This window comes from Aptenodytes patagonicus, chromosome 4, assembly GCF_965638725.1.
Source record: "Aptenodytes patagonicus chromosome 4, bAptPat1.pri.cur, whole genome shotgun sequence".
NCBI classification, from domain to species: domain Eukaryota; kingdom Metazoa; phylum Chordata; class Aves; order Sphenisciformes; family Spheniscidae; genus Aptenodytes; species Aptenodytes patagonicus.
In genome coordinates this window covers 6,555,694-6,626,048 of record NC_134952.1, presented here as the reverse complement: position 1 = coordinate 6,626,048, position 70,355 = coordinate 6,555,694, and the positions used below count along the sequence as shown (strand labels likewise).

The following is a 70,355-nucleotide window of genomic DNA, read 5'->3' as shown; positions in this document are numbered from 1 at the left end:
AGATGGGGACAGACTTTTTAGCGGAGCCTGTTGCAACAGGACAAGGGGGAATGGTCTTAAACTAGAAGAGGGTAGATTCAGACTAGGTTTAAGGAAGAAATTTTTTACACTGAGGGTGGTGAAACACTGGCACAGGTTGCCCAGAGAGGTGGTGGATGCCCCATCCCTGGAAACATTCCAGGTCAGGTTGGACGGGGCTCTGAGCAATCCGATCTAGTTGAAGATGTCCCTGCTCATTGCAGGGGTCGTTGGACTAAATGACCTTTAGAGGTCCCTTCCAACCCAAACTATTCTATGATTCTATGATTCTGTGATTCTATGATTCTATGATATAGAATATTATATATTCATATATCATATATATCATATATCAGCTGCACCCAAGCCACAGACAGCTTCAAAAACTCAGTGATGGCACCATTTTAAATGCACGCACAAGCCAAAGCCCTGCAGAAACACATGCAACATATTCCTTGCATGCCAGTTTATCACACAAGGAGGCAGCTCATTCCTGGATGTGTCCTCCATGGAGAGTGCATCGTAGAGTACCCAACCTGAGGTCAGAGCTGTAGTGCATTCCCCATTACCATCACCATCACCAATTCACTGCCTGAAACCCCCCAAATTATAAATCTACTTAACACGAGCACCCAACCCCTATACACTAGCCTTTCCACCCAACTACTGCTCTTGCCCTCAGTCCTTGCAATGTCTCAGCCAGCTTGTTCAACATGGACGAACCACTTTCCCCGGGACAGCAGGAGGGAGAGGAGGAGCAGTCACCCAGGACCCTCAGACAAAACCTGGTACCTGCAGAGGTCCCAGCCAGGGAGCCCACCAGGGTTTGCTGTCCCCCAAGCCGGGGAGGAATAGGCTGCGAGCATATCCATCGCTCAGCTGCAGGAGCCTGCAGCCCTGTGAATTAAGTATTTAGCAACCACTAAACTCACAAATAGACAGTAGGCGCCAGAATCCTCAGCTGTGGCTCCTTGGACTACACTGGATTTACGCTGATTTAAGCCAGCTGAGGATCCGCGCCACCCGGCCAAGTCCCGCTGGCCTACCTCAAGCTGATGGCTAGTTGACGTGACTGATGACTAAGATTTCCATTTAGCCTAACTCAAAGCGTGAGCAGTGCCTATGTAGTGCTACCATTGTTGACTCCAGCCTTTTGTCTCGGGCTGTAACCGATAGGCCTAATAACCGAAATCATACTGCATGCATTCATTCACCCTCTTCACAAACAGCATGTTATTGAGCTCAGTGGTGAAAAGGCATGCACAAACACAATGGGGCTGGGATTAAGCCCAGCTGCATTACCAAAGTAAATACTTTTGCTGCTGACAGTTTGTCTGTAGGGATTTGGAGAAAAGTTTTGTGCATCTACTTAGGCAACATATGGTTTTATTTTCCCTGTTAACAAAAACAGTAGTGGTCAAAAGTCAACACCCTCTGATGACTGTTCAGTGGCCAATGTGGAATGGGCTTAGTGGTCTAAGTCCAGTTCCTTACATGTCCACATAAAAATGATCCTCTTCCTGCATTCCTCTCTCACTTGGCACTGTGGTTTACAGTCTCCGCAAGGAAGCCGAGGGGTTTTTGAGGTTAATCTCATCTGTCCTCCCTCCTGATTGAAAGCCATCGGTGACATGGTTCGGGTTAAGATACCTTGCTAGCTTCTTTAATTCCTCTTGTGATGAAAACCCCTCCACAATCTGTTTCCCTGAAGCCTGAAGAGAGTCAGAATTAATCCGCGTTAGCCGGCGGCTGGGGCATGCCAGCTAGTCTGACTTCTAAAGCAAACATAGAGCTGATGAGGACGAGCATCATGCCAAGAACACAAATGGTCTGAATTTAGCCCTTCATCTCCAAGCCGAACGCGTACTGTTCTCCAAAGATCTCTGCAACACTCAATCAACAGCTGGTCACCTTCACATCTGAAACCGAGAAGAAAATCCACAAGGGCCTGGCTTTATATTTGGCGATGACTTCAGTGGGGTGGTAAAGGGCAAAAAGTTGGCTGAGCTTCCACGGGTGCCCATCTCACATAGCTCCAGTGAAGTAATTGGCAGTTACTGGCACTCAGCATCATTGGGAAGAAAAAAACCGACCACCACCACCATCAAACTCTCCATAGCTGATCCCCCTAAAAGATTTTAAAGCTTTCAAGGTGCAAACAGGTCTTGTCTACACTGAGGTAATGAGAATTACAGCAACTAGAGCACAAGTGCTAACATTTAGCATCTGCAGGGTCAGAGGCAGCTCGAGAGCTGCGAAGAGGTGTTAACTAGACCTGCTACATGAAGTAATTGTTTTTAAGGGAGTGTATCCAAGCTGGAACACAGCAATGCAGAACATGCACACTAAGACAGGTGTAATCCCAGGCACGGTGGGTGGGAAGCAAGGCTGGAAAATCACAATTAAGAAGCCAAGAGGTGCTGCATAATCCAGACTTCCCCACCAAGACGAAGGTAATTTTACTGAGGGCCAGATCCTGCGTGATGCCCAGCTACTCCCGCAATGTGTTTGTCATCCTCAGATGCTACTGACATCTCTGGAAGCTGAAGGTCCAAAGTGTTTTGCAGGGGATGCTCAAACCTGTCCACGGCCAGCCAGCGATGGGCAGGCAGCCAGGGCCGGAGGAGCTAAGCCAGGAAGAGAAAATGCTGCAGCTCAGGTTGACACGCAAAGGGAGCTCACAAATGAGCCATCACAGTCCCACAGTCACACGTGCATCCATCCATGGAGGAAAAAGGTAAAGCCAGAAATTGTTTCTGTTCCTATGAAAGACAACCGGTGAAAGCAAAAGCTTATCTTAAGGTTTTTATGCAGAAGTTCAGGGGTTTTCATTGAAAAAGCAAAAACTGAAAAAATGTTTGGTTTCTGGCAATCAAAAACTGGAAACATTTTGGCCACAAACCAAAACAATTTGGGGTTTCTGGGTTTTGGTTTTGTTTTGGGTTTTCACCAAACTCTTTAGCTTTCCTTTGCCAAAAAACTGCACATTTTTCAAGCTTTTTCTTTCTCAATGAAAACCCCAAAATTGTTGTTGAAATTGGACATTTCCCACAGATTTTTTTTTTTTTTTTAAAGGCATTTTCAGCAAAAATAATGTTTTGAATGAACAGTTTCGTCCAGCTCTGTAAGCAGATCCCTTGGAAGGACTATCACACCCTCACTTTTATCTCCTCTCCCCAGCTCACTTTTCTCACCCATGGGACTCAGGGCTGTGGCCATGGTCTGGTTTTGACCACCACGAGGCCAAGCTTTACAGCTGTGGAGCAGCCGTGCTGACCCCCCTGGGGACAAACAGCTCTGAGGTGGGAATGGCCTGAGCTTTTTCTATGAAATACTAACTGTCTCTGTGGAAATTAAGAAATGTAGCAAAGGAAAATAAGTATCTGGAGTCTAAATTCAGTAGATCTTGTACTAGGACCACATGGACCACATTTGTGCCCGTGGTTCTGGGAGATGAAGGTGCTGGTACCTGTCCTCCAAAGTATCCAAGCAGCATTTACCCACAGGTTCTTTAGAGCTGCTGGTCCTGGGTCCACCATAAACTCCACAAAGTACATGGCTGATACAGTCTGCATTAATATTCAAGGTTTGGCACAGGAAAAGTGGACATGAAAAATGTACAAGAAAAATTAAGTATTATGGACTTCTAACACAAACACAATACTAGCAACTAAAAACAAAATTAAGAACTATAATACTTTTCTACCCCAAGCACTGAACTCAGAGATGGAGCTGAAGAGCGAACCCAACTCAGAATTGAGAAGGTGTTTGCACCCTGTCTCCAGGGATAACTTTGATCTGACTCAACACTGAAACCAGAAACTGCATGGAAGTGAGGGAAATTTGGACTGGAGTCTGAGTGCCGGAGTTTAGATTGCACTTTTACAACACGGACCCAAACTACAATAACAAATCTCAACTTCCTGAAGTTCTGTGAATGTGAATTCGGACCGGGTTTTGAATTTCAGTCTTCCAACCAATCTCCCATTAAATGGCCATTGAAAGAGCCATTCTTTGCCCAGTTAAAACTAAGAGACTTGGAGTCTTTAGACTAAAGTAGAGCCATCTTATGGCTGCTTTTTTTTTCCTGGAAATATCCTCTTTTCTTGCATTCAAGGTCTGTTTGGATGTTTTCTTTGGTTGAGGCACTGAACTAGGTATTTGATGACCCTGCCAGAGCTAGGACTTCTGTGAGGAAGGCCAGGAGAAGGAAGGCAAATGCAGGGAGGGCAATGTCAGTGGCAAGTGGGAGAGCATGCCAGGAGAGAGAGGGGAGGTGAAGAGTCTCAAATTTAGGCAAAAATGGGATTGCCACACAGCAAAAATGCCAGCCTGGAGGACTTTGAGCAGGGTGTTTGGAGGGATCAGCCACGACAAGAACTGATGACAGGAAGAGATGGATTCAGAGTGGGTTGGAGAAGGGAAGGAATAAGGAACGGGTGGGTGAGGGGGAGGCAGGTCAGGGGCTGGTTATGAGGATGAAGGTATCTGTCAGGAGTTGGGGACAGATCGGGGATAAGGAGGAGGGGCTGAGGGGCTGGTAGGTTCTCACGGGGCAGGTGAGGAGAAGGGGGCAATGAAGGATTAAGAGGGCTGGGTGGATGGTGAGGAAGAGTAGCAGATGAGGTTTTGCTTTTTTTTTTTTTCCGCATTTGGATAATAATGGCCCACACACTATTTTTAATCTGATTTTCAGCAAAGTTTATTTAAGCCTTGACATAGTGCACCGCTGCCTGTCAGCTGCGCCGTGGTTAACAGTTCTGTCCCCTAAGCCCAAGACAAGCAAGGCAAGGGGAATAAATTAGTTTAAATCTCTGCAAAAGGTTTCCCAGTTGCAACAGGGTGAAAGTACAGGCACAGTAAATTACTGCGATTCAGCTCACTGTTAAGTCAAGTCATGCATCTGAACCCTCCAAATACAGAAGGGATACTCTGTCATTAATACAAACCTAAAAACAAGCCAAAATACCAGCACAGGCTGGTTTTAGAGGCCCTTAAGAGGAGTGGTTAGCCTGGAAGGCGAGCTGGGGCTGCTCGTGAAGAAAGCCCCACAAATGGAGAGGTGGTTGACATGCCAGACAGCCCTGGCAAGGAAGGAAATATATGCATTTATTCTGACGTTTGAACTGTAATGTCCTTATAATAAACCATGCCCCAGGAGTGGGTGTTATTTGGATTGTCTCGACACCAGATAGTAAGAAACCCAAGAAGGGGAACTGAGGCAGGGCCAAGGTTTGACATCCAGCTGCATAAGCTCCCTCCATGGTTCTTTGTCCGGACTGTTTTCACCCATCGTGTACTCACATAGTTAAGAGGATCTAGGAAGCTACAATTCCTTTGCTTTCCAAAGCAGTTACTCAGGAAAAGACTAATTAAGTGGCGGTGTTATTACAGCAGGTCCTCGAGTCTCCGAACACAACCAGCAGCGATTAGGCAGGCGTCAGCTACTGGGCGGGATTTCCCACTGCCCAGCTGTGTAATTATCACAGCAGCTAAGCCAAAATCATTTGACAAAGAAAACCAGCTGCAGGCTGTGTGTCTGGGAGATAGCACATGTCCAGCAGAGAGAGAAACAATAACCTCTTCTCCTCTGTATTTTTCCAAAAGAAAGATCAATGAAGACAAGCACGCCACGTTCCTGCAGAGGAGCAGATAGCAATATCGATTTCTGGGGAGCACCTGGAATAAGCATCAGGGGTACAATACAGCTCACTGCAGTTTTCTTGGAGAATTGAATATTCACTGCTGCCTCACTTGCCCAGGGACATGGAGCAGGTGGGAGCTGCTAAGGAGGGAGGATCTTGTTGCATTGCTTTGAAATATGGACCCCCTGCTGCAGCATCATCCCTGCAGAAAGGCGCCGAGGGCTGTCTTTAATACCCCCAATAAAGCACTGAAGTAGACTTTAAGTGATGGAAAAGCTTTGGGTTTGTTTCCTGAAAAAAGAAGATTTCTGTTGTTTGTGACCTTGTGTAGCCTTCTGCCTCGGTTTCCCCATCTCTAAAATGATGGCATCTGTGTTAGCTACCTCACCGGTTGTCTCAGCCACATCACATGATGCCTTCAGACAAACTGGACAGAGCCTGGCCCACAGCTCAGGGGCTTTCTTCTGTCTGTCTGTGCCACCAGATGTGCCTTCAAGAGATGTCTGCCCTGTCTATGGCCACAATGCTTTTGATTGCATGTGAAATGGCCATTAGCATCTCCAAAGCTGTTCTTCCCTCCCAGCAACGAGCTGCCTGCCAGCAGGGATGGCTGTTGCACGGGAGGGAGCAGATACCCAAACACGGGAGAGACAAACTGGGCTGTCGGCGTGTGTGGGAGGGGAACTGGAGTTATTTGGAAGAGCATATGCAGCTCCTTGCCATGGATCAGCAATGTGTTTAGTGGTGTAGCAGGACAAAAGCGGGTTAGGAGAATGAGGAGAGGTTGCAAGTGGGGAATATATCACCACCACCACCAGCACAGTGTCATCTCCACCCTGCAAGCTACTCTCCAGGCCCAGCTGACCTGCGTAGGTAGAGAGTCTTCCCCTGGTTGTTTCTGGTATGTAGGTGTCCCAGCACATCGCAGCACAGTGTAGATCCGGCTGTGACGAGCTCAGCATAAGTCGCACATCCAGCACGTGGCAACGGCCAGGACTGGTCATGGGACCCACCTGGACCTCCTGGCATGAAGGATGGTGTGAGAGACAAGGCCCTTGGAAAAGAAGGACAAGGACAAAAGCCAACATTTTCCAGCATAGCAGCACAAAGACATCTATTTCCATTTACATGTAGTAGTTCCCTACCCAATTCCAATTTCATATCATCATCCAAAGCTATCTCTTTGCTCCCACCTGAATTTATTTGGAGCAATTCTCTCCCTTTCTTCAAACAGCCAGACAGGACCTTTTCAATAGGCTCCTTTCAATAGGCATTTGGGTCCACCCCACATGCAGAGCATAATGAATACTGTTTGCTTGGTGGACCCTGTAAGCAGGGACAGACCTCACTTGATCTGCTGCATGAGGAACTCATTGCTTTCATGAAGGTCCCAGCCTCAGCCTCTAACTACATTTCTCAGTGTCTGTGCAAATCTGCCAACCATTAGTAAATGCCTTCTCAGAGGGCTCTTCAACCTGCAAATCCATTTGCACTTAAATTGACCGACACACAGCACTTGGCCTAGATGAGTAACAAAGTGTGTGACCTTCCAGCGATCAAGCATTGCTAATATCTCAACTATTTAAAATGTTTAATAACTTAATTTAATGCAGTGAGAACGATTTGATTGAATGCACAATATCTGTAGCAGCTAATTAACCACAGTAGCCCAGAGAGGTCTTGGACTTCATACAACCTTTCAATATAATTACAAATTTTTAACAGCAAAATGAATTTAAATCCAGCCTGACACAGCAATCCATCTTCATCTCCAGATGAAAGGTAGCACACGCGGTATTAACATTTAAACAAAAGTCATGAGCAGCAGAGAGAGACAAGTAGCATTAGCAGATGTGCAGAATGAATTACTAACAGCGCTGCGGGAGGGGTGGATGAGTGCATTGCATTGTACAGGTCAGACTTACAACACTCACTTTGGTGGCTTTGGCTGTAATCTATGAGTTTAGACTTCATGGAAAAGGCAGGGCCCTTTAGGTTTACCTGCATCACCTCTTGAGGACCAGGTGTGTTGTTACTGACTCATCCTCCTCCTGCGTGTGCAGCATGCCACACACCAGCAGGCACGGGTGATCACATCCCTGCTTTTATTAGAGCTGTTTCCTAACAAAGCGGATCTGAACACAGCAACCCCCCAACTCCTCTGTGCCTGGGTAGGCAAGAAAATGTCCCAATGGTCTTCTTGCTCCCATCTTGCAGTGCCTCATGGGAACCCTCTACCCTTCTGTGAGCCACATCTGGAGCTTCTCCTGGAGATTTCCTCCTCTCCCATCTTTCTGGATGTGGGTTATGTGCTGTGGCTTGCAGGGACATGAGTATTTGGGTACAGAGCTTGCAGGGTCAAAGTTTGACCACACTTGCTATAGCCATGATGGGGATTAAACTGGACTTTAGGACACTAGGTGGGACTCATGGCCCCCTAATGTGGCATTTCAAGTAGTTCAGGGGAGTTGGAGGCGTCTGTTCCTCTCCACTGGCTGTAAAACACATCAGATGTGTGATTCAGGAAGGGAATAAGTTTGGGTCCACCCCACATGCAGAGCACCTCTGCACACAAAACTGTTGTTGGCATTAATGGATGCAACAAACACGTCACGGGGTCACTTCCTTGCAAAGCCCTGACATTCAGTAGTATCCGACCTGAAAGCTCAACAGCTATGAGACACCTTCCCAGGCACCTCCCAGGTAATAAAAACAAGAGGGGAAGAATATATTTTAATTTGCTTTCTTGGTTTGAGCCTTTTGCATTCAGAGAGCCTCTCCTAAGAGCCATGAAGGCGAAAAGCAGATTTTAAGCGAAAGGTGAGAATTCTCCTTCAACAAGCAACCACCTGCCCTCAGCTGCTTGGACGAGGCATTTTAAGCCTCTCTGGAGCCTGTACTACTGTAAAGCTAGCGCAGTTAATTTCCATGGAAGTGCTCCCAATTTACACTTGTGTAAATAAGAACAGGTTTAGACTGACAATAAAACAGACAAAAAAAAAATGAGAATAGAACACAGACGTCCTACGATCATGATAGTGAGTAGCATTAGTGGATATTAGTAGCTCAGAATAAATAGATAGGACTTAAAGGAACTATTTGTTCTTGCTGTTAAGAACCTTTCAGATTCCCACTTAGCTAGTATCTGTCAAAGACATTTTTTCAAAGTTTGTGAAACATTACCATAAATCTGTCCCATGTAGAGTTTTAATTGCCGAGTTCAAAACTAGGCTGACTCTGCCAAATGTGATAGCATCAGCTGGTGGCGTCATTTGTCATTGTTAAAGCCAAATAAACCAGTGAGTTAATCAAAGGGGATGAAAAATGAGGTGCTTTCGGTTTTCAGAGTCCTGAATCCAATTCCTTCTCCTTTCTTCTCACCAGTCTGCACCAAAATGCCAACAGCACCAGCTGGCCAAAAGGCACTCATTCAAAAATCCATTGTAGACAACACATAGGCACATTCTCAACTGATAAAATCAAGGACAAATGGGAAGAGGTAATAGTAAGTAGGAGACAAAGAGAAAAAAACATTCTCTGGACAGTGCAGCTGAAGGATATGAGCAGATAGGCAATCACTGCTGCTCAGATGGCACTTTGGTCCGAGGCCCCTCTGTATCAAACTGACGTGAAGTCTCTCTGGAAGGACAGAGTGGTGAAACACATTATTTCGAGGGCCCCTTGGACTACTGCATAAAATAAGCAGAGATCAAAATCTGAACGGGTCCGAGTGTTTGGGAATCCCATTTGTCGGCAATATGTTGCCTGGAAGCTCAGATCTGGGCTTCTGTTAATCCTACGTAGATCCCAACTGTGAGGTGCTGTTTGACTGCACAATCATTGCCCTTCTCTTGCAGACAGAAACAGGGAATCTTTGCTTGCAAATCTTTGCTCTTAATATGCTGGTGTTGGCCTTTAGCAGACCCAAAGTAGATGAGAAGATAACGTTTTTTGGTCAAAAGGTGCCCTGCTTATCTCCTTCTTAGATCCCTTTGGTGGAAAGACCATATTTACCAGATGGAGACCTAATGTATTTCATGCGGTACCTCAAACTGACAGAGCAGGCTCTCTAATGCTAATTATCTCATACAGACTTCTAGCTTCCCTGAACCACTGTGAAGAAATGATGTGGCCAGCACCACGTTGGAAGTCTACGGTTATGTACAGGCACTCACAAATGAATGCAGTGATGTGCTTAGTGTTTGAGCTGACAGCTGAGTGTACATGCTCCTAGCCTGTTACAGCTGCAAAGTAAACGTATGAGCTGAAACCTGTGCACCTTACAATTGTCAATATGTGCCTTATGGTTAACCCCAGGACAGACCCAAGGTCTTCCAAGTCCATGGCTAACGCCAGCAAGAGCATCTCTCCTCATTCTGAATATTTTGAAAGTGTCTTCTCATACTTTCTTTTCTCCCTTAGTCCATCCCCCACTACCTCTCCTAGCAAACTTTATTATGAATCTAACCCAAATAGTCCTGAGCCTACAGGTATTTGTAGAGAAGTGGAAGACTAAGAGCAAAACAGGGTCTTCTGCACAGCTCTGTCCTCATCCTCCACCCAACTGCCCTTACCCCAGCCACAAAAGCCCCAAAATCTTGCACGTGTAATAGTTCTCATTCCTCCTGCCTTTTTCTCTTTCTTAATTTTCCCTCTCTTTAACAAGAAAATCACACTTTACTTTCATCATCCCTTGACCTGAAGTTTGTTCAGGCAGGATCAGAACAGATAAGGCGTGAGGACCAGATACTTCTCCACAACCAGCTGTGACTCCTTTAAACTCCTCCTTCTATCTTCACATCCAGAGATGAGCAGGTCTGGCCCTGCCCAGGTGCTACTTTCCTGACTGGAGGGTCAGATGGGGCAAGGTGAGCTACTCAGCTTTGCACTTTGAGATGCCAGAAGAAAAAAGCTGTTTTCTTCCTCAATATATGTGGAATAGCTTCCTCAATAGATGTGGAAAAGGTGGAGAGAGCAGTGACATTCCCTTTGCTCAGAGCTCCCACAGTTTTTAGGACTTTTAAAATTTCCCCAGAAAAGTAAGTGGGGACTTACCCCAGAACCCAACAGCATCTGTGAAAAAAAAACAGAATGGTAATTTAAAGAAAAAAAAAGTTGCCTCTCCCAGGGCTTGATCTTATGTTCTCTGAATTTGACCTCCTGTCCAATAATGTGTATGAAAATACCCTCCACAATGAAACATTTCTTCATAGGCAATTATCTTAATTTTTATTACACAGGAATTCCTTTTCCTGTCAGACGGGGTTTGGGTGAGCTGAGCGTGGCTCATGGCATCCCTAGTTCCTCCCAACAGATATCACAGTGGATGATCTCACAGAATGTGCATTTCCCCTCCACACAAGTTTCAAAATGGGACCACATCCCTACAGATTTCCTACAGCCTAGAAGGAGGGTGCCTCTGGTTTTTCCCTCCAGCTCAACGAGAGTAGTGGCCAGACACGCTACAAGTTTTTAGGAAGCAAAGGTTGAGACAGAAGACAGAAATGCCATTGTAATAAACAAATGGAAAGCAAATATATGCTACAAAGAAGGAATAAACTGCAAGAAAGAAGCAGCATGAAGGAAATTTGGAATAATAACTGGTACAGTAGCAAGTTTCTGCAGGTAGGACGTATGACCAAGATGTCTTCTGTTTGCCTAAAATGCAGCAATTAGCACACTGGCTTAGTGCATACTATAGCAGTTGGCCTCAGAGGTCATATCATCGTACAAGGCTCAAGATGATCTCCTTTACCACAAGTGAGAGATCCTACTGCTGAATATCTTGAGCTGATGTCTACTGAGGACAGCCTTTGTATCCCCACATCTGGCATTGCAGAGCATTGGTCATGGTCTCAGACCCCAGTGCCCTGTGCCAATGGCTCACTACATCGGCATGTTCCCATTCTGAAAGCAGAAACCAAACCAAAAACATGTGTCATCTTGCCAAAACTCACAACTCCACCCCAAATCTCATGAGCTTCAAAATCTCAGATCCTAGAAGCCTTTTACCTCTACCTGGAAAGAATTCCTTGGTGGAGAGCATCCTGTCCCATACACCCATACAAAAGAGAAAAATAGCGCATGTTTTCATTCAGCCCTACCAATGAGCTCTCATCCCTGCTGAAGAGAGCCATTGTGGAGTGACTGCATTATAAAAGATGTTAAGACCTCTTCCAGACCATAAAATATGCAACAAAACAGAATGCCAAATACCAGTCCTTTCCATGGCCCAAGACAAAGAGCCGCCCTGCAAAGCATTAATCCCCACAGCTGCCTTGAACTATTCATGTCTCTCGGCTTTACGTAAGGAGCCATTCCATTCTGGCTACCGCTCTCCCTGAAACAGAGATTTGCAGAGCCTTTTACACAATTAAAGGTCATTTTGTGAACAGAGAACCCAAAGATTTGAATGGGAGACTGTGACTTCTTAGCAGAGAAGGCCAGACTATTTCTTTTCAGTGGAGAGTAAATTTACCCAAAAATGCAGTTATGATTGTTTCTCCCTTACACACATCAACACCCCTTTCTTTTATCTAATAGCTTCATGGTTAGTATATTCACTTAGACTACGAGGGACCCCACTTCAGTTTCCTCCTTTTCCTGGGGTGATCTGAACCTCTCCCATCTTCCTGCCCCAAACCACCAGACCACAGGACAGAGCTACACAATTAAGCATTACCAAAGCCCAGTGGGTTGTCTTATTGAGGTGAGCTCTGCAGGAGAAGCGCGCTGACCTGTGGGCCAGCTGGGGACCACACACCACCTCCTACTGCTGGGGATGGCAGCACCCAGCTTCAGATGCCCCCCAAAAGAAGGTGACCTGTAGGAGACACAAAACCACCTGCAGAAATGTGGGAAGCATCATGGTTTGCTGAGCTCTGGGCAAAATATACTCCTAGTCTAGATACGGGCTGCAATGTGCCATCTGAGTCACCCTGTTACAGACCTCTAGTGGGATTTTTCATTTTCTTTTACTGACACTATTAAACTTTTCATACATAAACGTGAATATTGGGAAACCTAATCTACAGGCTAGAGAGAGAAAGCTATAGTATCTCCTTCTGTGGCAAAAAGGATTTGTAGGGTTTCATCATACAAAGCTCTAAGAAAGATTTGAAGAACATCCTCTGCTGGATATCATATAGCTTTGTGGTGGGACTGATTCCCTTAGAGTTTGGGTTTTGAAGCTGGACCCTCCACCGGTGGGGGAGCAAATTGCATCTAAGTTTCCTTCACTGTGGATAAACGCCCAAAGATATGGGCCTTTGGATATAAGGCAGCTACCACTTCCACATGACTATTTGTTTCTTTGCTTTTTGTACAAAGGCCTGAAAAGAAAATGTTTTGCTTTAAACCAAAAGAACATTTGGCTTGACACAAGAATGTTTTTTAATTTCTTGGGTTATTGAAAGAAAGCTAAAAATTTTAAACTTGGCCGGAGCAAAACCTAAATTTTTTACAAATGTTTGGTTCTGTAACTAAGGCACACAAACAAACAAACAAAAATCTTTTTCTCACAGCTCAGCTTCCCATCCCAATAAAAGGTCTTTCTCCAAACCACTAGTTTTCAGTGGGTATGAGATGCCACCTTCAGTGGTTTGCTTATTTGGAGGCTAGGAGACTTCTGCTTAAAAGCAACAAGAAGAAATCCCTCCTAGTGACAAGAAGCCCATGTTTCTGACACAAAAAGTCATTTTGCACCTTCAGGTGGCAGTTTATGACAATATCTGTAATAGTGCAACTCATTGCACCAGCAGCCTGGCCTGTATCTCAATTTAACTCAAAAGGAGGCAAAATGAGAGTCTGTGATGCTGCACTTCAGCTAGGGTGGGTCCCTTAGAGGGGTCTAATAGGCAGGAGACCCTCTCTAGAAGGTAAGTCCCCAGCTGCCACCCAGCACGGTCCCTCTGAGGAGTAAGTGACTTGCCCAAACCACTCCCCAGGGTGCCCAGCTCGCACCTTTGGATGAGCACTGAAACCTCCTGGGACAAAAAAACCCAAACAAAACCACTAAGAGCTGGCAAGATTAAGCTAATTTGTCCTTCCCTGTGAGCCATCAAAGTATTTCTAAATGGACCTTGAATAACAGAGCCTTCCTCACTTGTATTGTCCATGAGGTAGTTGAGAGCTTCTGGCCCCAGGCAATGTCTTCTGGACATCATTCTGAATAGGAAACAAAAATACAGTTGCCTCATTAGGGAAGGGACTTATTTTCCCCACCATTCAGGTTTCCAGCTGTCCTGAAGCCCCTAATGGCTCTGGTGCCCTTCCTTACTTGCAAGTCCTCTGATGAAGTACTGCCAAATCCTGGCTCCCAAGCCCGTCCTACACCAGTTTTATGAGACAGAAAACCCTCAGTTTAGAGGCTCCCAGAAGTTTAATGTGCAGTGACTGAAATAACTTGTCTGTTTGATGACCCCAAATAGCTCGGACAATTGCATATCCATTGGGACTCTCAGAGCTGCTGGGTGCATGGAAACCAGTCTATATTGAGCCGTCAGCTGTGAAAGCATTTTCACTAATGAATATGTGAATGAACTGGGGGAAAAAAAATCAGGTCAATGTTTTTCCAATGATGATGGCATTTGCAATCTAAATTTTTGGGTAAGCTCCTGACAGCAAGTTGGATGCAACAGTAAAAGTTCAGGTGTGTTGGTGTAGGCTCATCCCTCTCGTGCACCTGCTCCAGTGGGGTTAGAGAAAATGTTGCTCCAAACACCCAAAATAAGGGTTATTAAATACAGGCTGCTTTATACTGTCATGTGTCAGTGCGGCCAACTGTAGCAGTATATTAGGTAACCTGGTCTTAGAGTGGAGCCACATCTGGGGTTATACATCAGCAATTTGAGAAAAGCACCTTTTGGAGTCTTTCTCCAGCACTGTCAAAGGGCTATTCAAAAGAGGACATAAAAAAGCAAAACAACCCCCAAACAGATATATTTTAAGATGTACTAAAGCGATGGATTTTGAACTTTTCAGATTAATAAATTGGGGTGGCAGACCCAGTGAAGCCTGTTTTCCTGAAGATTCTTCCCCTACAACACGCCCACACTGTCCCAGGCTGGGACAGGTGAGGCATGTGCCACAGCCGATGCTACCCTACGCGCTGCCAAGCCGCAAAGGGGTTGTGGCACTCCCAAGCAGCAAATGGGTTGTGGCACTGCCAGCACAGCATCTCCTCAGGGGTATAATCCAGGTCCCTCCTCTCCCTCCCATCAGTTTGCACAAATCCATTAAAAACCAAACAATCTATGAGATCACTTCGCCTTTCTCAAATTTGGCTGACCAAGTGATTCAGGTGAAGGTAATAACTGGATGGCAGAGAGGCTGCTGAGGAAAGGGAAAGGACCAAAGATGGTACAAAACATATCCAGGATACTTGGAAAGATCCCTGGGCTTTGAGCTGTTTACCAGTTAAAAATCACAGGCAATGTGACTTGAGAGAGGCTTGTGCAACAGACTGCTTCGGAGTGTGCATGCTACTGAAATCCCCAGTCAGGGACATATTTCACTAATATTTCACTGACTTGCACCAACCCTCTAGCCTGCTCTATCTGAATTTGCGGGGACGTAGGCTGGAACTGTGCTCAGCTACAAGGCCAAACTCAAACTCGGGCAGTAAAGGCACTGGACCAGGCTTTGAAAATGTGAATAGCATAGACCTTACTTAGGCAACTTCAAGCAGAGGTGCAAACCTCCCATGCAAGGTGGAGATGCTATCTATGCCTCACCCGCTCCCTTCCTCTGGCTAATTCTCCACGTGCTCCAGAAATGCATCAACCAAAGGCACTTTTAATACTCTGTGGCAGAGGGTGAATCTCCAAACTCCACAGCCCAGGTCCTCCCCAGGTCTTTTGGGGTTTGCTGGGCAGTTGAACACCTGTAAGCAAGAAACCACTCCACGCTACCGTGGAGAAAGCAGGACTTGAGCTACCCCTTGAAATACCCTTGAAATACAAAAGTTGATGCCCCAGGGGGGGAGTGAGTGAGGGTGTAATCCCCGTGGATTTTCCACCCAATCATGAAACCAATTCTAAGGCAAAGTTCCTTTGGCCACCACCAAAGCTCAGAGTGGGAAACATTTCAGCCACTCGGGTCTCTTGGGCTCCTGGGCTGTGTTTGCCTTTCCTTGGCTTACCTTCTTGCTGCCTTCCTTGTTCTTGCTACCACTCCTTGTTCTCCCCTTCCCCAGTCCAATCTCTCTTCCCCTGCTCTTATGTGTCTCTCTCAGCTGGGTCCTTTTCACAGCCTTTCTTCACCTGGGAGAGAAACAAAAGGCTTTACACCCAGTCTCTGGGCTCATTTCTGCACGGCAAACAGCAGTGGTTCCCACAAACGGGCTGCTCTCCTCTCCGAAATCACAGCTCAACCTCCTTCACAGAGGAGGACAGATCCGTCCCGGCTCACGGCGTTCAGCCCAGACGCAGGCTGCAGGGTCAATATGAGCATCGTTGGGAAAACCCCGACCCAACACCACTCCGTTATTAAAATGTGCCTCGCACTCAGCCAGCAAAGCCCTGTGGACTGATTTGGGCGCGACAATCATTGCTGCCGCTGCTGAGTGTTTTGCAAATATCTGATGATACAGCCCCTCTCCTACAGGCACCATGATACAATCAGGCAAAAGCGCGATGGAAGGAAAGATAAAAAGAAAATATGGGTAGATTTGGCACACAGCCTGCTGCTCTCTTCCTTTGTTTGTAATACGTAGGAGAGAGAAAAAGCAGAGGAGAATGAAGGATTTTGTGTATTTGCAGTGCACGCAGGTCTTGCAGTATTATTAAAGGCTAATTGATGATCTGCAGTTTTACATTCTGTTCTTCCCAAGATTTGTGAAAAAGTACGTGGGATAGGCAAAAAACTCAGTGCAAGGGGACTGTAAATCTCTCTCTAAAGACAATTAACTGTTATGATTATTCACTAATAATGAGTTTGTGTTTGCAAACTAGCCTGACCGCAGAATATGCTAAACATGTTATCATCAGCTCCGAGCTTGGTGAAACCTGATAGTGCTTCAAAACACGCTGGGTTCCTCGCTGCGAGGAGCGTTGCTTGCTTTTTTATCTTCTGCCTCCAAATTTCAGTATTATTTTAAAACTATAATTGAATTTCAATCCTCTGTGTGTGTGTGTGTGTGTGTGAAGAAAGGAAACACTTCTCCTAAGATTTACTGCATGTCTGTTACTGTGTGGGCTGTTTTGACTCTGCAGTGTAGCAGAGACCATGCAAACCGCGCGCTATTGGAATCGGTTCAAGCTTTTACAGTCCTTCAAATTGGGGCTGGAGCCGGAGAGGAAATACTAAAATCCTGTATATACAACTTCTGTCTGTGAGGGGGAGAGAAATTCCATGAAAATTAAGAACTCAATGATGTATAAATTTATATTCTGTTTAAAGGGTGCGTTGGGTTTTTTCTTTTTTCTTTTCTTTTTTGGGTCTTTTTTTTTTTCTCATGAAGAAACAATTGAACTCTTATGTAAGGAAACCTAGGATCTTTAAATAACAGTACGTCCTGCAAGCTGGTAGTAGAATAGGGGCTCAATCTTTTTAAGCCAAGCCATCTAATTAGCATGTGAGCCAAGTTTTATGAAGGTGAGTCAGTTCAGATGTGTTGCTCCCGAGAAAGCCAAGCCAATTTCTTTTAATGGCATGTGCTGTGAGTAATTAAACCGGATTCTGCAATCAGCATATTGTCCTTCCTGGCCGCAAACAGCCGCCAGTAGGCTACAGTCAACAAGCACATCCACAGCAGCTCCTGCCTGGCAAGGCAGGATGGAAGGAGGAAAGGATTCAGGATGCTTTTAGCACCCTCTGATGGTTGCACAGCCTTGCCCCAAAGAGCCTTTCAGTACAAAAAAAACCCCAACAAATATAATAACCTCATCTTGGGGTTTCCTATCCAACCAGTGTGATGCCCAGTGCCTGGTACCCAACTGGCCCCACTCCGCCGGTACGGTCCTAGCACAGCACCGGTTTTGGAAACACAGATGCCATGACCCACCCTTGGTGGCTTTCCAAAGGGATCTCGCAGCCTCCCCGGCTTCTGCGCATGGCTCTCATCCAGAAGGAAGCTGCTCTAACCAGGACTATTCCCATATTGTTTCCATTATATTTTTATGACTGTCATGTGGACAGGGGAAAAGGGGAGGCGGGGGGAGACAAATAAGAGAAAAAGAGAAGCAGGATGTCAAGTTCTGCCTTTGAGGAGGGAGCTGACAAAAATGCGATGGTCAACTCCCTCTAACACATACTTGCAGACACTGAAAATCTGAGTGAGCACAGGCAGCCCTGCAATGGGAAGGACCAAGTGCTTCTTCAAATGTAGTTTTACAGCCCCTCTTGCAAGCAAGAAGACTACAACCTCAGTCACCCTTCCTTTTTTGTGGGGTTTTTTTTTTTGGCCTGGGCAATTTGCTCTCGATCACACAGGTCAGGAGAAAGTAAGCACAGCAGTTTGACAAATTGCTTTCTGCCTGGAAACCCTCGCGTGGCTCCAGCAGGACGCAGCGCTCAGCCCTTCCCCAGCCGATGCCACATGCTTTTGCTCCATGGTGACACTGCACGACCCCGTGGGTCACAGCACTGCAATGGGCACGTCGCAGCAGGGCCCAGCACGGGGGCTGTTTGCAGCTCACAGCCACAGGGTCACGCACACCGATGTGTGTCCCCAGACCCTTGCTGGCTGCTGGAGTGGACCAAACCATCTTGTCCCCCATCCCTGTGACAAACTTCTGACCCTGCTGAGCCCCATCTGGAAAATGGGATCCTTTTATTTCAGGCTGGGTCCCTCAACTGGCTGGTGCTAATGGGTTAAAATGCTGTGGCTCAGCCTCAGGTTGATGCCACCATGCTGGAGCAGGAAAGCCCAGCTCTCTTACGCCAGACCAGTGTCCATGCCACTGGGGTTTGGCTCTGCTGTCCTGGTTTCCATTGGTCCCTGCCCTTCCTCCACACGCTGAAACATTTCTGGAGTTTGTCCTGCTGCCAAAGGGGAGAAAAATGGGAAACTCGCAGAATTTGTCAAGGAGAAAGAAGTTTGCTAACCTGGTCAGGGCATGAAAGGCAGAACTGAAGACTTCTCATTCGGTCAAGAAATGGGTGGTGATGTCAGGACTGGCTATCAAAGTAAGAGACAAGAGAGACAGATGAAAAGGGGAAATCACCTTCTCCAAGTACTTTTACTTAGTAAAAACACTGCACTGGATGCAAGCTCTTTCTATAGCTGGTCCTCACTATGATATTTCTTAGAGTTGTGTCTGAGCACCTCACCTTAAGTCTCCAATATATCCTGAAAAGCACGTACAGTTACTGCCTTTGTGTCAGGGTACAGACAAGGCTCAAAGCAGCACATCACATGCAAAGTGGTTGCATCCAATACTCTTACAACATGACAGTAAGGCCCAGGTGCACATAACTAGGGTGGATTATCTTGTCCATGTATGGCCACATGTCCATCAGTATTGTTTTAACCTTTCCCCAGAAAATGTCACTTTTGTCACGAAAATTTTTTGACCACAAGCAGACCATAATGCAGACATAAATGTGCATAGCATTGCAGTGCTACAGTGGGAGCTGTAGTTTTCTCTTGGGGTTTCCAGGGTCAGGAGGCACAGCCAAACCATCTCCACAAATGCACCACGAGAACAGCTTTCAGCCAAAAAGGAGACATCAGGATGGGCAACCAGGTGGCAGAAAGAAACCAGGATGGGAAAAGCAAATTACTACTTTCACTTTCAGCTGCAACATTTTCAGTTCCATTTTGACAGACCCAAAAAGACTTTTGTTTTCATCAAGATTTTCTGCAAAAGAAAAATCGCTTTCAGGCAAGGATTCATGGTTTCCTTCCTTTCTGCTGAGTGATGGTAGATCTCGCAGAAGCCGTAAGCATAGATGGAGTAGGAGAACCACATAAATATAAGCTAAAATGCAGTTATACTTCCTTCCTGTGGAATACTGCAAACCCTTGTAAATTCTGCAATGTGAGCAGCTGGGTCAGAGGCGGAGGGGAACAATAAACAATGCAGGAAGCGATTGCCAGCACTGCTGGAGAAGCTCCTGGAAACCCTAAGAGCAGGGTCTCCTGCGGTGCTCCGGGCTGTGTACTGGGTCCATGTGGTCCCCAGGGGTGTTACAAGCCAAAGAGATGACAAGAAAGCGAAGAGAGGTGGAATAGCTGCTGCAGGGTCACCTAATGCATCCGTGGCAAAGCCATGCTCTCCATACCTTTACACCCTGTCTGGAGACTTGTGTGTAGATACCAGAATAAGTCAAAGATGGGCAGCAACCTCTCGCTCCCACAGTTTGTGCCTCTTTTTCCATCCACATGCTCCATGATGGCTGGAGAGAGTGGGACAGGCTTCGGTATATTTTTTTAAAAGCCATCCAGAGGTAGAGAGTGCACCACCTCTCCAGCTGAGTGACTTATGGCAGGAAGAGGCATTTCTGAATGGAAATGTCACAGTTTGGTCTCATGCTTGCACTGCTTAAACTTCTTAGGGGAAAAGTAAAATGATTGACTTTCGGGTCTCTCACCAATGGGTTGTGCGTGGTTCCTGATGCATCGGCACAGCTCCTTCCTCAGTTGTTAGCAATTTCTCGGCATCCTTTTGGATGTAGCACAAAGGCAGCATGACTGCACCACACAATGTCACATGAACTCGATCTCTTGGGCATCATCATGCTCATGTGCTGCCACCTAGGACATGCCAGCAGGGACATCGACTGCCCAGGTTGCCCTGTGGCTCTTCATTGGGACTGCACAGCCCACTCTGCCCCGACACCCCGGGGCTGCCACGGGCACCAGCCACTGTTGGGCCAGCTGAGATGTGTCTACACATCTTTGCTCCTTAGGTAGTCATCTCCTAAAAAAAGCTCATTTAGGCCACAGAATGAAAGCTGAGAGGAGACACGGTTGCTGTCTATAAATACATCAGGGGCAAGCACCAGGGAGGCAGTTGAGCTATTGAAGCTAAGAGACAATGTTGGCACAGGAACAAATGGGCATAAAGAGGTCAGGAATAAATTAGGTGAGAAATTAGAGAGAGAAGACAACCTTCTGAGAAGCTCTTGCCTAGAACAGCCTTCCCATAAGGACTACAAGGCACAAAGCGCTTTTCTGTCAGATGGATCTGACTAAATTAATGAAGATGTTGGGTGGACATGGGGTTGCTGTATGTCACTGCTGCCTGAAACACAAAGGGTCACAGCATGCATCCAGGTGATCCTTCCTAGTCCCACATCCCATGTTCTTATGAATGTGTAGGTACCATTATGATAGACACATGGGCAAATACAGAGATAAAGCTATAAATGTTAGGTTTGACCTAAGCTGCCCCAATCTCCCATCAAAGTCTCTGTGTTTGGAAATGTAGCTAAGAGGAAAAAGCCCATTATAACTTTTTCCATGAGTTTGGCCATTTTTGTTACCTGTTTTGTGCTGGTGCCCACCAGGACTCTACTGCAAAACATGCTGATGAGGAACCACGGTCCCTGCTCCACAGAGCTAGTGCGGATCTTCTCTGAAGTGCAGGTGAAATTGGAATCCACCCCCTTGACAAGGAAGGGGTAGGACTAGACTGTTCATCCTATGGAAAGAGGTAAGGAAATGGCCTGATCCATCCAGAAGGCCAGATGGAGAAAAACAGTAAGACTTACTTTTCCGGCTGTCAAGAGCCATTAAGATAACACATCCTGCCATCAATGGTTGCCACCACCACATCATGCCCCAAGCCGTCCACAGTCAAAGGTGGAAGCGAAACAAAGTCCTAGCATGGAACTGAGAGCTCCTTCCCTTTGCACTGAGAGAGGAAGGAAAGTCACAGCGCAGCCCCAACACAAAGCAGCGCTGGGCACAGCCGTGGTGCTGGCAGCCTGTGCAGCCTTGCGGGCTGCTGCCCCATCTCACCCCCAGCATGGACAGTGCTAGCCGAAGGGATGCAACCTCCTGAAACATCACTGCCCCACCCTGGGGTCTGATTTTCCCCCTTGGCAGGAGGAGCACACTGGCATCCACAGGGCTTTAAACAGGTTTACGAGGTCCAGCCTGCACAGATGGAGTCTCCCTTGATGCCATGCCTGCTTGCAGGGCTCCCCAAGGAGCCTTTTCACCCCACGTGCTGCAAAGCTGAGGGTGGGCGAAGAGGTGGGCAGAGATAGCTGCAGTTCACTGCCTTGTTCATGCATACAAATTGGGGATTTATGGCAGCTGAAAGGGGAGAGCCCAGCTTTCCCGAGGAGCTCTGAACACTTCCCACCAGCCTCAATACCAACATAAGACTAAGTAATAATAACATCTACTGGAGGGAAATTGTAGGTGCTCCAAAAAACATATTCATTATATAATTTTTTCTCCTCCTCATGCCATAAGAAAGCTCTGGTTTAGCAGCTGGAGGTTTGCCAAAAGCCAGCCCCCATTGTAAGATCACACTTTTGAAGAGATTGCAGAAGTAGGTTTGTGCTTAAATATGCATGATGCATAAACGTATATGATAGACGGGTTCCCTGAGATAACCTGAGTATAGTTTAGATAACTCAGGTACTGTAACTCAGATTTGTTCTGTAAACACTTCTAGGCTACATTATCTCTCACATCTATTTTACTCAGGCTATATTATCCCAGTCATCCCAAATGAGAGCCAATAAACCCTTCCTACCACACCCCATATCATATGTTCCCTATATACTTCATATTTAACAGACAAAGTTCACTGTTTTAATCTGATTGTTTTAAAAAAAATACATGTAGAAAGCCAATTCAGGGCAGATGGGTAGGTGAAAGGCCTAATTACTAAACTTATAATTCATATACAGCTCTCAATTCCTCTCTACATTTAGGTTGAATCCTGGGAACGCTGTTACCAAGCATAGCACTCGTTGCATATATTTTTTCAATAAAAATCAATGGCTGTTCTCACAGGCACAGAATCAGCTTACATAAAACCCCACAAGCTCTTTTTCTGGCCTACTGTCTTCAAGTATTTTTAGGATCTTTCTGACCATCGGAGACTCTGAAAATGTGAGCAATTACATCAGGTTTAAGAGATGTTGGATGGGGATCTGTCAGGAGAGGAGCCGTTTCATGTAACTCTCCTGATTCCCAGAGACCCACAAAAGGCTCCACCACATCTACAAATGCATCTAGAGGAAAACAACTGAATTGAATTCACTTTAGCAACGGAGAGAAATGCGCTCCTGCAGCTGTACAATAATCAACCATGCCATAGCCCATGTATTACAAGCTTAATATTTACTCCAAAAACATTTTCACCTCAGATGCACTTGGTTTGCAGCCTTCAGGAACATGCTTCCACTCCTCCCAAGGGAGATGAAGGCAGGGGACGCTTGAAAGTCCTCTCCACTCTGCACTGCCCAAAGACGTTCGCCCCCTCACCGCATGCCCTGAAGGAGCATAGCATGAGTCCAGGAGCTAACCCCACACTTGTGAATTGAGACCGTCTTCCCATTCCAGCACACGGCTCTCGCACATTTTTGTTTCGAAATGAAACGGTGTTAAGAAGGCCTTTGGGAAATGAAACAAAAATGGCGTTTTATTTCTTTTTTTTTTTTTCTATCCATCACTTCTCCTCAAGACCTCAAGTCCCAGGACATCCTGCCTGACATAATCCAGAGCTGGCCCCTTCAGGCTCTAAATGAAGTCACAGCTTCAGGGTTTCCAGGCAGAAAGTTCACTGGAAGGGCCATGGGAGGGGTTTTGTCCTTCCTAAGGAGGATGAGAAGTTGCAAGAGAAACCTGGATGCTGGTTGCAAAGGTAGGAACTCAACTCTTTGAGGAGCAGGACAAACCCATGAATAATTTTTCTTCTTGTGCCCATATTGATGGTGTTTTAACAAGGTATAGCTTAATTCAAAAGTGTTCACAGCAGCTCTCAATAGTGACAAGGATAAATGAGCCATGATTTTTTACTCTTAAGAGCAGTAGATGGGGAATTCACAGATGGGAATTTGTGAAACCTATGAATTCCCTGCAGCCCCCTCCTCTCTCTGTATTCATCTGAATGACTCATTTTTCAGTTCCCTGTTATAACACAGGAACAGCCTCCCCCTACTCACCAGGGAGCCACGAGAACATGAGATGCTTAAATATTCTTGCATGGGAACATCTCCTATGTACCTGAAGAACATCCCTCCCTCCATACCCTCCCATAGAGGATAAGGAGCCCCAGCTCTGCCTAAGTAACAGCCCCGAGGAGGAGGAAAGGAGGTGATCCCTTCATGCTTTTTGTACCCCATAAGTAAAGAAGCATAGGAGGGGCACACACTGCAGCTAAATGCGCTTCTATTTCTGGAGATATTTCTCCTCTTTATGGTCATGCATCACTTCGCTGTCACTGTGCAGGGACCTCAGTAGATATATCTGCCATGTCTTCAAGCATAACTCTTGGGAGCTATGTGAAGACTCACAAGTCCCTAAATTTCAACCTCAATTTCCTTGCTTTGCTTATCTTTCAGATGCAGTAAATAAAAGGGATCCACCTTGAAACTCAATGACAGTTAGCCCACTCAAAGCAGGCGGGAACATGCAATGTGGAAATTGTCATCGCCTTGTAAAAGTGGCCATTTATTTTGAGGACCCAGTAAGTCGGTCTTAGCTTCATAAGTGAAGCTTGGCACAGCTTTCCCCCCAACTTTCCTTTATGAAATTTTAGGCTTAACACCTTTTTTTCTGCAAAATTTGGTTTTGAGCATTTAACTATTTTCCTGCTAAAGGTTGCCTCATGCTGAGATATGAAAAGCACAGATTTTGGCTAAAAATGAATCACTGAGGCCAGAAAGTTTCTACAGACCTCATAAACTCCATACCCCTAAGTGATTTAAGGCTACAACCCTAGGGTTTCTTTTGGGCCAGCCTTTGACTGAACCAGGAATTTGGTTGACCACCATTCAGTTCCCAGTGGGGACTGTCACGTCGGGAGATATTTTACAATTTGAGATTGATTTTAAGATGGTGGCTCTGACAGAAGCATCTATTCTGTTCCATGGACCATTGAGACAAAGGTTGTTGCAGCAAGAGAGCTCTGACCGCCATCCATACGATGAAGCAGTACAGGAAGCGAGGAGTGATCCCTCCACGGGCCCTTCTCCTCGGTCTCTGGTCCTCAGCATCATAGGCTACTGGCTTCCCATGCCACACTCATATTGCTCCATTCTAGAGCATTACAAGCTCATTTTTACAAATCTTTCACCATTTCCCTCTAAAACCCCCTCCTCTGCCCGCTGAAAGGTGGCTGCTTCGCCTCCCATTTTGAGATGCGGAGGGGCACCCACCCCAGCTCAGCCACCTGGGAGCCAGCAGCCACGCAGGATGCCAGGGCTGTGGTTTCCAGCGCAACAAAAATAACATCAAGACTATCAACCTATTTCAGGACCATTCCCTCATGCAGGGCTACCCAGCCAAACTATTCCAGGCTGCTACTGTACTTGCTGATGGACGCTGCCTGCGTGTGCCTGGCATACTGTACATTCCCTTGTAAGGGCTTGCCCCATTCCCTGCTATGCTCCGAGTTGTCATCTGGCCGTTTGCCCCACACCTGCTGACAGGAAGGTCCCTGCAACACCCACTCTTGAAAACCCTCTCCCGAGGCTCTCCTAGGAGCTCCCTGGCAGGCTACGATGGCTTTGAATTGAAGGAGGTGGTCCCAGGGCAGAGCTGAGATGGTGCCTCATGGTCCTGCGGTGCAGGGTCACCGTTCTCTGGTCGTGCAGCATCCCATGCAGCAGACACGTGCTTCTCATTAGGAAACTGCTTTAAAAAACACTCCTACATTTGTTAGATCTCCTGCAGTCAAGTAGAGCCTGGGACTAGGGCATCGGAGGAGGGAGGTGGATGCAAGAGCTGGTTCCAACACAGGATCCCCTTCTCAGGTCTACATCGGAGATCCTAGAGTTGGAGCTTTGCTCAGGGTTTATCGCTGCTGACATCAGCAATTTATAACAGCAAAACCAAACTTTTACAAGGTTCACAGGGGCACTTCGATCATCGCTCAGGAGCAGGATGGCAGCAGGCTGTGCTGGTGTAACACCTTGTGAAATGGGATTCTGGGCCACACCAAGGTCTGCAGGGATGAGTAATATTAATGAGGCAATCTTGGAAAAGAAATAGGTTCAAGCCAGTGGATATAGGGCTTTCCGAGAGTCAAAATATTTCAGATCTCAACCCAGAGTGCTAAGGACTAGGGCCTGAATTCATCCTATCCAGCTGTATTTTTAATAAGATGTCTCACTGCCCTGTGTTTTCTTCACAGCCTGTGAAGACGATTCAAACTCTAGGTCTAGGGCAACTCATCTCTCTCCCTCTCTCTCGACTTCAAAGGGAACTTAGGTCCTTAACTTTGAAGTGGCATCTGGTCTGAGTGAGTGAGTGAACCTAAGCTGAAACCTCCAGTTTACCACCAAAGCAAACAGAGCTCCTATACAAACATCCCCATAACGCATTGAACCTGATGTCTGCCAACACTGCCCCATGGGAAACCCCTTGAGAGCAGGGAGGAGGATGTGGCCTCCATGGCCAACCAGCTGCTGAGCCTTTCTGCTGAAATGGGTGGTCATACCCAAAATTACTGCCATGGAGGGGATGACTTCTTGATTTTCAGAGCTCTCCACCAGCAGTTTGATTAAAAACTTCCAGAGATGAGTGAGTCCTTGATGGATGTCAGCTTGCAAGCCAACAGGCTGGCTCTGAACTTTCTTTGGGGAACGGAGCAGCCCCCTCTGAAGTTACACGCTTAACCTCAGTAATATAAATGTGTTTTTATTTTCCCATTGTCACGGTTTAACGCCAGCCGGCAACTAAGCACCACACAGCCGCTTGCTCGCTCCCCCACTGGTGGGATGGGGGAGAGAATCAGAAGAGTAAAAGTGAGAAAACTCATGGGCTGAGACAAAGACAGTTTAATGGGTAAAGCAAGAGCTGTGTGCACAAGCAAAGCAAAACAAGGAATGCATTCACTCCTTCCCATGGGCAGGCAGGTGTTCAGCCATCGCCAGGAAAGCAGGGCTCCATCACATGTAACGGTGACTTGGGAAGACAAACGCCATCACTCTGAATGTCCCCCCCTTCCTTCTTCTTCCCCCAGCTTTATAAACTGAGCATGACATCATATGGTATGGAATATCCCTTTGGTGAGCTGAGGTCAGCTGTCCTGGCTGTATCCCCTCCCAACTTCTTGTGCCCCCCCAGTCTACTCGCTGGTGGGGTGGGGTGAGAAGCAGAAAAGGCCTTGACTCTGTGTCAGCACTGCTCAGCAGTAACGAAAACATCCCTGTGTTATCAACACTGTCTCCAGCACAAATCCAAAACACAGCCCCATGCTAGCTACTGGGAAGAAAATTAACTCTATCCCAGCCAAAGCCAGCACACCCATCTGCCTTTTTGCCCCACTGAAAGCACAGAAGACACAGTGCTCAAATAGTATTTCGTCTGTCCTCCTCTTCCTCACCACGTTCCCTTCAAAATCTGCCCTGTATACAAGCTACCCTCTCCCTCTTGAGCTTTTCAAGGGCACATCTCCTCCAGGGGCCTGCATCCACCAAAGATACTGGGCACCTAAAAGAGGCATAGCAGGGACTTTAAACTCAAAATTCACATCCCTAAAATTCACACAGCTGCTGCTTACTCCTGGAGATGCCTGACGTTGGTAGGGACCATGGTTCCCACCAGCAAGGTGCCTACCTGCCTGTTTGTGGGCACCGCCTCTCTCTGTAGCACTGTTTTTTCTTTCTGTTTTAAGGTTTTTCCTTACAAGAAAATGTTTAAATACCCAATTTAAAAATAAGTATGATTCTTACGCACATCAAGCTAAAGAGCAGCATGAGTATAGAGAGCCACAGCCCTCTCAAAAGACCCAAGACACATTTTGGCATTGCTCATTTCTCACACCACACACAAAGACAGTCACGGTGCCGTCAAACACTTGGGTTTTTCTCTGGAAATGGATGCCTCATCATTGCAAAGCACAGTGGCCGTGACAACTCATGTCACAGGAGGCACTGAACACCTGCCAAGAGCAACAGGAGCGGACTTGCATGGAGGCAAGCTTGCAGCAGGAGATGCTGCCTGCTGCTCCAGCGACCCGCAGCCATCTCACATTCACATCTGAGGAGCTGACAATGTGACTAACTGACACCTAAGTATGAGATTTTGCATCCAAGGAGCATCATTTGCTACAAAACCTCCTTCCCATTTGCCATCCGTGGGGGTAAGTCAATCAGGATAGTTAAGCTTTCAAAACCAACAGAAGCTCTGTGGGTTTTTGGCAGCGATGCGTCCCTGCTGTCTCTGCAATACTGCTTCCAGACGTGCACAGCCTTCAGTTGAAAGCACTGCTTGACACTGGGCACCTTCAAAAGTTCACCCAGTGATCCTGAGCCAGCTCACTGCCCCATGGCCCCACGTTTAGATGAACCATTTTGCAATGTCTGGAAGCCGTTCCCTTGACCCATCAGATCAGGCTGCTGCAGGAGCCAATTTCTCAGCAACACTCCCAGCCTGCAGCTGAAGCAATTCCTGCAGTAGCCCAGCCTGATAAAACTGCTGCTAGATTCCTCCCTTTTTGGCTGAAGATTTAATTTGAGATCTAGTATCCCACTGTGCACTCCCCCAGACTTCCAAAATGTTCTTCTCTAAACAGCCTTCCCGTCTCGTGCTGCCAGGCTTTGCACATCTGGAGTCCAGACTTCATTGTCACTGACCCAGGACTCACCATAGTTCTCCTCCTCCAGCTCAAAATTAAACACATACAGTCATCCTTATCTGAGCGCAACCCTTCTGCCAGGTGGTGTCAGCATCCTACAGCGCCAGGTCCAACAGCTCATGTTTGCTTTTAAAACAAAAGAGCCACAGCTCAAGGCACCCACGCTGAATTTCTAGGAACCCCAAAAAACCTCCGTGTCCTTAGTAAACACTACGGCCTCTCCACCCACGTCAGTCTAAGGATGAAATCAGGGAAAATCTATTATCAGGCTTCTTATTTCTCCCCAAGGGGGAAAAAACCCAAAGTAGCCTGTGGAAACAGACTGTAATGGTACCCCCGCAGAAGCACTGGCAGTCACTGGTTAGGTCCCCACCAGTGGGAAGCCTCTGCAGGCAAACACGCTGGTAGGTGTAATTTCTGTCCCCCGCCACGTAAGCCCATGCACCATTTGGAGTCACAAACTGGTTAGGATCAGGCCATGGAGGCCAGGCTGTCCCCAGCCCTGTAGGAAGTGCAAGAATCACCCTCTGCTCTTCTTATCTCTGAGAAAGTTACCCAGCTCCACGCCTGCCTTGTGCAGCGTGTCTTCTGCCTGTATGTCACCCTGCCCAGAGCCATCATGCAAACCTCTTGCAGCTGTAGACCCTTATAATGGCACAGGACCACAGGAAGAAAAAAAATGATCCACATTATATAGCCGCTTTGCTCTAACATAAAAACCTTCCCCTGCTCCATATTCTACTGTGCAACCAGTTCTGAATTTGTTTGCAGCTTCTGGTGACTTTCAGGGTGCCACTGGAAACATTCAGGAGAGTAAAATTCTGGCAAATAAAAACTCTTTCTTTTGCCTCACCAAGATGAATCCCTTTGCTTATGGAGCTTGTCCCCATCCAGACATCCAGCTTACTCAAGCAAAGAAACTCTCCAGGTGCAGTTTCTCCTGCTCCTGATTGAGGAGAACATCCTCATCTTCCCCATCTTCTGCTCTGAATCATCAAGTGTAAATTAGCAGTAATGTTGCTCACAAGGAAGAGTCTGGAGGAAACATAGACTGGACAGATGTTCTGCTTTCAGAAGACAGCAAGTGATATATATGCAAGAGCAACGGGCGCAGTGAGAGGAGTGAGACTGCTATCTAGCAACACTTGGATGAAAGGGTCAGGACCAGCTACTGTCAGCTTGATGCTATCAAGCAAAAGAGAGAAGCACGGGGAGCCCCAAATCCCTCCTTCAAAAACTCCTTCCTCTAGCATCAGCTAATCTGACCCTTGCTGTATTAAAAATATAATCATTTTTGCTCAAAACTTGAATACTAAGATCCAATCCATCACTGGACACTGTGATGGGTGGCAGAACCATGTCCTGTGCATGTGTCTCTCCTCTTTATCATAGAATCATAGAATAGTTTGGGTTGGAAGGGACCTTTAAAGGTCATCTAGTCCAACCCCCCTGCCATGGGCAGGGACATCTTCAACTAGATCACGTTGCTCACAGCCCCGTCCAACCTGACCTGGAATGGTTCCAGGGATGGGGCATCCACCACCTCTCTGGGCAACCTGTGCCAGTGTTTCACCACCCTCAGCATAAATAATTTCTTCCTTATATCTAGTCTAAATCTACCCCCCCTTTAGTTTAAAGCCATTCCCCCTTGTCCTGTCACAACAGGCCCTGCTCAAAAGTTTCTCCCCATCTGTTTTATAAGCCCCCATTAAGTATTGAAAGGCTGCAATAAGGCCTCCCCAAAGCCTCCTCTAGGCTGAACAACCCCAACTCTCTCAGCCTTTCCTCATAGGAGAGCTGTTCCATCCCCCTGATCATTTTTGTGACCCTCTTCTGGACCCACTCCAACAGGTCTGTGTCTTTCTTACGCTAAGGGCTCCAGAGCTGGACGCAGTACTGCAGGTGGGGTCTCACCAGAGCAGAGTAGAAGGGCAGAATCACCTCCCTTGACCTGCTGGCCACGCTGCTTTGGATGCAGCCCAGGATACGATTGGCCTTCTGGGCTGCGAGCGCACATTGCTGGCTAATGTCCAGCTTTTCACCCACCAGTACCCCCAAGTCCTTCTCGGCAGGGCTGCTCTCAATCCCTTCATCCCCCAGCCTGTACTGATACCCGGGGTTGCCCCGACCCAGGTGCAGGACCTTGCACTTGGCCTTGTTAAACCTCATGAGGTTCACACAGGCCCACTTCTCGAGCTTGTCCAGGTCCCTCTGGACGGCATCCTGTCCCTCTGGCGTGTCAACCGTACCACTCAGCTCGGTGTCATCTGCAAACTTGCTGAGGGTGCACTCGCTCCCACTGCCCATGTTACTGATGAAGATATTAAACAGTATCGGTCCCAATACGGACCCCTGCAGGACGCCACTTGTCACCAGTCTCCATCTGGACATTGAGCCATTGACCACTACCCTCTGGATGCGACCATCTAACCAATTCCTCACCCGCCGGACAGTCCACCCACCAAATCCATAGCTCTCCAGTTTAGAGAGAAGGATGTTGAGGGGGACCGTGTCAAAGGCCTTACAGAGGTCCAGATAGATGACATCTGTAGCCCTTCCCATGTCCACTGATGTAGTCACTCCATCATAGAAGGCCACTAGGTTAGTCAGGCAGGACTTGCCCTTGGTGAAGCCGTGCTGGCTGTCTCGAATCACCTCCCTGTCCTCCATGTGCCTTAGCATAGCTTCCAGGAGGATCTGTTCCATGATCTTCCCAGGCACAGAGGTGAGACTGACTGGCCTGTAGTTCCCCGGGTCTTCCTTTTTTCCCTTTTTAAAAATGGGGGTTATGGTTCCCCTTTTCCAGTCAGTGGGAACTTCACCGGACTGCCACGACTTCTCAAATACGATGGATAGTGGCTTAGAAACTTAATCCGCCAGTTCCTTCAGGACCTGCAGATGGATCTCATCGGGTCCCATGGACTTGTGCACCTTCAGGTGCCTTAGGTGGTCTCGAACCTGATGGTCTCCTACAGTGGGCAGCTCCTCATTCTCCCAGTCCCTGCCTTTGCCTTCTGCAGCTTGGGCGGTGAGGCTCGAGCACTTGCCGGTGAAGACCGAGGCAAAAAAAGTCATTGAGTGCCTCCGCTTTCTCCATGTCCCAGGTAGCCAGGTCTCCCGTTTTGTTCTGGAGAGGGCCCACATTTTCCCTCATCTTCCTTTTATCCCCGACGTACCGATAGAATCTTTTCTTGTTGCCCTTGACGTCCCCGGCCAGATTTAATTCTATCAGGGCTTTAGCTTTCCTAACCTGATCCCTGGCTGCTCGGACAATTTCTCTGTATCCCTCCCAGGCTGCCTGTCCTTGCTTCCACCCTCTGTAGGCTTCCTTTTTGTGTTTGAGTTTGTCCAGGAGCTCCTGGTTCATCCATGCAGGCCTCCTGGCGTTCTTGCCTGACTTCCTCTTTGCTGGGATGCATCGCTCCTGAGCTTGAAGGAGGTGATCCTTGAATATTACCCAGCTTTCTTGGGCCCCTCTTCCCCCCAGGGCTTTGTCCCATGGCACTCTACCAAGCAGATCCCTGAAGAGGCCAAAGTCTGCTCTCCTGAAGTCCAGGGGAGTGAGCTTGCTGTGCACCCCCCTCGGTGCCCTAAGGATCTTGAACTCCACCATTTTGTGGTCACTGCAGCCCAGGCTGCCCTTGAGCTTCACATTCCCCACCAGCCCCTCCTTGTTGGTGAGAACAAGGTCCAGCGTACCACCTCTCCTCATTGGCTCCTCTACCACTTGGAGAAGGAAGTTATCATCGACGCATTCCAGGAACCTCCCGGATGGCTTATGCCCTGCCGTGTTGTCCCTCCCAACAGATATTGGGGTGGTAGAAGTCCCCCATGAGGACCAGGGCTTGTGAGCGTGAGGCTGCTCCTATCTGTTTATAGAGGGCCTCATCCCCTCTGTCTTCCTGGTGGGGTGGCCTGTAGCAGACCCCCACCGTAATGTCACCTGTCCCTGCCTTCCCTTTAGTCCTGACCCATAAGCTCTCGGTCGGCTCCTCATCCATCCCCAGGCAGAGCTCCATGCGCTCCAGCTGGTCATTGACATAGAGGGTGATACCCCCTCCTCGTCTCCCCTGCCTGTCCTTCCTAAAGAGCCTGTATCCCTCCATCCCAACACTCCAATCATAGGAGCCATCCCACCACGTCTCTGTGATGCCAATAAGGTCGTAGCCCTGCAGGCGTGCGCACGTCTCTAACTCCTCTTGCTTTAGCAGGCACCTAGTGTATCTATCTCAGTGCATCTGATGTTGACAAGATGGGTTTTAACTTTGTAGAGCTCTTGGGTGCCAGAATGACATCTTCTGCTGCTGGAACGGGAGTTTCTTCAACACTGACTCGAGAGGAAAATGCCACTTACTGAACCTCCAATACTTGTTTCTCAACAACCCAAAGCTCTTGGAGGTCTCCCATCTAAACGCTAACCAGGCCCATTGCTGCGTGGCTTTTGAGACCTCACAAGAACAGGCGCAGTATAAGGAGGGCACTGCGCTATTCAGGGCAACCCGAGAGACAGTCAATCTATAGAAAGACCCTTCTGGATTTTTAATAGGCTAATACTGAATGTTTTATTTGAGCTTTCCTGCTTCAAATTTCAGCTATCAGTGAGTTGGTGCATAAAATACGCAGGTTTTGTTTGTGTGCATTCATGTCTAAGTGTGGTGCTTTGAGCCAGGGGATCTGTGACCAGCAGGGAAACAAAAGGAAGGAGGAGGATGCAGCTAGTCAAAGAAAAAAGATATTATTACCTTCACACACATTTTAGGGTGGTAGTTTTCTCCTGGCATCGCCTCCCAAGGTCTCCATCTGCAATCTGCTCTCACTGTACTTGTTCAGGCAAAAAATCTATGGTCAGAATATGGGGTTTCATCTGGGTTCCCCACCCACCCACCCTGAAACACTCACTCAAAATAAATTATGCCAAAGAGAAATCCTCCCTAAGAACTGTGCAAGACTTAGCATCCTGCAGGGACCTCTTTAACCCACCCCCATCCTACCAAAGACCCACACCAAGCTCAGGTTTTATGGGCCAGAGCCGCAGGCACTATCATCAGCTGGGGAAACGGGAGACCGAGCCTTGATCCTGCCAGCTTCTGAGCAGCCTGGCCTCATCCAGCAAAGCAGTTAAGTATGTGGCTTATGCTACAGCTTAACTGGCTCGAGATCCCTGGCTAAAGGGCCCCGGAGAAGAGCAAAATAGCGCTTGGCATACGTTGTGCATCCGTCCGTCTGTCTGTCACTGCCCTCTGCCGGGGAGCGCAGCGGCTTCAGGACCCCTCATGTCCAGCGTGGTCACACGGGCCCACGACACAAGTGGTGTGAGTGTCAGGCAGCAATACTGAGGATGGAGAGGGGAGGATGCAAACCTGCACCCGCTTTCAGGCAAACCTTAGCTCCCTCCCACACCATGCAGAGAAGATGCAACCCAAACTGTAGCAGTGAGCGATGCCGCGATGCCGATACACCCACCCATGAGAGCCCACCTAGCTGATGCAGACACCTATGACATCCATAAATTATGAACACACTGACCAGTGTAAAATTAATATTAACTTATCTTGAACCACAGTATAAACTTGCTAAAATAACGTAGCTAGCAAGAGCATGCGAGTGCTTTCTAACACTGATGGCATAGCCAGACACAATTTTGCATATGTATGTCAGCACCATGATCACCGAAAAGGCAGACAGAGATGGTGTAGGCACACTTAGGAGGCATCCCAGTAACAAAAGTTGCCAGAGAGAGGCCAAGATAAACACAAAGGGCTGCAAAAAGGCAGAGCATCCCCCCAGTACACAAGGGGGATGGCTGGCAAGACAAAGAAAACAAGGTAAGTGGTATCAGGAGCAGAGGAACACACAACCACCACCACCCTTCCCCTTTTTGGGATTGGGCAGTAGCATAAAAACATCAGGCATAAATGAGGAAAAATGGAGAAAAAAAGAAAACAAGCAGTTTGGTTCTGACTTGTTCTCTCAAGTCTGGTCACCTTGACCCAGGTGACCAGGAGCCACCAAGACTGCAGCCACCAGCACGCACTGCACAGCATCCATCGGTTGTGTGTTTTTACAGCTAATATAGATAGGATTGCTGGAGACTGAGTCTTGTATATGCAGTGATGCTGAGTAACACAGTTGAAGAACTGACCATCAGCAAGAAGCCTGTTGGGAATTTAGCAAAGTTTAGTTCTACAGTTCAAAACTGGCCTGATGTGCCAGTCTTCTAAATACTCCCATCACAGCCATCTCTAATTTTGCCACAAATGGATGGCTGGATGTATGGACGGATGGACAGAGGGATTCATACGCAACACAGGGCTCTGCTGGAGAAGGACTACAGGCTCAGTAATGTTTCACTCCGTGCCTGCTTGCTTAGGTACCAAACACCACCTCCCCTCTCCCCAGGGCAAAGCGACCACCCCAGCACCCAGGCAGATGGCGGCAGCTGGGAGCTGTACCCTCATCCATCGCCTGTGTTGTCTGCAGACCCCTCCTGTCCCCTTCCATGGCTTTATTTGTACCAGAGACTGTGGGAAGCACAGGGGGCCAAAATAACACGGTGGCCATCAGAGGTAGTTGTCACTTACCTGCCTTGAGCGGTGGGGAACCCCGAGCCCTGCACAGGTGCCTTATTCTGCTCCTTGTTCACAAGGGGTTTGGACCCTCACTTGGACACTCCTTTCTTAGCCCTGTAATACAGGTTAAGGAGAAGAGAACGAGAATTGCCTCCTAAATGACACAAGAAGATAACCTACGTAATCCCAGCATCCAGCATGGGGCTGGAGGCAGGTTTGCAACCCCAGCTCTCCCTGCCAGACACCCCCTTGTGCTGCCTTCTCCTTCGCTCCGAGAGTTCGGACAAGCACACTTGTTGGGAGCATCTTGCTTATGCTCCTTCAGCTAGTCTACACACGCTGCAAATGGACAACCACAGCAAGGAAATATGGATCAGAGCCATGCTTTCTCCAGCACACAGCGATGGGAAGGTACAAGAAGACATCAAGGAGGCAGATATTTGGGAATCTCTCGACCATGAGGGTCTCCTCCTAAGCTCTAAGCATTAGAGAATAGCTAAGGCCTGAAAGCACTATTCAAATCTGCTCCAAAACTTGTTAGCATAATCCCTTACGGGCCTGGACTAGTGTTGTGATCCATACAAATATCCGATCTCCTTTTGAATTTTACTAAGTGCCTGGATTCAGCAATACTCCACAGCAACACGTTCCAGAAAACGACTGCACTTTCCATGAGAAAATCGTGTTCAGATGCCCCCTAAATGAGGTGTGTGACAAAAAAATACAATACAATCACATAAAACAGTGGGAGATCCTCACTTTGGAGAGCACAGCAATAGTTAGCTCATCTCAGAAAGGAAATCCTTGACGCTGAGGCCAGGTACTCAGCCTGGATTTTTCCTGAGCTCTGCACTTCTCTAACCACAGAGCCTAGGAAGCACTGTAATTGATAAAGAAGTGAAACCCACCGCTTTTTAGCTCCTCATTCTTCCTTTTCATTTTGAAGGAGGCTATTTCAGCACTGAGCTCCAGGATTTAAAGGCCGCAAAGTTGGGCAACGATCAATGGAAATTCTATCTGAGGGTGTGAAGGAAGAGAAACACATTCGCACAGGGAAATCTGGCATCCACAGAAGCAGCAAATGAGACAGAGAAAAAGGTTTCCTCTCTCTCGGGGGGAAAGCACAAGAGCTATCCCAGCAACTTTTATGGACCACAGTCTTGCAGCCAAACCTGGAATCTCCTGGCTGCTGTGAAGGACTTTATGAGGTTCCCTCAATATGCGCACTGAAGTAGCCTGTTTCATACACCCCACTTGCCCCTTTTGATTTATATCCCTCAAGCTTTCTCTGCTGGAAGAAAACCAGAGCCAACAGCAAGCGAGGCACTTCAAGGACTGTGCAACTGTCAGCGGGACTGCCTTTTTGAAAGGGCTTTGGAGGAGCAGCAGCACAAGTTGTATAATCACAGCAGTGAGAGCACAGGACGGCATCCGATCACTTCTGCTGCAGAGCAAACGCAACATGCAAGACAACAGAAGGTGACTGCGGTCCTTCCATTCCCTTCCAGCCCAACCTAGTGATGAGGCTGGGTTGTGTTTCCTGAGCCTAACGCGATTCCCTGCTCATTGCTAGCAAGGAAGCCATCAAATCCATCGGTTCCCTCCAGTGAGGATGAAACTCCTGCCTGCAAAGACTCCCTGTTGTAATTTCAAGCATCATCTTTTCAAGCAAAATGAAAAACACCCTGGATCGGGCTTCTGCATCCCTAAAGTCACCCCTAAAATCGTACCTGCAAAAGCCAAAGGTCGAAGGTCTGTGAGCAGCAGGATTAAGGATCCAAGCCTGGATTCCCACCGAGCATCACAGCCAGAGCTAGCTGGCCAAAACAGGGTGGGAAATGACCTACTTTTTTTCTCCCCTACCCCGGCACAGATTTTTACATTGTTTATGAACTTGTAATACCTTTTACAACTCTCCCCATACGTAAAGTTTATTTAAAATTGGCCATGAGCTACCTGGGGGACCAATGGGCAGAGGTCACACTGCGTAATCTTTATTTCTTCAGTAAAACTATTGAAAAAAGAAAGAAAAATGGGAAAAATACTTGTCATTCAACATACAAACAACTTGTTCAAGAACAAAGTGAAAGCTAGATGCAAGGCTACAGTGGAGGCAACAGACTGAATGGCAGCCGTGTCCCTTCTTACCTGCCTGCTGCTGGCATGCCTGCCTGAAGGCACATCAGCAAAAAGCAAACTGCTCTCATACTGAAATTGGGACCCGACCTAAAGGGCTCACAGAGATCACGCAAAAACAAAAATTTGACCTGCTAAAAGATCCATCGGTTTCAAACTTTCCCTAGTGCTCTCCATAGGCAGTTGGAGGTATTCCATGGTTCTCCTGTGGGAGCCCACTGCCGGACTTGCAGATCCTCCCGGAGCGACATCTGTACGCATATGCTGGATGAGGGGCCTCAAGACCCAGTTGCCTCCTTGATCCTGTATAAGAAGACACCTGCGTGTCCTCTGTCCTTCCAGGGAGCTGGTAACACAAGGGATAATTGCAGGCTTGGGCGATACCACGGGCTTCGGGTTTCAGCTGCTGTTAGCAGGGGGAACCACATGCCATGGACAGTGTGTTACACCTCCTGTGATGTTCCTATTCCTTTCTTTCATGCAGCCCTCTGAGGAGATGATGAATTGAGCATCATTTAGTTCTCATTTAACAGCTAGTGCAGACAGGAAAAAAAAGTCAGAGCCAGAATAAAACCGCTCCAGGTGTATTTGCTGCATTCCTGCATTTTGCAGCAGTATTCCTAGCACCACTGGTTAAGACATGCTATGTTCTTAGCTTACACTTTTCACGGCAGCTTTACACTGGGAAACATCTCTGTCAAAGGTTCAAAAGCCGCATAGGAATGTATTTTATTTGGAGCTCTGCATGTTGATGATTGCCAGCTGCTGGGTCAAACATCAGGATCTCTTCACAGGTACATCAGGAGGTTGTTGTACTGCCAGGTGTGATCATTTTATGGCAGCTTTGTCTTTTGTGGACTGCAGAGAGAAATGACAGCAAAGCTCTGATCTGGGAAGCGCTGTTTGGAAGGAGAGTGGTGGGATTCTCCCTCTCTGGCCCACATACACTCAGGAATCAGCTCAGGGTTAAAAAGGATGAGACCTCCAAGCAATGCCAGCTGGAGCAATGGCCCCAAAGATGTCATTGCATTGCCATAACCCACCACAGCTGTCACCAGCAGCAAGCAAACCAGTCCAAAACAGGAGAGACTTGACTGTCACACATGCTAGGTCAGGGACAGGCTACATCCCCTAATAACAGTCACAAGCAGCTCACAAGACTAGCTACAGGCAAGCATGTATACCAAGAACAAATAATATGGGGTCACGCTTGCAAGTGTATCCCAAAACAAGAACAGGAGTGGTATGCATACAATCCCTTTATAGTCAAGGATTGGGCTGAGGGTCAGAGATAAGCAGAGCTTGGGAAAAACACTTGAGTTTTCCAGGCCAGTGTTTTAACCGATTATGTTTTTCCTCTCTTCTCCTCTCCCATAATAAATGTGGAAATAACACAGTGATAGAAAACTTGAAGTAGAGAAAAAGCTGAGGTCCTTCAAACACAAGGAAAAGATTCTGCAAGGAGATCAGACATGGCAGAAGTGGCTGCAGTTGATATCAATGGGTGAGTTCACACCCTGCTGTGGCATCAATCAATATGTGGCTCCCAGCTTTACGCAGATCTGCGCCTGCAAAAAACCCACCCCCATCTCGCTTCAGTGGCTTCATGTGCAACGATGAAGCCAGACCAGACATTGTATACAGACCAGATGTTGTATACAGACCAAAACATATCCCCCCCCCATGTCACCCCACCTCATCTGTGCTGCAGGTTTCACATGGTAGCTCCTCCTGTTGCCACCACCGCTGCAGGTGTGAGGAGCAGCTGAAGCAAAAGGCCAGCTGAGAGTGCAATGAGCCACAGAGCAAATCCTCCCTGGACAGGCTGCAGGCAGGATTTAGTGGGGAAGTGTTTTACAGCGTCAGGGTCCATTGCATCCCTCAGCTCCAGCTGGCTTCTCCAGGTTTCACACATTATTTTCACAGGAGGAGAGAGAAACTAAAGGGAAGTGCAGAGAGCAGGTTTCCTGCAGTTTTTGAGCCTCCCCTTTATTTCTGCACAATGCGGAACCTCTTTTGTCCCCAGATCTCCTCTCCTAAGCTGACATTCCCAATCACCACTCAAGAAGAGAGGTAAGTCCAAGCCCCAGTGCTCAAACATACCTAAAGACGCATCTCCAACTAAATAACAGCTTCTGCAAGCTGTTAAGGTGATGTTTCCAGGATTCTAAATTTTAAATTGGTCCAAGAGATGCTCTAATTTTGGCCATGGTGGGGTTCAACACACAGCTCCTTCTGAATCAAGGGCTTGCAATTCCCTCCCCTCTGCCCCCAGCATCAGCTTTAGCTACAGGGGAAAGTCTGTCCCCAGTTTTATGGCTGGGCTTTACTTTTTCACAATATGTCCTATAAGTAGAGCTAAAAATGCTTCAGGAGGAAGGGTGAGTAACCGCAACCCCAGCATCAGTGTCTAATATTACGCATCGAGCCGAAAGGGCAGAAATAGAGAGGCTAGAAAGAACACTCCCTTCCTCCCTCTGGGGCAGCTAAATCCATCCCCTGCCCACGGTGGGATCAGCTACAGCTGAAACAGTCGTGGCTGGAGCTCATCCAATGCAGTCTTCAAACTTTCCAGTGCTGGAAGACCTCCCGGCACAATCCATGCCAATGCTTCTCTAATCTCATGTTAGAAAAATCTTTTTGCTGAACCTAAACCTCCCAGGATGCTATTTGCGTCCATTACAGCTTGTCCTTTTCCTGGGATGATGCAGAGGGAAGAAGGGAATCACTCTCTCTGTCATTGACCCTTTGCATTGTCTTCTCTGGATTAGCTGGTCTCTGTTCGTGTATCCTGATCAGCCACGTTTTCGGAGGTCTCAGGATTTTTGTTGTCCTCCAAGTCTCTCTGGTGGCACAGAGGACTGAGCCAGGCTGGACAGACCTCCATGCATTAGTCCAACTCCCTGTGAAATGGAGCAACCCACAACATACGTAGCAACGCTCCCTCTAGAGCTGGAGACTGTTCCCTTCCACAAACCTCTATACAAGATTTCTAGAGTATATGCACATACCGTTCAGGCTGGCAGAAGTCCTGCTTTTCATAGAATCACAGAATAGTTTTCCTTCAACACACTGTTTTCCTTAAATTTGTGCTCCACGTTTCTGAATGCAAAGAGCTAGGACTGAAAATAAGAGGGAAAATAGGAAGGCAGCTACTGTCTGTACCTTCACACTCCTGAAAAGACCATCTTGGAGCCTCCCTGTGCTACCAAATACAGAAGGGTTTGGGTGAATTCAGCAGGCAAACACCCAGTACCTTCACCTTGGTGCTAATGAATCCCTAACAAGCGAGAAGGTATACCTCCAAAAGTCATGTAACCACTCGGTTTCTGCATACCTTCCCTCCTGTGGCACTACACCCGTGTGGAGCCACCATGCATTGGGAGCATTTTACTGCTCTGTAAAGTCAGCTCCTCACAGACTTCGTCCAAAGCCTTTTGAAGCCAATGAGCCTCTGCATTTTAGTGGGCTTCGGATGAAGTCCTAAATGACCTCTGTGGCAACTTCACAGCAGAGAACTAGGAAACACTATTGGTTTCAAGTCTTCTCTTGAAGAAGCACTCACTGTGAATAACCAACACAGGAGACGCATCCGTGACAGATCACAACTGACTCATCACTACAAACTCTTGGGCTCAGACTGTTCCCAGGGCTCAGTCCTGATCTCCTCCCCATTTGCCTGTAGCATAAGCAATCTACTGAAACCATCTCACGCAGAGAAGCATCAGCACTGAGATGAGCTACAACGTTAGCCACCATCAAATGAGCTCTGGCTCATCAACTACATGCTTCAAAGGGAGGAACAAACTTGAGCAGGATGCCCAGTGTCCTGGGTTAAAGCCAGGGCTGCTGAGGATTTTGCATGCATCACTGTTGTCCTGTCCATTATGGCTGCCCACACTTTCCCATGCAGATAAATCTCAGCTTTCCTCAGATCCAGAAGATCCCTGCCTGCCTACAGACCTCTGGGAATTGTGAGCAACATCCTGTATGTCCACGGAGACTGGAGCAGGAGACATCAGTAATCCTGCCCATGCAATCCCATATCCAGAGAAACAAAGATGCATCATAAAACCTCTGTCTCAAGTGCCTTCTTCCACTTTCTTGTGCTGGAAGGGAATAAAATACAGGGGAGATTCCTTCAAAGGATACCCAACCCCAGTGCTTTGTGAATTCTCAGAGAACGGATCATCTGGGCAGCCCACAGTTCTGCCTCCAGCCATAGCCAGAGCTTCAGGTTGGCAGCCAAAGGGCTGAGCCCCCTTTTGAGGTCATTTCTGCAGGGCTCATGGGTGCAACCACTGAGCCAAGAGCCAATTACACTACATACGAAGGAGAGCTCGTTCCTGAGCCCGGGGAAGGGCCCCATGCTGGGCTGCACCTGGGGCATCTGCCTTCCAAAAGGCCCTGTAAGGTGGTACGGAGGCAGCTCAGTGCCACAGCATCTCTGCTGATCCGTGACTCGGTGCCTAACGCCACAGTTCCCAGAGCAGGGGAGAGGCTTGAGCTTATGGAGGGAAGCAAGGAGACTCCTCCACGTGCGGGGAAGGACCACCAAATCTGGCCAATCGAGACCATGAGGTGGTTTCTCAGAAGCAGCACAAAGCAGGATCAGGGCAGGAGGTGGCAGAGACCTTGACTTATCTCCAAAATACTGTGTTGGACCCTCAGAGATTCAGGGTTTCTGGTAACGGCAGTGGTATTTTTTGGACTGTTCTGAAGAGGTCTGATTCTCCCTTGGCAGGCAAGATCCACACTTCCGTCTTCACCAACCTCAAACACAAAGCAAGCTTTTCCTTCTGCACTTACTGGTGTGTGGAGCAGCAGTGTCACAGCCGAGCAGTGACTTTCCCTGTCCATGCAACCTGCAAACACGCCCCAGCCTGCCCCTTCCAGGCCTCAGGATGCTGGACTGGGCTGAGGGAATAAGACAAACTCCCTTTTCCCAAATGCTCTTAAACATTGGGGGGCGGGGAATAGAAGACAAACATCTCGAATCACTAAGTGGTCTCTCCCACCTATTCCCCCTGCAACCACCAGAGGAAGAAAAACAAATAAAGGAGGGACAAACCTAAATACCTCCATGCAGAGTGTGAAGACCCACAATTATTTTTCTCCAGGTGCAGGCAGTAGATCCAGGACTAGTGCTGTATTCTGGCCACCTGAGTGCCACCAGCACTAAAGTCGAGTGCAATGCTCTGCTCAGAGGACACACACTTGTGTCTGTGGGGGCACAGGGCAGGGACACAGTGAGTAGGAATGGGGACAGCAGCTTTCCTCCTTCCAGCCCATGTAGCATGTCCCACCTCTTCAGATGGCTTTGCTACAACCGTGCCCTTGGTCCGCACCTTGCTTGCTGTGAGAACATGCTCCACACCAACAGCCACCACCCACAGAAACATTTCTGTAGAGAAAGGGGCTCGTCACCAGATGACCTACCAAACGTCACACACAAACCCGCTACAAGACAGGGAGAAAGCCCTGTTATCCCATCCCTTGGTTGTCACTTTACACCCCTCCTATCTAAGAGCTCTACAACCCATCTTGCACCTACCCTGCACTCCCGACTCTTCTTTGGATGCCCGATTTGGACCAATTTGTCCCAGGCAAGGGACACACAGGTGCAGAGTTGGACACCCAGGTCCTTTAGCAGCTCTCAGATATCCCCGCCCTGGTCCAGCTCTCAGACCATCGATGGAGTCTTTGACTCTGAGGAAAGGGAATCTAGCAATATTATTAGATACAGGTTTTGCTACATTCACACCTACACAGATGAAAGAAACTGAATTTACAATCCAAGAAAATATTATCTGAATTAAAAAAAACACTTGGCTCCTCTTGAAGAGTGCCGGGCCTGGGACTAGGTTGATATTTGCCACCTTGGGTTGCACCCTTTGCTGCACAGTGGTTGGGCCAACAGCTGACTGTAATACTCAGCCATAGGATAAAAGTCCTTATCTTGAGGTCCGCTTGTGGGTTGAGCAAAGAAAACAGTTCGTTTCCATAGCCTTCACTTCAGGCTCACCTTCCAGCACCCAGCCCACATGTGTTGCATTAGCGGTTAAGGATTTTTCCTGTTTTGATCCTTCAAAACGGTGCACTGCAGTTGAAAAACCTCGGCCGCAGCCTGTGCACATCCCGGCTAAGCAGCACGATTCACGCCAAAGCACTAGATGGGGCTACGCGCCTGCTTCTCATTCCCAGTCCTTCTACAAATGTGAAATGCCTCCCTGAGGCTCAGCTGGAAGAAAAGCCCAAGCTGCATTTACTGACCACAGGGAGACCTCCTTGGCGCTGCTTTCATGGACCACTTCACCACATTTGCTTTTATACCACAACATAAAATTCAGCGTCTCTTACCTGCAAGCCTCCAGATCTGCTGTCGGGCACGGGGACATCTCTTTTGGTACCCAGGTATCAAGTCATTGACATTTCTAATGCAGCCTGAGTGTGAGCCATTATAGGCAATGGCTGGGACTGTCCCTTTGCAGCAGGAGGTTCAAGGCCAGGATGCCCCCAGGTGCCTCCCTGAGCTGCAGAGCTACAAACTGACATTCACCCATCCACTTCTGAGCAGTGGCCAGACCCGGGGACAAGCCGGCACAAATTGCTGGCTGGTGACACGAGGGACAGCCCATTTGGGAGGAAAAGTAGGCTTAGAAATCAAGCCCGATAAAACCCGACAGGAGAAACAGTGACGGGCTTCAGACTCTCGTGACCCCACAGAGGAAAACCTCCTGGAGTTTTGAGCTAAGCCGTGATCTGTCCTGATTAACTGCCTCTGTAAACAGGAAAGAACTTGCTTAATATTAACCCCAGACCTCTCTACCCAGTCATAAAACTGAAAATGCTCATGGTAATCTCGATACTCAACTGCTAGAACAAACCAACCCTTCTTTCTTTTTGAAGATTTTGCATAAAAGGCACACATGATACAACCAACTACAATAACCTGCAAACTTCTTTCCCTGACAGAGCAGCACAGAGGGTTCATGAAACTGCCCCGGACCCATGTCCTGATCTTTTCCTGCAGGTACAGCAACACCAAGCCCTGAAAAATGTCACCAGCTGCTTCTCATGAGCATCTGCTCTCCTCAGCAGAAAGGAGAAGTTGGCCAAAAATTTTTGCTGAGAGATTTTGTGGTTATTTATGTTACAGCAGCATGAAACGCCCAGGCACGTGGTGCTATAGAGGGTCAATCCTGGCAGCTGCTGCCCTGCTGCAGAGGCATTCCTAAGGCTGCACTTGGATGTTCAAACAAGATGCATGTATATTCCTGCCTTCTCCAGCCCAACGACAAGGTCCTGGTTTCATTCCCCTCCAGGGCTTGCTTGTCCCAAACCTCCTCCCCACCGTATCTCCCTTGTTTCCCCAAGTCCTCTTCTCAGGTTTCTCTGCTGCAGCCTCTTAACCCCACAGCAAATGCCTTGTCATCCCTTGGGCACAAACCATTTCCACCTGAAATTCTCCAGCTGGTCAGCCTCAAGAAGAGGCCAGAGAGACTTTGCAGCCCAGTGCAGCGCACAGGAGTACATAAGGCGGCAGAGAAAGGAGTAAAACAGCCTAAAATACCCAAAAAATAAAGGAGGCAGAACCAAAAGGGATGCAAGGGAAAAAATTATAAGCAACAATCCAGCTCTTGCAGAGGAAAAACTCCTTTGCAGCTTCTCTATCAGCTCCACCAGGTCCTCACATCCTCTCATCCTTAACTCAGCCTGAGGTGGTGGGGAAATAACTCCAGCTTGTGCAAAATGCACTTTTTTTTTTTTAAGCTGAGATCAAGCAGAAACAGGCTGGAGAAAAAGAGAAATTTGCAAGGAATCTTGTTTCTGCTTCACTCTCAGGAATGGCTTACATACTAAAGGCCCAAGCTGGGGCTCAAGACTTCCTTGAGCTACAGAATAATTATTTTAGCTACAGCAGGAAAGCAAAGACTGCTGAGAAGGAAGTGTGCAATGCTTAGCACTGCAGCGCCTGCTTGTATTTCTACTTTATCAGAAAGATGGGGGAAAAAAAAGTTTGTTTTTCCGCGACTTGCCCATCATGTTCCTGTTGACCCTTGGCAGCCCCTTCCAACAAGCAGCTCCAGTGCCCGACCGCTGCCGAAGCCATCCCGTGCAACTGGAAGCACCTCCTTCCAAAGGCCAAGGCTCCTCGCTGCCCACGAGGAGGGAGCAGGAATGGCTGCACTGAACAAGAAGGCTTTGTTCACCTCAAAGGCACATGTAGGAGCTTGGAAACAAGTTGGTTTTGGCCCAAGCACAAGAGAGGCAGGCTATGAAAACAAATGACCAGGCAAGGTGACCCCAAAGGGAGGTAAACCACCTACGTTCGTTCAGCCCTGCTCAACCCTCCAAGCATGAGCAGCTCTAATTCCATAGGCTGGAAAATGCAAGTGTTAACAGGTATGAGAATTTCAATCAAGATTCAATCACGGGGTTTTTTTTGTTAAACCACAAAGAGGTGATGCACAAGTGCTTGGGCAAGAAGAAAAGAGTAAATCATCTGGAACAGGCAAGTAGCTGCAGAGATTAACAAAATCTATGGGTCCTGCCTCTCCACTCCCCAGCCTGAAAACCCAGTTCTGGTAATTCCTGGCCTTGCATATCAATATAAACCACAGAAGCTGTCGTAGCGCAGTTGATTTAATGCCTGCCTCCTACCTTGACCATCAGAGCTGCCACTGATGGTCTCATGACCTTGCGAGAGTCAGTCACATGTGAAAGTTTGAACTTCAGCTTGCGAGGAACACTTACCAGGTCCCCACCAAAAGATCCCTTGTCACGCTTCAAGGAAGGCTTCTTATTGTATTCTTTTTAATTAAAAGAGTCTTGTTGCTTTTAGCACATGGGTGCAATAAGCTTTATACAGAGAGGAGCAAGGAATAAAGGTAAGAGCTTGAGCAGGATTCCCTCACGGCAATGTACAGGTGCATCACCAGCGATACACAGACCAGCACAGAGCTATGAGCCACTGCGGCTCCTTCCCAGGGACAGTGGGGAGGATTATATACATATAAAATGTGGCAAGTTTTGGTCAAACAGTAAGAGCGCTCACCTTGCGACACACACACCCCCTTTGGCTGGGGACATGCTGAAATGCAGACACTCAATACCCGAGTCAGTGATTCACACCATATGTGGGCACGTGGGCGGGCGCTTCAGTCCCTGCTCACAGGGTTGTTTTAGGGAAAATAAAGAAAATGGCCATGGAGGCAGAGAACACAGGAGAGACTCTGCTTGTAGCAAGAAAAGCGCTTTTTGTGTGCCTCTGAAAGGTGATTAGACATAGAGGGAGTTTTAGGTGTGGTGTGACCAAGCCCCTCAGGGACTCGAGGAGTGGGTCGCCTACCTTCCAACACCTCGTGAGTCATGGGGCGAGGCTGATGCCAAACCGCTCAAACCTAACATAACTCCTAGGGCATCGGGAACTTTCAGATCAAGACCAGTGCTGCTGCAAGAAGGTAAAAATTTCCAGAGTTAGTTGGCTGCAGAACAAAGGGGTTGCATTTCAGAGTGGGGCTCAGCTGTCCCTCTTCACACCCCTTCATCCTTTAATTCATATTTGGATCTGGTCGTATGTCACTTCAGGCAATGGTTTCTTTAACAGCGCCCCAGCTTTTCAGCAGTAGCATTTTTAAATATCATCATATTCTCCTGTTTTGCTGGAGTTGGTCATTATCTCAACCCCAACAGGCAGGATTTTGCTGGGCTTTTTGTTTATAATGCACGGGCAAGGTTGTTCTTTCCCGGGAAACAGAGAGCCTTCATTGTTGATGACAGCAACAAAGGTTAGTTTGTCAGCATGTATAGCCTGGATTTATTTAATAATAAAAGAGCTATGTGGAATACCATCACCTTCGGTACGTTTGAAGTTAGGAAAGGCAAGAGCCTTCCCAGCAACAGAAATTTCAGAGGGCAAGATCCAGGTGCTGGGAAAATCAAGTATTTGTATAAAACCTTGCTGCTGGCAGGCTGGAGGAAGGAAGTCACAGCATCACATCCGTGCTAGTCTTAATGGAGGTGCATGAGCTCTTCCTTCAACTACCCTTGGCAACAGGCAAAGAGATCACACTCATGCTACACAGCTGCCTCCTCTGGTCCCCTCCCATCTCCTGCTGGAGTTCCAACTGCAGCACGAGAGCTGAAGCTATCAGCACACATTCACCCGCCGAAGAGGCTGAACTGCTCTTCAGTTCCTTATCAGCATCTCAACAGACAGCCCTGCGTGCTGAATATCCAGTTCCAATGCCAACCAGTCACTGACCATGGTCCGCAACCACCTGTTTTGGCACTTTCCCACTCTGCACTCAAGCAGCTCTATGTGTCTCCTCCTGCAACTTTGGCACATGTTCGTGGCATCATAAGAAACAAATCGTAACCTTACCCACGGTACTTTTCCAAGGCGACATCAGTTTGTCTCCAGCTGAAAATAAACCAGCTGGGTGCAGAACTCCCATAAACACTTGAAAAACAGCACCATAAAGTCACACTTGGCAATTCAAAGTTCCCATTTGTTTGAACAAATCGGATCTAGCCAAAATAAGTATGCCATTCATCTCTTCTGCTATTCCCTAAGTAGCCATAAAAATCTGAACGTATTGAAAGAATAAAAAAAAGCTTCACAAATTATCTAAATCTTCAAAACAGTTCAAAATTGTTCAGTCCTAACAGAGAATTTCTACTTGTCTCACCTGAAAGACTAAAGCATAACACATAATGCAAGTACTTAACAACCACTCTCATTTCAAGGGAGGACAAAGTTGAAGTTATGTTCCCTGTACAGGAACCATGAAAAAAAATTCAGCATCAGAACGGGTCAGACACATACATAACTGTGATAGCTCCCACGCAGAAAGGGGAGTTACAAAGAGAAATTCTGATGTGGAACACAATGGCTTTATCGCAGCTCCCACATTCTTTGTTGACTTTTTAAACAAAACACGATTAAGGCATATCTACAAGGGATGATGCAGATTCTTTGCAAAGCATAAGATCTGGGACACAGCAGCACGGATACACGCACAGCTTTTGTTCTTATCTTACCTCCAGCAAGACTGAAGCGCAGACCAGTAGCTACAGTCTGTCTCCAACCTTGAAGGAGACACGCCCTTGAATTTAAGGCCAGTGCTATAACCCAGTCTGAAATATTCTCATCCACGTTAGTCAGCATTGAGATGGATTCTCTCTTCCAGGCACCAGAGAGATATAACTCCACTGACAGGTAATGAAAAGGCATAAATGAAAGGAGAGTTACCCTCAGCCACTAACTCCCCTCCTGTTGAGTGCCTGGGATTGCATCAAGACTTTCAATTGGACCAGTAAGACAAAATCCTTAATAAAGCAGGCAGAACAAATTGCAAACTGAGACAAATACGTAAGTAGAAAGTGGTTTCATTAGTTTATTGCTTTTTGCAACCTGAACTTTGCTGCCATTTCACGGATGGTTGAGTCTGTGCAGGTATATTCAATGCAGTATACACTACCATGGAGAACAACGTTTTAATCACAAGCCATAAAACTAGTGGGAAAACAATCTAATCCTACATCAACATAATTTGAGAATTTGACAGTAAATACAGCATCTCCAAAAAGCTATTGGCATTTACGTTAATCAACTGATTATTTTTAAGTTACTGAGTAAAGCAAACTGGTGAGGGACCGAGTGCTCTGAAACACGTACTTTCGGTGTATTCAGGACATCCTCCCAACACACACATTCCAAAAATCTTCCAAAATTTCACTAATACCAAATGAAATTAAGGTACTTTGCTTCCAGTTTAAATACCAGGAGAAAATAATTAACGCATTTTAATATATTAACCAAAAGACTATCTGTATAAAACTCTTCACACATGAAATATTTTTAAATTAAACACTATAATTATTATACTTACAAGAAAAACAGACTAGAAATTTATTGCTAGTACAAAAATTAATGTGTTTCAGGGAGGAGGAGAAGTTAGATTAATATTATTGCTATAAACACAAACAGTGCCAGAGACAAGAATCTGATTTTCAAATTTGCTCACCATCCACAACTGGCTTTCAAGGACATGTAGGTACATGGGACTTACGAAAGATGAGGTCCACAACTTTCTTCAGAGTTACGCTTTATGATCTGACGTCATTTTGTTGCCTTTTAGTATAATGGCCAGAATCGGTCTGCTGCTCCTGCATTCTAACGTTATCATTCATTAAAACTTCTCTCCATGGGGAAAAAAAAAAAAAAAACCCACACACAAACAAAAAAACACCCACAAAAAAATAAAAAAAACAACCACCCTAATCTTGCTTTCCCACATTAGTATTTTGAAAATTTAAAACTACAACTACATTCATATCTTAGCCCATAACAAAAAAACAGTGGGAACGTTCACCATGTGGAGAGTCCATGACTATGAACAATGTTTCTAGACCAACTTTTGATCGATTTGCTAACAAGCTTTCATTCCCAAAGCATTTTTCACATACTGTAGATTAACAACGCTACTCAGTGCAAACAGTCATACCTACTACTCTACTAGTAACAAAATGAAAATGAACAGCAAGACCTGCTTGCGGATCTGCACTGTCCAGTTTCTTTGCAATGCACTGATTTCCAGTCACAAGAACATATTTATAGCTTTATTTTTTTAAATATGCTGCTTTTAGCAGTTATCTAGCTTGCTACTAGATCATACTACTTTCTCAAAGTGATTTTCTTCTCAAGTTATACACACTGACCCAACAGCTGACTTAAAAGCTGATCCGGGAAAACCAACAGCTCTACCTCTCCCTTCAATTAAACAGTCAACACTAGAGTTCGTAAGGGTTATCATCATTGTAAACTATTAAGGTTATGATACCTGTAATTAATTACTAAAGGATCATAAAGTAAACCAGTAGAAATTTTAGCCTAGTCATAGATTCTATTATTGCTAAATGGAAGATTTATACAAACCAGTGTTTTATAGAACCAGCAATTCTCAAGTCACTCAAAAAAAAAAGGGGGGGGGCAGGTTTTGTATTAATGCCACTTCTTTAGTAGCTGAACTCTGCTGCAAATCAACTAGCTAGAAACATTTATCTGGGTCTTAAGAAATGGAAATGACAAAAGATCTGATTCAGGTGAAAGTCTTCTACTGGCTAAATGCTCTTACAGTGGGCCCTGGGCCCAAACATGCCTCATGATAAAGCAGGATTCTAATCCAATACATTACTGCACCAATGATTTTAATATCAATCGTGAATGTCGAAGTACTTACTATTCAGTTGTTGCCACAACAGTTCCTCTTCCTCCACCTCCACTCCCACATTCCTCCTCCACCCCCCAAAAAAACATTAGCACAAAGCCAAAAGAATATAAATATTTGAGGGGGAAACACAACGCTCAAGTTGCAAGAAATTAAAGACTTGAGAAGCATACGCCTTTCTTTTCATGGCATGCATGAAAAGGAGTCATACACCAAGAACTGGACCAACAAAGACAGTAGTTCAGTGGAAAATAACTCTTGTATGCTGTTAGACAATTCAGGCTAGCATTGTGCGTACCATATACATCTGAAAACAAAAACTCTGCTTTTCTTCAGACAACTTAAAACATTAAATATTTCAAATGGATCTCTTTCAACTCCAAGTTGTATTTACATACTTATCCACAAAAATGTGCAAAGTAAAATCTGACATCAAAATAATTTTAAAAGTCCAACAAATTGAACTTGACATTAAAAAAGGCAGCAGAGATTCCATGTCCATTCTATACACACTTTAAAGAACTACTTAAGACAGTGAAAAGGTTGTTCCAGCTGAACCTCTGGAAATGTAACGAATCCAAACCATGCCGCACTTCAATCACTAGCTGTCTTTGCCGCAGAATTCACAATGTATCCCACCAGTGAGGTCTTTGACAACTTTTTCTTTGATCAGTTTTTGCAGGAATTTTTTTTCGCTTGTCACATTGTGCATAGTTTGTCTGTTCATGGCAGCCATGCAGAGGTTGTTGTAATAGTGCAAAGGTGTGCTGGGCTGATCGAGGTCATATCCAAATCCTGCTAAGCTCACTTCATCACATAAATGTGTGGCCAGAACAACTGCTGTGACCCCAATTGTAGGAACATTCTAAAAAGGAGGGAAAAAGAAGCCTTTGCCAGTTTTATAAACACTTTACAAAATTTAATGGCTTTGTCTATTCCCTCTCCTCACTTAAAACTGAAATCAATTAAACAATCAATTAAAACTAAAATCAATTACAACTAAAACTAAAAATAAATTAAACGATCAAGTCAAACTAAAAACTTCAGGGCCAAATACTAATACAACTTGAGTATTTGCCTGTAACAAGACTTTTGGCTGTCAACTCTAAGTTTTTTTTCTGTGAAGGCAAGATACCCTATTACTATGTAGTTAAACTACAAGTGAACCCTCGCTCCAAACACTCAAACAACTCCTGACAGAGTTAAACTTGACATTTCTTGATGTACGCTTACTTCAGTCTTGAGCAACAGGCTAACAGTATTCTTCATAATATGACTTTTCACTGAATAACCCATGAAGAAGGCAAGTATACTACGATACAACTAAAACATTACATAGCTTGGTATGGTACATTATTTTTATGAATAAATGTGAGAAGATCCTTCAAACATTTGTGCAATAACGCTACCATTAAATGCTTTCACACAAAAGGTAAAAAGATGATGGTTATTCAGTATTTTTCATAGTTCAAGAGAACTAGTGACATCCAATTTCTCAAACAAATAATTAAAATAACAAAAACGCAGTGTATAATTAAACTGGGCAATTCACCACTCCATACTATTGCTGGACCAAAGGACATAGAGGGAGGATATACCCATCAGTCGCTATTGAGCACATTGGCACACGTAGCAGTCCAGCAATTCCAACAGTTGGAGGGCTGCTTTACACTGGCCTGGTTTCCATACTCTCTCTGCTTTCCCTGCAGCTAGAGACACATCTGCCTATAGCTGATTGCTGGTTTGACTTAACAGGGCTGCTCTTAACACACTTAACATACATCAAATGCGTGTTTTGAATATGTAACACCAGTCACAATGATGTGTGAGTGAACACACTGTACTTGAATGAATTTATGTGTCTCTGCATCTGAATGCTTTGTAAAACAGGCAATTTCATGTCAGCATAATACCTCATCTAAAAAGGTGAGCTGAAATCCTACTTCGATTTCACACAAGAAAATACAAAAGTCTTTTGAGAGCGCATTAATTTCCCTACTACTTGAGACCAGCTCTGAAATTGCACAGAGGAACTATATTGAAGGAAGAGCCCAAAACTTTTTCCAGTTTCTTATTTTACTTTGTATTTTATAGTCTCGTTCTCCTAAAAGGAAACTTCTTACCTTATCCCAACCCCAGAATTTTGATCGAGGTTCAGGGAACTGTAAAATATCCAAAGCTGTCTCTTTGATGATGACTGGATTCAGAATCCGAAACTGCTTTGATGTAGAAGGAATTTTCTCAGCAACTTCCTTCCAAAAGAAGAGTCGCACCCACAGAGGCTAAGAGAAAGAAAAAAAATAGTTCAGCAAAGGCAAACTCTGAGACTGCAAAGTGTATGGCAGACAGTACACAAGTTATAGAATTCATCAGTGATTCTGAAAAATTCAGGAAACAGTTTATAGCTAAGGTGGGTTCAGGAATACCAGCATACAGCTCAAGTGACTGACCCAAAAGAGGAAAAACCTTCTAAGTATGTGGAATTGCAGAGACGATAGCAAGGAGAAGAGTTGTTTATTCTGAATATTTGACTGCACTTTGTGTTTAATCAGTCAACACATCCACCAGAATCCACAAGGTTAACAGGTTGTTACTGTCAGCACAGGGCTTCAACACAAATGCTGGTACCAACTGTAACCAGGAGACATAGCTAAAAAACCCACAAAGTTAAATAAGAGATTCTCAGTATAATAAAACAGGAAGTAGCAGCCAGCTTCTTAAGCATTAGAAAAGAACAAACAAACAAAAATCACAGGTACATAACACTGCCACATTACATACCAAGGTTTCGTTTTTTACCATTGCTTGAAGCCAATTGAAATCAACACTTTTAAACAAAACAGCCACAAACAAGCTAGCAGGAGGATACTCGTTTTCAGAAAGAGGGGCTCCTTCGGGGTAAGTCATCCGTATAGTAGTTTTGTTACCGACATGATCTGTGTATCCTTGAACCGGTGCATCATTCAACCTAACAAAAAAAAAAACCACAACGGAGAGAAACTGTATTTAATAAGCATGGGTTACAATCTCATTAAAGCATCAGACACTAAGCAAAGAACTTGTATTTGGCCCACAGATTTTTAACAGAGTGGAGTGCAGTACCTCCATGTTCCTCGCCTCACAAACCATCGATCCCTTATCTTTGAGAGGAAGCCAATTCTATTTCTGGATTAACTGGCACAAGTGCAAAACTTCAAAAAGAAAAGCTGGAATAGAAAAGTAACTTAAAACAGCATTGCAGAATTTCATGTTCATTGCCTTGTGTCAATTTGGAGAGGCTTAAAACAGGAAGGGAAAGAAAACACACAGGAAGTTGCCTACGTTATCTTTATATGTATACACACACACATATATATACACACACTTATTATACACAGAAAGGCATTCAAATTATCCCTTCAATGCAATCGAATGCATCCTGTGGGTTTACATCATTTCAGCTCACCAAAAATTTCAGATGTGCTAGCACGCTGCCAACAAGAACAGCATCATCCAGCTCCATCAGTTCTGCAGAACAGTGTAAGTCCTGCAAACTTTTCTGTATCAACAGAATAGTCACCTTCATGCTGCCAGCCTTAATTTCAGAGAACTGTTAATGTAAGTTCTCTGCTCCTCCACATGCTAACAGGTTTGTTTACCTTTGTGTAAGAGATACTGACTCACTGTATCAACTCTTCCCTTTTTAAGAGGAGCAAGTCTTAGTTTACAAAGCAACTTGGGAAAATGCTTGTATTAAACTTGTTTGTGACTTTACATAATTCAAAATACAAAGAAGGAGAGTTCAAACAGTAATGTTCAGAAGGCACAAATACAGAGCATGTATTCATTTAATTCAGACATTAGAAAACATGGGTAATCATGGAAAACATGCACTGATCTTGTAAAGATAAGGGAAGATGAGCATGTTATACAGTGTGTAAGCAAACTGTATACTGAAACACCAATTAATTTTTATTGTGTTTGAAATAGCTGTTATAAAAAAATCCTTCAAATAAGCATGCCAACTAACCACAGGGAAAAAGGCAGAAGTAAGTCCTAAAGCCTACCTCTGAAAGCTTAAACATATGAATGGATAAAACCAGGATTGTCTACTTGTCTATGATTTCACTGGTTTCTACCTCATTTCTGCCCATGTTTTTTTGTATCTGAAGTCCACAAATAGTTACACTGAATTCCTGTCTTGTGAACATGACAATTTATTTTGCTCTTAAGACTTCAAGTTCCATCAAGTCACAAGTAAATTTCTCAAAAGCACTTTCAGAAATAGTCTTTGAAGTTGCATAAACGTTGGAGATACTTTCCCCTTAAAAAACAAAGTTGGCTCATTAAGTAAACTTGAAGTAGTTGGAATCCTTAAATGGAAAATACGTACCTTATAACAATATCAAACTGATTCAATAAGTGACCCAGCTCTGAACCATGAAGAATTCCACCGCTGCCAACAACAACACAACGCTTACAGTGTTTTGACTTCAAATCTTCTGGCAAATCATGCTCAGGTAAGAGTTCAAGGAGATTTTTAAGCTTATCAAAGAACTTGTGAAATCCAAAAGGAGGTTCATATTTAAATAAAGCTTCATCTTCATTTATATTTTTTCTTACAAAGGGAGATATGTCCATGCTGTATTTCTCCGCAAATAACTTCCCCATTTCTTTCTTCACATAAGAAGGCCGGCACTGTTCCTGCAATGCAGCGCTGGCATACTGTTGTGCTCTCTAAAACAAAACATACATGATTTCAGTCAGGAAAGCTAGCTTCAGGAACATACAAAGCCCTCTTAATGCAACCCACCAGCTGACCACTGGCAGTTTAGCAAACACAGGGGTTTATAAAGAGAGCTTAAACATGGAAATACAAGATGTTTTAAAGCATTCACTCAAACGCAGATACTAACCAGTGCAGGGTGAAAACCTGCAAAGGAATGTCTCTCCATCCAATCACTGAAATCTGGATAGGAGCTTTTCTAAAGAATAAATTAGGTTACTAAAAGAGATAAGCGAAAATGAGCCGTTTGAGAACATTTGTACTGTTACTTACAAAAACAGATTAAAAGATCTAGACATACTTCTACCCATCTGATTCAGCAGCAAGCCAGCAAGTGGAATTCTACTCCGATGTTCAATTGCATGACCTGAGTTCTGTCTGCATTAGGATTTTACCAGACACACATCCACTGGGTAAAAGTTCTGTGAAATGGCAGGCTGGACTTGCTTACCAATCAAAATGAAGCAACAATTCTTCCAGAAGTATTGCTAAAGTGCTATTGCTAATGACTAAAACACAACTTCAAAAGGAATGCAAGGTGGAGGTGTTTCAGGTCTTCTTTCAAAGACTAGTCACCAAACTAAAAGACTACAGTTCCATATTGCATAAAAAGATTAAGCTGTCAGATAAAAGTACATATTGATCCATCTCATTAAATAAAATAAACAACTAAAACAAAAAAATATTCATGTACATTGTTTAGAAATCTGTAGCGGCAAGCTGGTTTCTGATATAAGGAAGAAGAGAAATAGCAAAGGTGTTATTTTTATCAGTTAAAATGACATCTTTTTGCATGTTCTCTTCTGCAATACAACTCTACTGATCTTTCCTCCACTGTCATAATAAAAAACATGAGCAAACACAGGGGTCAGAGAGTGAAGATTCAAATCTGGTGCTAACTCAGTTCCCCTTCTGTACTGTTAAGGAAAGGGAAGTGTGTATCTGGGTGCACAAGGGGGAAGTTGTGCTGGGTTTATTTTATTTTTAAACACAACTGCTCTACAGAACTGCCTCTGCCACCATTACAAAGGTCTCTGCAAGTCTGGGCATAAACATCACACTTTTTCCTGGGCAAAGCACGACTGAGCAACTTCATGCAAGAGTCAGTGCATCTTTGGAAGAGCCTCCTTTTAAGGCTGACAGTGGTGCATCCTACCAGTAAAAACTAATGCAAATCACTTGACAACTGCTCCAAACAGTTTGCAATCAGCTACCACCTAACTAGACAAAGAGCAGTAATGCTATTTCCTCATCCTGCATCTAACACAAAATGAATCATGAGACAGCAATAAACACAGTTCATGCAGTCTTTAGGTTTGCTTGGCTTAAGGTGGTGGCTGTTTGGAAGCAAGAATATGTTATTGAGAAAAGAAATAAGTCAAATGAGAAGAAAAGGGGAAGCAAAGAGGCTCAGAAGGGAAAAAACGTGCACTGAAGAAGGTGAGAGGCAGGGGAGAATGAACATGCAGTGATGCTAAGATGAAACTATCTTAAATCAGGGCTTCTGCCATAAGCTTGTCTTAGTGTTGAGACATTCAAAGACAGAAACATAACAACATGAGCCGGCAGTGTGCCCAGGCGGCCAAGAAGGCCAATGGCATCCTGGCCTGTATCAGAAATAGTGTGGCCAGCAGGAGTAGGGAAGTGATCGTGCCCCTGTACTCGGCACTGGTGAGGCCGCACCTCGAATACTGTGTTCAGTTTTGGTCCCCTCACTACAAGAAGGACGTTGAGGTGCTGGAGCGTGTCCAGAGAAGGGCAACGAGGCTGGTGAGGGGTCTGGAGAACAAGTCTTATGAGGAGCGGCTGAGGGAACTGGGGTTGTTTAGCCTGGAGAAAAGGAGGCTGAGGGGAGACCTCATCGCTCTCTACAACTACCTGAGAGGAGGTTGTAGTGAGGTGGGGGTCGGTCTCTTCTCCCAAGTAACAAGCGATAGGACGAGAGGAAATGGCCTCAAGTTGCACCAGGGGAGGTTTAGATTGGACATGAGGAAAAATTTCTTTACTGAAAGAGTGGTGAAACATTGGAACAGGCTGCCCAGGGAAGTGGTTGAGTCCCCATCTCTGGAGGTATTTAAAAGACAAGTAGATGAGGCGCTTAGGGACATGGTTTAGTGGGCATGGTGGTGTTGGGATGACGGTTGGGCTCGATTCTATGATTCTAACTCTAAGCCAACGTTTGGGGCTTTCTTTTTTAAATATGTTACTTTTCACTTGCATCAATTTTCTGATCACCAGCATCATCTGCACTGACACAATAGTATGATGACATGTCCATTTCAAATGTTGTTCTTAACAGTCACAGTTATCTCATTTTACCCCTAAAAATCCAGTTTCTCTATGCACTTCTGTTGTCACTCCACAAGAACAAAACCCAGAAGTTCTATGGCATGAAATGAAGCAAAATGTATTTTCCCCTCACAGGATAATTTCAGCATTCTAGTTCTTTACTACAGACCCTTATAACTCTCATATTGTCAATTAATAACTTTTTTTAAAGCCAAGTAAAAAAAACCACCAAAAAATACCAACCCTTACACGATCGAGGTCCACATACGGCATTTTTGTTCTGTCACATTCTTCAGGGCCAAAACGTAATTTGAGGATATAAAGGAAGCACCCTCCAACCACAAACAGTGCAAGAAGTCTAAAAACAAACAGGAGGGTGTAGGGGTAGGAGAGAGAAAAAAAAACTCATCTTTTTTTCCAGCAATCCATCAATTGTGAAATGAGTATTTTTAAACAAATTTAAGGCAGTTGAAGAACTTCAGGTGAATACTTGCATTTGATTCAAACCAAGAAAAACCTACCACTTTGTTCACTGCAAGTCTATCACAAATCTTCAGAGTTAACTGCAGGGAAGTACGAACATATATAGATGCTTTGATAAGGAAAATGTTGCATATTGACACTGATTTATGCAGTTCTATGCCTGCATCATACACTTTAAATGCATCTCTGATGGGTCAAACAGCTCTCCTCACACAAAGAAACCAAAAGTGACTTTTGTTTTCCTACTTTAAAGGTCAACTTTATTTTGAAATATGTATTTTCATGCAAGTTAAAAAAGGGATGGAACTTCAAATTGCAAGATTTTGGGCCAATGGCCATCACTCACAGGCAAAATTTTCAACTCACTGGCAGGCTAGAATGCAGAATTTAGATGCTCAGGTTTATCTTGAGAAGCCTAATTTAATTATTTACATCCCAAAAACACACAAAAGAAAAAAAAACCTTTAAAACTGAGTAATATAGACTATCCATATTTTTTATCTACTCACTTCTCATTCCTAAGGAATCTCACTGTTGATCTCCAAACATTCAGTTGGCTCATTTCATGTCTAAACCGACTTGCAAAAATTACATCATTATTTGGTTAGAGTTGTGGTTGTTGCTCGAGTGTGTAGGTTGAGCTTTATTACTGAATTTCATTTCCTATGATTTCCTAAGACTCAACATTTGTTTAAATGTCTTTAAAAAAAAAAATATACAACCTATCAAGTGTTCAGTGCTTCTTGAAACTTTCAGATGAAGTTAATACAGGTTTCCATGAATTTTTTTTAAAAAAATATGGGCTAAAAGATGTAATCCTGGCACTTAATTTGCCATATGCGCTGCAAATAAGGTGGCCACTGGAAAAGCAGCACTGTTCTCGCATCCTATTTAACTAAATTAAATTTTGCACTGATGGGGGGTCTAAAACCTTCGTTAGCATGTTAGGCTGCAACCCCTGGAAATCGGCTGACTGGCAGAAACAGGGGATTCACAGCAGATGAATGAGACTGGTTTTCCTCCACAGAGGTTTATCAAGTATCTCTAGATTCAGCTGGGGCTGCACCATTCAGGTGCTCAAAACACCAGCAGATATAACAGTTTGGCTTTGGGTTTTTTAAGCTTTAAGACCTAAAAATTCACGTGGCAGAGAGGCATCGCAGTAGTGAGCTTTTTTGCTTTAAAAGATGGTTCTGGATGTACGCTAGCACACACTCATTAATTCCAATTTGATGTTAAACTACAAACAACGGAGTAATGAAGATTTTGTGATGTAGCATTGCAGAAGTCTTCATAAACAAATTAACTATGAGGGGACACCTCCCCAAAATATGCACTAAACATCCACTGCCCTTCAATTTCTTCAATTATTAGACTGTACAAAAGCCTCAACATTGGTATTTATCTGGATACAAAAAGGATTGGAAATACTTGCGAGTGAAATACTGGGATCTCACATTGGCTTGGAAAAACAGGTACTACTAAGAGAGAGCCTAGGCCCTCAAAGTGGGGAGAAAGCTTTCCCTTGCCCCAGGGAAAGCTGTGTGCCTAACCCTCCGTTCAGTTCCTGTGGCAATCTCATCCCTTGATTTTTGCATCCTTTTTGTAACTGCCCAGGCTAGAAGGAGAGCAACTGACCTCTGTATTGCTGTGACAATGACACTTACTTGCGAGTACCTTTTAAAAACCAGCTTGGTCTTCTCATCTTCATGTGCAGCCACCTTACACCATTGCACAGGAGGTGAACAATCACTTTTCGGCTTCACAGAGTTACTGTCACTCAGCATTGCTGTAAAAAAGAAAGAAAAAAATTATCATAACTTTTTCTGAATCGAAAAAAGTTCAGAAGACATCCAAAGACTGTTAACTTACTCTGTTTCCCAGAGAAGACTGTGATTCTTGGTTATCATGTCAGGAATACTGAATCACTCCTGACCTCCTTGTGATCAAGAATATACTCATTACAGACACAAGGCCAGGACATGATTCTAAAAATATGTACATGTTGCCAGGTATAGGTCTTTGCATCCTTCATAAGCTTGAAGTCTAATGATTGCAACTACATCAGTTACTGTGAAACACTATTGTTTGATCTTGGTCAAAACCATTTTGTTTGAGCAATTATTAAGACTCCAGACAGGAAAAAAATCTACACGGTATGCTCAGGGTATTTAGGATCCCTGAATCAAAGTGTCCAAGTACTACACTACCCTGATCCCATTCTCAAAACCAGAGCCCACATCTCAAATCAACTCCCTGATTTCCCTGAGGTTAAGCAAACCTGCTTCATCATCAGTCTGGATCTACTGCTGACCTCTTCAGAAGCTCCAACAACGTGGTCAGCAACTTCAACAGCAAACACCAAAGAGGGTGTGCAGGAAATTTTGCCTGGCACGCAGCAGGACCAGGAGGCTGCCAGCACAAGGGAAGTTTCTGTGCACAGCAGCAGGTCCCCTCCAACAAACATTGTGAACCCAGCAGGAGCACACAGTGCTCCCTTACAGATGGCCAAGTCACTGATCATTAGCTAATGAGAAGCAATCCCGCTGCTTACTGTTCGTAAGCTCCCACGAGTTTCTATCAGCATGCTTCAATTCTGATTTTAGAAAGAAAAATGCAGGCTGGCACATAACTTCTCATAGGTTGCTGCCATTAACCAAAGATTAAAGCAAACAAGGAAATGCCATGCAAAGGCTACCCATACCAGCCTGCTGGTTTTGCCCTGAAAGGAGAAGTGATATGGGCAAGCGTTTTTCCTGCCTTACCAACCTCCTGAAGCAGCACTCCCTTTGATCAGCCAACCATGGAAGGGTGCAGCCTGATCCTCCACAATGGAGGTTTTCAGCCCTACTCATTCCCTTTGATGTCAGTGCTTAACCCTCTCTGCTCTCCACTGCAAAGTTGTTCACACTCTTCTGTTCTCTTGCCAAGAGCTCCGTCACAAGAACTTTTAAAACCAGCAGGGCTAAGGGAAGGCTTTTATCTAGGGATGATCTTCCACGTTCTCTTTTCTGCTCCACCTCCTTTTATTTTATATGGCGATATGACCCATTTGAACTAGCCTGTACTGTCAGGTACAATATACAGTCAGACTAGGTATCAGAGGATCCTGCTATCAGGAAATCATTGCAACAACGTACCAAGGGCCATCATGAGATCTGGCCATGGTACTGGCAACATTTATGAGGGAACACACTCCAGATTAAGCACATATTTTCCAGCAGTTTGAGTCAAATCCTTAAAGTTTTACAGCTTGAATTAAAAGGGTAATGTTAAAGCTTCACTGGCTTTGCTTTGTTCAAAGCAGGTTTTTATTTCTTTGCAAATTAGTCTTTCCTACTCTAGGACCCAGGTTCTGTTGTAATCTGACAGAAATGCTTGCTTGTGAAAGACTGCTCAATGTATATAAAACTTTTTCTTGCCTAATGGCACTAACATACTCATCATGCAGCACAGAATGACATGGCCAATCTCCTCTGCTGTATAAACCGTCAAAGAAGAGTGCTCTGCAAACAGCATGCTTTTAATCATTTCCAAGGGTGAGAATTTCCTACTACAGAATTGTATGCAGAGATCCTACAACAGATGCACTTTTCATGAAGCCTTTCAAAACAAAGAAAAGGGAAGGCTTCAAGAGATGTGAAAGATGGAGAAGGAACCGAAGAAGTGGAGAGTGAGACACACAGAAGGGGATTAACAACGAATGCAAGACTGCAATAAATGAATGCTATCAGAAAGTCTTCCCTGCCTCTGAGCAAAATAAATTCCAGTTGTCCCCAAACGGTTGCTTCACTCGTCCTGGATGTGCAAAGAGGAACAAGAAAACACAGAGAATTTAATTAATCACCTCAGCACATTCTTTCTGAATCCAACTCAGTACTTATTATGCTCAATGGTTTTGTTTAATTTGTTTATATAACTGAAATAATGTCAGTTTTCATTTCATTTGCAACAGTTTACTTCAGGGTGACTTTTGTCAGTTCTGTTTACTCCAAATTATTCCTTTCTTGATCAAGTCAGTATATATAGACAGATAGATAGATAGATGTATCAAGTCAAAATACGTCTGTCCAGCACAGCATTTTTTTAAAATTACTCAGGGTTTGATCCTGCACTCTTATCTAAGTCAGTAAGCACCTTCCACTGGCTGGAATGGCATAAGAGTGATCAAATGAGCAAGGCTGGCAGCAACAAGCACCTGAGAGTGCACCTTCCCCACAGTCTTCCCAAGCTTCAAAAAAATTCTGTGAGTTTACAGAGAGAACCATGGCAGTTAAGAAACCAAGCACTGAAGACAAGCTATGCCTACAGCATCCGAATTTTGTTGTTTGCATACAAACACTGCTGCCAAACATCACTACACCCTTTCAGAAAGGGGCAGTGCTATAGTTGTTTTGGGAGCCATAAATGCAAAGGTCTCAATTTGCGTACAAAACATGTCTCAGTAGTAATGCTGTCTTACAATCACATTTTGCACTGACATTTCCATAGCTACTCATTGTGGTGTAATTAGTGAGGACTCGAGGGACTTAAATTTGCTTTTCATCTACTGAACTTAAGTGATCTGTGTAAAGCTGCTGTGAAAGCTAAATTGTCCATCAGTAGGAATACACTCCAAAGCTTTTTGTGGTGTTATTCTTTTCACCATAATTTACTTTTGCCTCATTGTTATTCTTAAGCAGACAAAATTTCCACACTTGGAATATTTCAGAAGCAATTAATTTAAGTCTTCAGGATGTCTTTTTATGTGGGAATGCTAAAAACTGAAAAGCAGCATGTGTCAAGTTGTACACCACCACTGCCACACCCTGAAAAATTGCATTTGGTTATGTACAGCACCTGAATTTACCCAAAGACAAGGACTCTCAGCCCCCATCGTTTGACTGCCAACAGCGTTACCAGGCATGGAGACAGGACCAGACCAGCCTGTATACGAGTGCAGAATGAGGCATATACCCACATCCCTCACCACCCTCTCATTAAGCCCCCAGAACCGTAACCCCACGCAGGGGATGTTTCCACTTACCTCCTTCGCTCTACCAACTCAAGCACATTCCTGTCTCCTCACACACTGAGGGTCCACTTAACAGCCTCCACGGCTGAGCCCAGCATTTTACATGGGCAGTTACCGTTCCAAAATAACTGTCTGTGGAAGCAACAACCAGAGCCACAGAGGAAGCAGCAGCATGGACAGTTACTGTCAGTTGGTAACTCTTCATGCAGAAGCTTATCCCCCAGATCTATGCTGAGTACCTGCATATGGGCTGTTATCTACAACCTGCAACTCTACAGGCTCTTACCCGAGCCCGTGGGAAAGCTACCCTAGGCAAGCCACTGCTGAAAGCCCAGCAGGACAAGAGGCATCTTCTGTTCTACAGTTGTATAGCACATAGCACAACATGATCTTGGACTAAACCTGAAGCTCTTAGGAGTTGAAAATACAAATTAACTTTCCCTCTCACAATATCACCAGAAGTAATAGAAACAGCCAGCTTTATGAGTCATCCACAAGACAGTCCATCTCAAGGTCTTGCTGCACAATGCAGCCTTTGAAGTTCATGTAATGAGATCAAGAAGCTTGCAGTGTAAAGCTTTCAGTTGCTGTGGGCTGAAAAGTCAGACCTATATAAAGGAACTGCTAATCAAGAGCAATAGAGCTCGAGCAGTCAGTGAAAAGGAAGGTAAAACTGATGCAAAAACACCTGTTAATTTCATACCCCCTCCTCTAAATCAGATACACACAATTACTTATGAAACGTACTTTCAAAAACAGTAAATGATAAAATGAAAGCTACTGGGTTTTGAGCAACGTTTATGTTTCAGAAAAGAAAGAAGGTGAAGTTAAAAGGCAGAGAAGGTGTTTTCACATGGAATAAACTTGAGGAAGACACTCTTCGTTGAGATGTTGTGCACATTACCAGCGATGAATTCTGCATGAACTTCCTGTTCCAAGGCTTTTTAAAACAACAAAAAACCCACAGACATACTGCAAAACTTTATGCAAGGAGTTAGAAGAGTACACTTAAGAAAACTTAAACCAATTATAGATTGTTTCCTGGGACACATTTGGGGAAAACAGACAACACAAATTAAGTGACAACTACAACACTAATGTCTGTGATTACTTGCAAGAGCTGTGCCCATAAAAAGATTACACATTTTAATCCATCCTCATTATCGACCAAATAGATGAAATGTTAATTTTCATTAAGGCTTTCAAGACTGATATAATATTTGAATAGAAGGTTGTTAATTTATGTAACAACATGAAAAAGAGTTTGGTAAAATTTCTAGTTAGGATTAATTTTATTTGCTTTTGCAGTACTGAAACCCATAGAGATCAAACGAAAGGGCTGACATGTAAAAAAAAAAATGGTTAATTAGGTGGTAGGTTTTGTGGGTTTTTGTTGTTTTTTTTTTTTTTTAAACAGATGTAAAAAAATGTTTAAGAGCCATCTGTTAAGTAGAGCCTCTCAGCTGAAAAAACCTAAGAATATGAAAAATTTAACTTCTTTATCTTCTGTTCTTAAGAAAGTCATTAAAAAAACTGATTCAGAAATCAGTACAAAATTCTTCCAGTTCCTTCCCACATCCTCAAAACCTGTTCAATTCTCTTTAATGGGCAAAATAGTCTTCACCCAGGGAATTTTTAAGTAATATAATTTATTGCCAATTAATACAACTTCTAATCACCAATTCTAATATTGAGAAAAAGAAAACAAACTATTTAGCCCATGAGTAAACACCTTTCCTTCCCCTTCCACAGGCTAAACTTAAGCCAAACACTTCTCCTCCTCCCCTCCTTGTCTCAATTTCCCTTACTTTTGCCACAGAACCTTCTTTAAGACTCTTGTTCAATGGCACGTGGCAGAAATCCCTTAAAACCACAAGAATGAGGAAAAATTCCAGAGATATTAAAGATTTGAGGCAGACTTATCAGGGACACACTGAGGCATGAGACACTCTCTGTGTTATAACCTGTAGCAATGTATTAACAGTTGGGTATTTATCTTCAAATAATCCTCTGATCATCATCCTACCACTTCCTAGCAGAACTGGTCACAAGACATGACAAGACAGCAGCCTAGGAGCTGTTGCAGATTAGAGACTGACAGCTTCTTGCCAGAGGAAAACTGGAACTAAAGTTAAAAATTAAAGACTTCCGTCAATTATTTCTTCTGTTGCAACTACGTAAACCCCACAGTAAAGTTGGTACTTTAACATATTCAGATACTTGATAAACTTTGAGTATTATCTCCTTAGCACCTATTACTATTGAATAAAAAAGTATTTGACAGACCTGTCTTTTCTGATGAACAGTCAGAGTCTGTTGTTTTGGTTAATCTAATAAAGTCAATAGAAAAAATACATCTTTGAATGCAGAAAGAAGTTTAGCCTACAATATGGTTATAAGCACCTACAACAGGACACTGATTACATTAGTGTAAAATGTGTGTCTTACAAAATGAACTTTGACTGGTAAGGCTTTTTAAACAGACAATAAAAAGTAAAAACCGATGTCTGTATAATCCGCAATTCATTTGGTCAAGATGTGTCTCCTCAGAAGATGAGAACGTAATACACTTGTGGACCTGACTGGCAAAAAGTGAAACAAGGAGTAAATGAAAATTTCGGAACAGTTGACAGGCACTCTCAAAGGCACCGACAAGATAGGAGATGAAAATTATTTTGCCTGGAGCCACAAATACCAGCAAGAAGCAACATCACCTTAGAGGCATCAGCATTTTTCTCTCCTTGCCTTATAATGCTCTACTTGCATTTTCTTCTAATTGTTTAATGGCTCATTCCTTCATCCTCTTTGCAACATCAACCACCAACTAACTCATGAAATCACTAATAATCTTACATTATTGTGTCTATTTGCCCAGTCTTTTCCTTTAGGAAGGATACACATAGCTAGGCTACAACTTACTCCTAACTTTGGGTCATCCAGATTGAACACCAAAAAATCGGTTCCAGCTTAAATCCAGTCCAACTATCAGCTTAATCAGAGATATTCAGAGTATAACACCATCACTTCCTTTCAGCAGCATTCACAGGAAGCTTTTTGGATATTAATAGTGCCTGCTAAAATAATGTTATAGGCAAAGAACCCTTAGTGGGGTTCTGAATGACAGTTCAATGTTCAAAACAGGGACCACCCTCTTGATTTCACTTCCGCCTCGGTACCCTCTTCTCTAGTCAAGCTTTCCAAGCTTTAAGCTTTTCTGTGAAACCTCTTTCAGGTGTTCTAAAGTGAGGCACAGCAAAAATCCATCATGCATAAACACAAGAAATATCAACAAGATGTACTTCAACACTTAAGGGGGCAGCTGATGCTTTGCGACTGATGAAAACAGTATCTGAATTTGGAATTTTTCTGACTCCCAAATGAGCCACAGAAAGTCAGTGTTCCAGCCACGCAGGAAGAAACAGGTGAGTTAAAGCACTGCTCTTGTGAACAGTATGGTATTAAAAAGATAGGTTTATTTCTTGCAGAGGAAGCTTTTGAGCCCCCCTCGCCTTTTTTTTTTTTTAATAAGCAAATCCCAGTTTTCCCTTTTACGTTATTTGTGTAACAAACAGTGACCTGCCTGCTTGGGGTGTTCAGAACTTGAGGTCAGCCACTCCTCTCAGCATCTGCTGAAGCCTGCAAACACGCAGGAAGAATGAATTGCAGCATAACAGCAGGCAGCTGCTACTCAGAAACGCCTCCTATGCACATCTCGCACGCTCCTTTCCACAGCACGTCCTCCTCCCTAGGCACACAGACCCTGCACTTGTGGAAGCACTGCTCCACTCCAGTACTTTGAGGAAGAGCCACGCCGGCCAGGAGGGGAGGAAGAGAGCACAGTGTACCAGCACATCACCCACCGCCAGCTGGGCGAGTTATTCTAGCACAAGTGGAAGATATTTCTGAGCCCCCACAAGGAAGCCAAAACAAATTAGGTCTTTCCTCTTACATGGGAAGTTTGAGGAATAAATCTCCCCTAAAAGAAATGGTTGGAAAAGACAGGGCATAGCATTAATCTTTACTGGGCTAAGGAAACATGCCAGCAGACTTACACAGCCAAGATGTTTCATATTACATCTGAATTATGCAGCAGAATAGCACCGAACAACTGGTAATTATGGAACAATGTTAATAGTACAGCAGCATTGTTACCACAGTATCATCTAGCTCTCCAAGAGATCATGGTAAAAATCACACTTGAGCCTACAGAAGCAAAAGAGGAGATGCCAAAAGCCTCCCATGAAGAAAAGGCTTAAAAGGAAATTGCAATATAGCAAAGAACGTTGCTGGAACCAATTTTAGTGCTTAACTTCCGAATTCAAGACTTCAGGACCTAACAGGTGGCAGAGAGAGCTGGTGGGACGGGTGAAGGAAGAGCTGCTCCAAAGGAGAACAGAGAGCTCGGCTTGTCTAGCTTCGCAAAACAGGTTGAGAGTTTGTCCTTAGATACACCAAACATGAAAACACCAAAGCCGAAAGCAAACAAAAGGACAATGCTAGCACACAGGAAAAAGTGGTCATAAATAAGTATGGTCTATGAGCAAAAGATTCCTGAGCAGCAAAGGAATAGCATTCCCATAGGAGTAATGGAAAATAACAGCCTACACAAGTTTTAAGAAAGTCCTTAATAATTTATGAATGACCTTATGAGAGAGAGTTGCCTGCAACAGGGGAGACTCCTCCATGATCCAGAAGTCCTATGTCCGCATTACTGCTGTGCCGTTTTGAAGCGTTGGATGCGCTCGCTGCAGATGCTTTAGTCTGTTGTGTTTGAATAAGATTCATTCAGACTCACTTGTAATTTGAAAATTACTCCACGACAAGTTTGAAGCATTGGCTGGGTCTTGTTCAGTAACCTAGCCTTTATCAAAACTCAAGACCTACTTAAGTTTTCCAGGCTCTCTTACCTAAACAAAGTAACTCGCCCTCCAAACACCCTAGCTCTGCAGCAACCTTGGCATGTTCCACATTCATCACCTAAACAGATGTATGTAAAGCAAACAAAATTAAACATTTTTAGCCTGTTTTCCTCAGTGAAAGGAAGTTTCTGCTATCACACTTTGTCTTCCTACATCCTGCTCGCCAATCATTTGGCTGATTTAATCAAACTCTACAGAAAGGAGGATGCTAAATCCCAAGAAGTTCCAGGAAACCAGAGGCAGGACAAAAGCCCATTTCTCAGCAGCCCCAAGAAAGTGGCCAATGCACCAAAGCGCTTGCGTGCGCTAGCTCTCCAGCTGCATTTTGACCTTTCAGTGAAATGTCCTGCGTTTATTGCCTCTTATCCGGCTAGCAGAGGGCTTGGGAGACAGCTCAAGGTTTCCTGCTGCGTGATCTAGAAGGGAAACAGTAACCTTGCTGCAGCAAAACAGATGGAATAACACAGTCTGCAGGAAAACCACACACCCCTTCTAAACTGCATCTGTACAGTCCCGTCGTAAGCTGCGTTTAAAAACATATATCCACTTTAGACACATAAAGAGCATTTATCTCAACAAGTTTTCTTTAGAAAAGTAAGAAATATGCATTGTTATTTACCCTTTTTCTCAGAATGAGACAAAAACAGCCATTTACCACAGGAAAGCTGTTTACCTCCAGTAATTTTATGAACATTTCCCATTCATTTCCACAACTAAAGAGAGCTGCAAAATAAATGTCTCTCCTCCATCATCCTTATATTTTGATCTTATCTACTGAAATAGAGGGGGGGGGGAAAAAAACAAAACAGCTCAGCACAAAAAAACCTCTTTTTCCTGAGTAGTGCTGAAGAAAATAAAAAGGTTTTGGCAGCAATGGCAGAAGTCATTTCTGTTTTGCATTCATATCGCTCCCGAGCGGGAAAAGACAAAATCACCCACAAAAAGACTATCACAACCCCCAGACAAGCAGAAGCCTATAAATTTTACTTCAGAAGACGAACCTGAGACAGCCCCAACTACATTCCTCTCCCTCTCGGGAGAGGCCCAAGACAGACCTGACTTCCATCACTCTTCTGCTCGAGAACTCGCAGCTGCCACCTCGCCGCCCGGAGACCTCTCCGGCCCAGCGTCTCCTCGCCTTCCTTGAGAGCGACCTCGAAGCACGGGCGCTGGTGGGCACATCCTGGACACCTCAGCCCCACATCGCAGCCGGGTGGACGTGGCAGCCTGGCCCGGGTGACCCCGCAGGCCTCCGGGCACCCCCGGCCCGCTGAGGGAGCGGCGGCCCCGTGGCACGTAAATATCTCCGGGACTCATCGCCCCCTCAAAAAACACCCCCAAACCTTGGTGCCTTCACGACTCAGCAGCACCTCAGACCCTCTTCAGCAGCGACAGAGGCTGCCGGCATGCTTCTGAAGGCAAAGCCCCCTCAGCACCCCGACCCCCCACACCCGCAGGCCCCGCGCCGCCGCACCGGCCTCACCCCCCCCCCAAAAAAAACCCACCCTTCCCCCCCCAATTACCCCAAACCGCCGCCTCATACCCGCGGGCGGCAGGTCTCCGGCGGGTCTCCGCCGGCCCACCACCGCCTACCTGCGCTGGGCTCGGTCCGGGCACCTCGCCTCCGCATCGGGGCGGGGGCGGGCGGCGCGGCCCCGCCGCAGGTAACGGCTCCGCGGGAGCCGGCGGAGGGAGGGAGGGAGGGAGGGAGGGAGGGGGGCGGCGGCGGCGGGGGGGGTGGGGGCGCCGCGGCACGTGGCGGAGCGCAGCCAATGGGGGCCGAGCGCGGCTCCGCAGCGGGGCGGGGGGAGCGGGGCCTGCGCTGGCTGGGGCCGAGGGGAGGCAGCGCCGGGGCGGCGGCGGGGTGGGCGCAGCGGCCTAAGGGAGGCCGGGCGCTGGCAGAAGGGCCGCAGCCTCCCCGCTCCCCAGCTTTTTGTGGTGTTATTTCCCGAAGTGAACATTTTCCAGACCTTTCTTTCCCCAAGAAATCGTGGTTTGGGGGTTTCCCACACACACACAGCGAAAGGGCCGTACGGGGGACCTGCACCCCCGGTCACTTCAGCCCCGCCGCCCCTTGCCTCACCACCTCATTTCCTCGCTGCCTGCGCAGCACCTTCACCCTCCCCCTGTGGAAAAATGAGATCGGTCCCAAAACCACAGCATTTTAGCTGCTTTTATTGTGCCTTATACTCCCAGGAGCTTGGGTGCGTGAGGGTTTTCAGGCCTCTCCGCAGCTCTTAGGAAACTTGTTTTTCTGACAAGACTCGCCCAACGCTACCACAATAAGCGTTAAAAAAAGTCAGATTTAGCGGTGGACTCGTGTAAACGGCTGCTTGACTTGCAAGAGAGGAGAAACGACCTTGTAGAACTGCCTGACCATGGGCGTAGAAGTCACAAGTTGAACCACCAAAAAAAAGAGCTGAAAAAAGACTGGAGCAGAGCTAGAAAGCCTGGGCACCAGCTGTGGGAGAAAGCTGATGAAGCAAGAAAAGAGATTAAGTCATTACAGATTGTGCTAGCTAGGAATTTTTAAATTTTTTTTTAAATATCTGGCTTATTGCTATGGTATC

General features: G+C 45.5%; 1 protein-coding gene across 6 annotated transcripts; it reads right to left on the bottom strand.

Annotated features, from left to right (window-relative positions):
* Positions 1-48,458: 48,458 nt before the first annotated feature.
* On the bottom strand, positions 48,459-69,454 carry ST3GAL5 (ST3 beta-galactoside alpha-2,3-sialyltransferase 5). 6 transcript variants are annotated; one of them, XM_076335736.1, is made up of 8 exons: positions 69,379-69,450; positions 67,510-67,627; positions 59,530-59,641; positions 57,613-57,727; positions 54,688-55,031; positions 53,097-53,283; positions 52,439-52,597; positions 48,459-51,180 (listed from the first exon to the last, which is right to left on the bottom strand). In XM_076335736.1, the coding sequence occupies exons 3-8, from the start codon at positions 59,637-59,639 to the stop codon at positions 50,917-50,919; spliced, it is 1,179 nt and encodes a 392-aa protein (XP_076191851.1). In that variant the 5' UTR covers positions 59,640-59,641; positions 67,510-67,627; positions 69,379-69,450; the 3' UTR covers positions 48,459-50,916. The 6 variants fall into 6 exon arrangements, with proteins under 6 accessions (XP_076191851.1, XP_076191849.1, XP_076191850.1 ...); XM_076335734.1 differs by lacking the exon at positions 67,510-67,627 and having other exon boundaries at positions 69,379-69,454; XM_076335735.1 differs by lacking the exon at positions 67,510-67,627 and having other exon boundaries at positions 57,619-57,727; positions 69,379-69,454.
* Positions 69,455-70,355: the final 901 nt, after the last annotated feature.

Coding starts and splice junctions, on each gene's coding strand:
- ST3GAL5 (XM_076335734.1), bottom strand. CDS start 69,415: ATGCGGAGGCGAGGTGCCCGGACCGAGCCCAGCGCAG. Junction 59,642..69,378: donor CCGGACCGAGCCCAGCGCAG/GTAGGCGGTGGT, acceptor TCTTTTTTACAG/CAATGCTGAGTGACAGTAAC. Junction 57,728..59,529: donor ACCAAGCTGGTTTTTAAAAG/GTACTCGCAAGT, acceptor GTTTGTTTTTAG/ACTTCTTGCACTGTTTGTGG.